The 72,089-nt window shown below is 37.1% G+C and overlaps 1 protein-coding gene across 1 annotated transcript; it reads left to right on the top strand.

Annotated features, from left to right (window-relative positions):
• Positions 1 to 40,346: 40,346 nt before the first annotated feature.
• On the top strand, positions 40,347 to 71,832 carry Il7 (interleukin 7). Its single transcript, XM_004660587.2, has 6 exons — positions 40,347 to 40,454; positions 47,697 to 47,830; positions 60,495 to 60,497; positions 65,509 to 65,589; positions 66,660 to 66,791; positions 71,151 to 71,832. Exons 1-6 carry the CDS (start codon positions 40,445 to 40,447, stop codon positions 71,256 to 71,258), a joined length of 468 nt encoding a protein of 155 aa, XP_004660644.2. The 5' UTR covers positions 40,347 to 40,444; the 3' UTR covers positions 71,259 to 71,832.
• The last annotated feature ends 257 nt before the right edge of the window (positions 71,833 to 72,089 follow it).

The following is a 72,089-nucleotide window of genomic DNA, read 5'->3' as shown; positions in this document are numbered from 1 at the left end:
AATGGGGGAAATAATATGGAAGAGGAATATAGAAGGACAACTTGGGTTCTCCTCTGGCCTCTTCATGCCTGGGTATAGGGCATAGGTACATTTGCATATGCAAGTGCATACATTATATATATATATAATTTGTATGATTTATATATATACATATATATATTAAATACTACACATATATACATATATATACATATATATACATATATACATATATCAAATACTACACATACTACATACACACAAAAAAATTAATAAGTAAAATTAAGATGGTACCTACTCCATACCACATAATGCTAGCTCCTTTTTACATGTGAATAACTGATTTGTTTGTTGGTTTTGATACCAGGACTCACTATATTGCCCAGGCTGAGCTCAAACTCATGGGTTCTCTTGCCTCAGCCTCTGTATTTCTGGGATGAGATATGTACACCACCACCACAGTTGTTTCTGAGTAAGTGATTTGCAATTAGATACACACTTTGGGCTTTCTACTTGTCATATTCATGAGGAGGGAAAACATGAGTAGTATTTCCTCTACCACTGAGTTGCACAAAGAAGAAAAGAACATCCAAGTATTTCCATCTATCTTATGTACATCTAATTAAACCTTAGCGATATTTGTATTTCTAGTAAATATAAACTTATTATTAAAATAGCAGGACATGTGTGTTCGAAGTCATACAATGTCTATAACATCCAATTGAAATATTTTTCAGAAATTCAAACACTTCCTTTACTTCCAAAATTATAAATTGAAAATTTCTAATTTGAATCTGACTAAAACTATTTGACCCTTTTATACACAATTTATTTTTGTGATAGTTACTTTTTCCCTTGAATCTTCTTTTGGTTTGTGTGATTTTACACATTTTTTAAAAAAATTTATCTGTGAACATTTATATCTTATGAACAGAGCTTTTACTAAATATTCCACGTATTCTGCTTTACTCCATGTCACAAAAGACCTTTAATGCAAGGTCATGGTCACTGTCTTATACCTGAGAAAACTTAGGCCCTAATAACTCGCTTCTACTACAAGAAATCTGGATTGATAAGGGGAAAACTCAATTATTTGTATATGAATGTTGAAGTATAATGATGCTGTGAAAAAAGTATTTACTTAAAACAAAAAAAAATGTCATGCATTCTGCTATTTTTTAAATAATATGTATCATTGCAAATAGTAACTAATTTAACCTCCTAGTACAACCTCATTTTGTAAGCAGGGAAAGAGAGCAACACAAGATGTAGGTGGCTTCCCAAGATAACTTGGTCAGTAGGAAAGCTGAAATTCAAACACCAGAAGGATTTTAAATTTTAAATGCCAGCAGGCTCAGGTTCACGCTTGCTTCCGTCACACCAAAAACAAAAGTAGGATTACACAGGGATAGCTGTGCTCAGCAATTACCAGGAGTGATATTTCTTCATGTCTTCAGAGCCTTGAGAGTCTTGAATTTTGCATGGAGTTCAGCTCATTAAGGATAAGAGTGTTTTATGTACCATTGTTCAGGCTTTTAAAAATGTATAGGAAAAGATGAAAACCACAGAGTCCAAGGGAAGTTAACATGAATGCTCATAGTGCTTCCTCCTTTAGGAAGGATATTTTGTAAGGAATGTATTATTCATTTGTGGGATTGTGAAAAAGCTGGAACATTTGAGTGAAACAAATCGGGAGAATTATTAAATCTGGAATAAAATATAAAAACATAAACATTATCCAGAAATCATTTTTCTGAAGAAAAACTTAAATCACCCTAGCTTTATTGATGCTTACTATGCCTTCAGCATTAATGAATAGTTGTTCATTTGTAAGTGAAATAAGCCCTGTCTCGTAAAGACGGCATTGGAAGCATGTTTTAACGTTTATTATATTGCAGTTCCCTGCCTTTCCCTATAAGGTTTAAAAAAAAAAACAAAACTTTTTAACATCAGTCAGTGTCTGCCCCCTGTGGTAAGTTGAGGAGGCAGCAGTTGTGGGTCTACAAAGATGTGGGCTGAGGAACAGTGCACACACCAGTCCTGCAGCTGTCTCCTGGAGCATGACAGAGGCCATATAGGATGATTGAGGTAAAGGAAACATCCAGATGTTCCATGCTTCTCAGAGAACTACGAACTGCAGGGTCCAACTGGAACATGGCTGTGGTCACAGCACTAGCTCAGGGGTCAGTCTCAGCTACACTTTCTTTGCATCTGAAGGACCATGCTATTGCTTAGGCTTCTTAGTTGGAAGTTAAGGAAGCAAATTTGGTTTCTTAAGGGCTAACTTCAATTCTTCTATGAATTACATATTTGTTACACAGTACCTGTGTGTTTTGAAAAAAAATCAAAATGTAATTACACATATATTTAATATTTAATTGTATTTACAGGTAGCTTTTTAATTATTTATAGAAAGATGTATATGTAGTTAAAATATATAGTTACATGAGCATCAAATAGAATACATTTTATTTGTCCAAAACATTAGTATTTTGGCAGTGTCTTCATTCAAACAGTTTGTTGGCACATCACACGTATTTGCAAGCAGCTTGGGGAGAAAGAGGTTAAAGAAAGTGGGAGGATAATTATATTAGTGCTGACTCAGAATGAATGTTTCAACCCTATTCATAATTCATTTTTATACTAGTAGTAGAAAAATAAATAAAATAAAAATGAAAAATAGTAGTAGTCTAGTAGTGGTAGTAAAATACTATTAGCTTCAACTCAGAAATATGATTACAATAGTTTCCTTTAGCAAAGTACGAGGAGAAGGAGTAGGCCAGCCCAGAGCCCTGTGAAGCAAGGGGAGACAATATGCCCTGGATCTGCTCCCGGGCCTCTCACTCATCTGCTCCATGGCCTTGGGCAATTTGCGTAACCTCTGTGCACAATAATTTCCACAGCCACAAAACAGGACTGATTACATTGCTGTGTGAGAAAACCTAGGGATACTTCAATGTGGGGTCCAGAAGCAATAGATAAACAACAACAGAGTTCTTTCCATTCTTTCCTTACAATTGTGCTAGTAAGATGATTATTTTTAGTACTAAAAATGCGGGGTGCTGTAGGGAAATTCTTGGAGGTCATGGGCATGTTCACTACCTTGATTCTGATCACTGTCCCATGTTGCATGCAGAAGCCAAAACCAGGAATAAACATTTTTAAAATAAATCTATGCTCATTAATAATATTTCAATAAAACTAGACAGAGAGACACATGGTATAACTGAGTTTGCTATTTTACAATGTGTCCTTCAGAAGGACGATTGTTCTGGGAGGTTCAGAACTCACTCTAATTGGAGATAGCTGGCTCTGTAAACACTTAATTTGCCTAGAGGATATAGTTGGATAATTTCCTTCCCTACATACCTATGGGAGAAAAATTGAAATACTTGATTTTACCTGGGAGAAAATAAAAGTACAATTGAAGGGAAGGAAATATGACCTCACATTACCATTGTAACCCTATTGGTCATGTGAGGCAGTAAGCAGCCCTTCCCAGCTATGAAAGATATAAAGGATATATAGAACCCCTTCTTAAATAAACTAGTTAACAATGAAATCCAGTCAGTTAGAAAATGCTTCAAAAATTTCAAAACATAAGAAGTAAAAGTAGTGAGCATTGACTTTACTCATTTGCACATGTTGGGGGAGTGGTGTGGGTGGATGTTTCTGTAAATGAACACCAGACACTTGCATTGCTTTGTGAATCAAGCTTACATGGATAGCTTGGGAACTGAACTTAGGCTTGCAGGCTTTTCAAGCAAGGGCCTGTAATCACTGAGCCATCTTCCCAGCACTGAAATACTGAATTTTTGGTTACAGAAGAAAAAATATGTATCTTAAATTTGCTAATACAAAAATATAAAAAAGAGAGCTCTAAAAGAAAACAGGCAAGAGAAAAACAATACTGTCTAAACAAAAGATCATTCAAAAGCATCCAAAATTAAACTATAAAGTCATAATAAGAGAAAGAGTGTAACAACAAAAAAATTTGAAGCTTAAAAATGGACTATTAGATAGGAACTATTAAAGGATGTGGTGCATACAGTAGGAAAAGACTTGAGATACTTTATGTATAAAATACCAGATGTGAGTTTGATATCATTGAACAGAACTGGCTGAATTGCTGATTGTCAGGCATAAAATATATCAAATTGCTATGAATTTATTTCCATCCTATTTTTTTCAGAATTCATAGATTTGGAGGCTCCCTCTGCTGGTTAAATGAAATATAATTTTTATGAGTTACATACAATTTTAGATATAATAAAAGGCTATCATCTACATTAAAATAAATTCCCCTGAATCATGGAAGTCTGGCTTATTCAAGGAATGATATCCACTATAGTACTATGCTTGTAGATATTGTGATGATGGTGATGATGATGATAAAATGGATTTTCTTCAACTTGTACTGATGACCACCGACATAGATGATGTGCTTGGAAACAACCTAGCAAAAGTAACAGAAAAGGTAAAATTGTTAAAGATACATTGTTAAAGTACACAATTAAAAATTGAGAAAATAAAGGCTGGAGCAATGGTTTAGCAGTTAAGAGCTTGCCTATGAAGCCTATAGACCGCGGTTCAAGGCTCACCCACATAAGCCAGATGCACAAGGGGAGGCACACATCTGGAGTTCATTTGCAGTGGCTGGAGGCCCTGGCACGCCCATTCTCTCCCTCTCTCTCTCCTCCCTCTTTCCATCCCTCTTTCTCTGTCACTATCAAATAAATAAACAAAAATGAATTTTTTAAAAATTGAGAAAATCTTAGGAAAAAAAACAAATTGTGAAAAGTTCACAACCAGAATAAAAATTTCAAAGAACATAGCATCACGAATGGCAGATGTCAGTCACATTCTTATTATTGTAGTCAGTTGTTACGCCAGCAACTTTAATATTTAGAACACTTTTCTCTATTAACATAAAAGAGAATTGTTTTAACCAGCACCATCATCACTTGAAGTTTTTTTTGACAGCATAACTTATTTTTCCATCATTCTTTACTAGGTCTTATAAAACAAATCTTTGGACACTTTCTCTGCTCTTCTTTTTCACTTAGCAGTGATGGACTTTGACTGTAACCAGTTTCCTTTAGCAAACAAAGTAAGTTTCTTATTTGCAGAAAGATGGTATAGAACTGAAAGTTCTCTTATGGTGAAGCTAGGGAGCATTAAGAATTCCTGTTTTCATCAGGGCTCATTATCAAGTAGGCATTTCTGGGTGATGCTATGGAAGCATTAAGTCCATGTTGAGGTGATGTTTTAGAAGCAGAGTGGGAGGGACAATGGTGGAATATTCTACCCATTGTTCCAACATTCATCAGATGCTTGCTTTTGTAAATATTAAATTAATAGGGTGAGGGGTTGTGATTGAGAAACACCAGAGATATTGAAAGTTGTCCAACTTGAAGGTGGCAGGAGTCAGCTATCAGATAAAATGAACCTACCTTCCAAACAGCTATCTTCAGAACTTCTGCCCTCCTACGCCTACAATGCTGCTTTCCAAGTATGTTTCCATAGTGCACTTTTAGGGCAAAGTTCACAATGAGAAGAAAACACACTATCAAACCAACTAACTTTAAAACAAACATTATCTTCCACTGGGGTTGAAAAGGAAGATGGGAAAGAGGGAGGGAGAGTAGGAAAAAGGAAAAGAGTGAAAAGGAATCAACAAGAATCACTTTGTCTTTATCTAGAAGTTCTCAAACACTGCTCTATTCACCCGAACTATGAAATATTCAAGAATTGGTGTTTGACAGTGCACACTTGGAGCAAGCCTTCATAATAGAATTTGTATAAATGTAGCAGCTAAGCAAATAATTAACAAGAATACCTCTGTACCCTTCTATGGATATTTATCATATGTATATCTATGCATTTATATATTTATATATCACACACACAAATCAAGAGGCTGTTCGAAAATTCTGTCATGTCTATATTATGGACTATTGATACAAGTCAATGAACCTCAACTCACCTACACATTATCACCACCTAAAGAGCATAAACATATCTTGACCTCACAGAGATTCCAATAATAATGTTTAGCCCTGAACCATGACATCTACATATAAAGACCTATGGATCCAGAGGTTGCAAACTCCAGATAAGTAGTCAAAATAGACAAGCTTTCTGGACACAGCCTCCTATTTTCTTCCTGCTTGCTCAAAGTCACTATGCAGGAGATTTCACTGTTCCTCTCAGTCACTAAAAGCTAGTTAGTAGGGGAAGAGTAATGTGTCAAAACAGAAGTGATACCAGTGTGTCCCAAGCCCTCTAGTGATTCTTATTTTCACCTGAAATCTTGGATTGGTCTGTGCTAACAGTGCTAGGTAGAATGAGATGTATTTTTCAGCTCTAACATCTGTTGCACATCTACTATGTACTGGATTAGGCCTTGTCTTCTACAGAACCTTTCCATAAGTACTGATTTCTCAGGCTGTGTGCTCATGTAATTATATCAGAAAGGATTTAGTTGCAGCACATGCTCTAAACTCCTCACCCTCAGCACAAGACATAATCATCTCCTGAAAGTCTAAGTCTTATTCCCTGTTCTCACTCCCAATTTCATAAACTGTCCTTGATCTTGAAAGCTTTCTAGATGCTACATCAAGTGTGTGGCTCTGGGGAACATAGGTTGCTCCAGTCAGTTCTTTCCTTTGTGGATATAGATCTTATAAGCAAGGTCCATCCTCCAACGTTCGATTGTCTAGGAACACAGATTATCCAGGCTTCAAACTTCTAACCATGATAAGAAGAAAACCTTCAAGATCTCTTCTGAAGGAGTTTAGGGCTTCATTACTTGCCCTCCTTCCTTCTAGAAATAGGAATGAGATGGACATAATACTCCAGTCACTCCATATCCCTCCTGTGACCTTCAACTGAGTCTGTCTTGACAGCAAGCACATTGTCTCCAGACTCAGCTCTGGATCACTTCCTAGCTTCTAATGAGGCCTTGTGCCAGTGCCCCAGTTGAAATATCTGCATTTAAAGTTATAATTCTAATTTTTTTTTTTTAAGGTAAGGTCTCACTCTGGCCCAGGTTGATCTAGAATTCACTATGTAGTCTCAGGGTGGCCTTGAACTCACAGTGATCCTCTTACCTCTGCCTCCCAAGTGCTGGGATTAAAGGTGTATGCCACCATACCTGGCATAATTCTAAATATTGTTTTCTTACAAAAAATAATTCACTGACATCAAGTGTGAGGAAAATATCCTACAGACCATGAAGCCCCATGCTTTCTCCTACAAATGCCTGTCTGGGTCTCTGAGTTATCAGTGTAATTCTTTGAAATCTGTGTCAAAGAAGTCTGCTCCATACAGTTCTTGCGTTCTGCATGCTAGCCAAATGCACACCGTGGGGCGCTGCCAAGGTTTATGGTTTGTTCCTTCTCAAGTGTGGAGCTTTGAATGAGGTGTCCTCATAAACTCTAGTGTTTTGAATGCTTGATTCCCAGCTGATGGCAATTTGGGAGTGGATCCTGGCTGGAAGAGGTATGTTGTTGGGGTGGGTTTAGAGGTATTACAGCCAGCTACTCTTTGCTATAATTCAGCTCACTGCTTTGCTAATGATATCACTTTGATGTTGTCAAGGTGGTGATGTCCAGCCTCAGACTCACAGTGATCCTTCTACCTCAGCCTCTGGAGTGCTGAGACAATAGACATGTGTCACTTCACCAGACTGGAGTTGTGAAGAAATCTTAGCAGGTGATGGATTAGGTCAGGAGGGCTCTATGCTCATAAATAGGTAAATGTCATTGTAATAAGAATGGGTTTTCCATCACAGGAATTGCTGCCTAGAAAAGATGAGTTCAGCCTATCTCTCATGTACAGGTATACTCCATGTACTCCTTGTCCTTACCTGTCCCACCATGGGATGAAACAGCTAGCAGCCCAACACCACAACCCAGAGCCTTGACGCTATGCATGCAAAATGATAGCAAATGTATATCTTTACACGTTTTCCAAAAACAGACTAAGAGACAAATTTGATATCAGAGAAGTCAGGTATTATGCAATAAATATCTGATCATGAGGAAGTATTGGAACTGGGTAGTAAGCAAAAGCTGGAAGAGTTTGGAAAAAAAGATTGGAAAAGATCTATATCATTATAAAGAACCATTAGAGGAAATTGTGATAAAGATCCAGCAAAATAGACTAGCTGTAGGGCAAGCCCAATTCTCCTTAGATAAATTCAAAGTAGCTGGAATTCTGGAAAAAAAATATGAACATTAACCAAGACAAAATAAGAAATAGATATTGGGCTTACAGAAAAATGAGAAATAGATATCGAAAATTGGAGTAAAGGTCATCTGTGTTATAAAGTAACAAAGGACTTAGCTGAATTCTCTCTCTCTCTCTCTCTCTCTCTCTCTCTCTCTCTCTCTCTCTCTCCCCCTGTGTGTGTGTGTGTGTGTGTGTGTGTGTGTGTGTGTGTGTGTGTTGTGTGTAATTTATTTGGAATTAAACCAAGGCTGATAGGCTTTGCAAACAAGTACCTTTAACTGCTAAACCACTTTCCCAGCCCCGCATGCCTGAAGGTTTTTTTTTTTTTTAATTTAGTTATTTATTTATTTGAGAGCAACAGACAGAGAAAGAGGCAGAGAGAGAGAGAGAGACAGAGAGAATGGGCACGCCAGGGCCTCCAGCCACTGCAAACAAACTCCAGACACGTGCATCCCCTTGTGCATCTGGCTAACGTGGGTCCTGGGGAATCGAGCCTCGAACCGGGGTCCTTAGGCTTCATAGGCTAGCACTTAACTGCTAAGCCATCTCTTCAGCCCGGTTTTGGTTTTGATTTGGTTGGTGTTTTTGTTGTTGTTATTGTTATTGTTTTTGCCTCTCAAGTAGTGTCTCACTCTAGTCCAGGGCTGATCTGTAATTCACTATGTTGTCTCAAGGTAGCTTTCAACTCATGGCACTCCTACTATCTCTCCTAAGTGCTGGGATTAAAGTTGTGCATCACCACACCCAGCTATATCTGAAGTTTTTATGTGAGCAAAACTTAAGATCAATGAACATTTTGTAAAAGAAAATTTTAAGCAGTCTATTAAAAGAGCCACTGTCCTCTTTTAATTACATACATTAAAATGAGAAGGAAGAGAAATAGTTTTAAATATGAAATGTAAAATATAAAGAGAGATAAATGAAATGCAGAGATGCATCTACATAACACTTTAATGAAGGGATGAGTATGGGTAGAAGAAAGTAAGAAACTCTTCATTAAGGCCATGGAGGACTGAGCCTACATGCACCTCAGAGGTTTTCAAAGCTGCCTTTACTGTCAGTGACCCAGAGATCTAGGATGTCAGAATGGTTCTGGAGGATAGACCTCAGTTCTTTCCATGGGCTTGCTACCTACCACTTGGCTTCAAGGTTCTGCCACCTTCATTATTGTACAGTTCTTCTTGGCTACCTTAGTTATGGCTGAAGAGGCCTCCAGTGCTGCTTGGATAAACACTCCACGTTGCACTTACTAAGCACTCAAAACACATGAGTTTATGACGGACATATAACTCAAGCAACCAGATTCTGTCCCTGGCTCCCCAAAACTGCAAACTACATATGATGCATTCAGTCCAACTTTGAAAGTCCCCATAATTCTATCTATCACAACATTATTCAAACATCCTCATAGTCCAAAGTTTCAGTGAACCTGTAACACCAAAAGCCTATAGTGGCACAGAGTAAACATTCACACTGCCAAAGATAGCATTGCAAGAAAAAATTGAACCAGTGTAAGATCTAAACAAGTAAGAGAAACATCAAATCCTATAGCACCAAGTCTGACAGCTATAAGCAGTAAAAAAGTCTCTTGAGTTCCAATTCTGTGTTTCCAGATAGGCTGCCTGAAAAACTCCATCCTAAACCAGGAGCTTTCCTTGGTAGATATCCCATAATCCTGGCATTTTCCAAAAGTCCTACAGTCTCCATTGCAACCCATGGTTTATCCTATGACTCCATTGCATTTCCTCACAGAGACTCCAATAACCCTGACTGACCTTGTCCAGCAGGCACTTCCAAAAAACAGACTAGTATGTTGCAAACCCAATAGCCTTTCTTTCTTGTGTTTGCCATACTCCCATAGTACCAGGTAGGCTACCAAATTTATTAATCAAGGGGAAATAAAACAGACTTTGAAAAGCAGCAGTCAGGCCCTCTATTTTCAAGAGTTAGGATTCTTTCTGCTATCCCAGTGCAAAATAGCTGGCCCAATCTCAATGGTGGTGATCTTGAAAACAATTGCTGCTGCTGAATGGGAGCTGTCTCTAGCTATGAACTTTCATTTCTTTCATTGCTATATCCCTTTGCTACCAATGCATTTCTTCCAAACTCAACCCAATGCAAGTTTTTAGGACACAGCAGAGCACTACAAGCCTCTTACACAAACTACCTTTATCTTAATCTTGACAAATTTATTTCTTTTCGTCATAATCCAATTTATGAACCTAGAGCCCTCTTAACCTAATCAATCCCCTGTTAACATTTCTTCATCTCTCAAGTCTGGAATAGTGGCACAGGCTTATAATCCCAGCACTCCAGAGGCTGAAGTAGGAGGATCACTGTGAGTTTGAGGCCAGCCTGGGTCTACAGAGTGAGCTACAGGTTAACCTGGGCTTGAATGAAACCCTGCATTAAAAAATAATGTTGAGGGCTGGAGAGATGGCTTAGCGGTTAAGCGCTTGCCTGTGAAGCCTAAGGACCCCGGTTCGAGGCTCGGTTCCCCAGGTCCCATGTTAGCCAGATGCACAAGGGGGCGCATGCGTCTGGAGTTCATTTGCAGAGGCTGGAAGCCCTGGCGCGCCCATTCTCTCTCTCTCCCTCTATCTGTCTTTCTCTCTGTGTCTGTCACTCTCAAATAAATAAATAAAATTATAAAATAATAATAATAATAATGTTGAATTGAAAGTTCAGTTTCCAACACTTGAATGTTGAAAGTACATTTTAACTCACGACATATGCCCAGCAGCAACAACAAAGTTTGTTTCAACAGGAGCAATTTCCAACAAAGTAGCTGAATTTTATTCTCTTCCTCTTCCATATAAGAGACCGTGTCATAACTCAAATGACTGACAGTAATATTATTACAATTATAATCTGCAATCTGTTTCATCTTAGAAAATATTATCTTTGTCATAAACTTGAATACATTAGAAACTTCATAGCTCACCATGAATTTCAACATACCCATATGTTACAAAAGAATGCTTTAAAATCAAGGGTCTCTCAGTTCATTGTAGGGCAGTAGAATTTCTATAGTACCTTTAATGCGTTCCTTACTCAGTTACACCATCCTTATAAAGTAGATGTATACCTATTATTTTCTTCTTTTATCTCAATTTTTATTAACATTTTCCATGATTATAAAAAATATCCCATGATAATATCCTCCCTCCCTCCCCTACTTTCCCCTTTGAAATTCCATTGTCCATCATATCTCTCCTCCCCATCCCAATCAGTCTCTCTTTTATTTTGATGTCATGATCTTTTCCTCCTCTTATGATGGTCTTGTGTAGGTAGTGTCAGGCACTGGGAGGTCATGGATATCCAGGCCATTTTATGTCTGGAGGGAGCACGTTGTAAGGAGTCCTACCCTTCCTTTGGCTCTTACATTCTTTCCACCACCTCTTTCGCATTAGACCCTGAGCCTTGGAAGGTGTGATCGAGATGTTAGTACTCTGATCACTTCTTTCCAGCACTATGATATCTTCTGAGTCATCCCAACATCACTGCCATCTGAAAAGAGAAGATTCTCTCTGCTCCTACTCGGGTCCCACTGTCAATTCAAGTTGGCATGGTCGGGTCCCTGGAACACTGCTCTGTTCACTGGAGCTGGGCACTGGTGGTGGGGGAGGGGAGGCTGCCAATGCTGCTATAGTTCTCTCACTGGTCCACATGTTCTTTTACCTTGTGATCTGCTCCTCCGTTGTTCACTGTCGCTCTCCCTTCATGTTTCTTGAGTTTGCAGAGTCCACTGGTGTGAGTGGAAGCTCCCTCACCTGGCTTTTCCTGTGGCTCAAGCTGAGCCTGGTGGCTCTCTAGTGCCTATTATTTTCTTAATTTTAGTTGTTTCTTTCAAACATATATGAGACCATGATCGAGCAAGCTGCCATGTTTTTCACATAAGATACAAACATTTACTGCATGGACAATAAAGAAGTGAAAAGTAGATAAAGGAGGAGGAGAATGTAGGATAATGGGTGCAGCAGACAGGTAGGGGAGGGCACCTGAGCTGGCGCAAGCAAGAGACACAGTCTGGGCTTGTGTGGCAGTTGCTGTGGGACTGGGCTTGCTGAACAGTAATGTGGGCAAGTGTGCAGAGAAGTTTAAGCTTCTGCATGCAGGGATCGGCAGCATGGAAGTGGGCGTGGTGGCAGGGCTGGCCGGGACCACGTAGGTGGGGCTCAGGGCCACAGCGGTGGGGCGCAATGGCTATTTGGTATTACGGGTGGTCTACCTGCCCACAAGGGGATCCATGATTTCCTGTTCCTCCCCTCCCCCCCCCATGCCCTCCAACTGATAACAAGACCCAGAAAACCCTTAATGTTTTGCCTTTCTTTCCCTGGGATTTGTAGCGCAGCTAGGCAGTTGCCATCTTGGCTCACATATCCAAACATATCCTCAGCAAAAGAAATACCTCTGGTGGCATCACCATACCTGATCAAAAGCTATATTACAAAGCCATAGTAATAAAAACAGCATGGTACTGGCATAAAAACAGGGGTATACACCACGGAATAGACTTGAGGACCCGGGCTTTGGGTCAAGCAACTATAGCTACTTGATATTTGACAAAGGCCTGAACAATATAGGCTGGAAAAAAGACAGCATCTTCAACAAATGGTGCTGGAAAAACTGGATAACCACATGCAGGAAACTGAAACTTGGTCCACACATTTCACCATGCACTACACTCAAATCCAAATGGATCAAAGACCTCAATATAAGACCAGAAACTCAAATACTACTGGAAGAAAATTTAGGAAGCACTTTCCATGATATAGGATTGAAAAAAGACTTCCTGAACCAAACCCCAGTAGCTCATGATCTTAAACAGTCACTCAACCAATGGGATCACATGAAGCTGAAGAGTTTCTTTACAGACAAGCATACAATAAGCAAAGCCAATAGATTACCCACAGAATGGGAGAAAATATTTGCGGGTTATTCAACTGATAGAGGCCTAAATTCTAGAATCTACAAAGAACTAAAACAATCTAAATAGTAAGAAGTCAAACACCCCACTCCAAAGTGGGCAAAGAGCTGAACAGGCAATTCACAGAGGAAAAACCACAAATGGCAAACACACACTTAAGAAAATGTTCATCATCCCTTATCATCAGAGAAATGCAAATTAAAACAACTATGAGATTCCACCATACCCCAATAAGTATAGCAAACAGCAAAAACTCAAATGAAAATAAATGCTGGTGAGGATGTGGAGAAGTAGGAACACTCATCCACTATTAGTGGAAATGTAGGATGGTACAACCACTTTGGAAAGCAATATGGAGACTCCTCAAAAAGCTGACTATAGAGATACCAACAGACCCAGTGATTCCCTTACTGGGCCTCTACTCTAAAACCTTCAAACCACAGGCCAGAGAGATTTGCTCAACCATGTTTGTAGTGGCTCAATTCGTAATAGCTAAGAGCTGGAATCAATCCAGATGGCCATCACTAGAAGAATAAATAACTAAGATGTGGTATATCTACACAGTGGAATTCTACACAGCAGTAAGAAAAAATGATACAAAGAAATTTGAGGAAAAATGGGTGAACCTGGAACAGATCATTCTCAGTGAACTTACCCAATCACAGAAAAAAAGTTGTCACATAGTCTCACTCATCTATAGCCCCTAACCTGAATCTACCTAAGATATCTTACATACCCAGCAAGCAACTCATGGACTAGACACTAGGATGGATGGGGAGGAAGGGGAGGGCATCAATGGGGTGGGAAACACTAATCTAGACCCAAATGGCAATGGTACCATAAAAATCTACTTCCTAAAAGGCAGACCAAATGGTTGAACCTTCACCAGGCCCTTACAGGAAACACCTGAGCCACAAGACACTGGAGAGGGTAGGATCAAGTCAAACCTAAACATTCTACATCTTCCCTCTTTCCCTCAACCCTCTCCCTCCACCCCACCTCTAACTCTTGTATATTAATTATATTTTTCTGCATTTTCTTAGTGGGCACTGACCTGTAACTCACAGTACCAGTATGGGGCTATCATCCACAATGAGCTTTTGATCAGAGAAACCTTAAAATGTTTCCTGAAAGAATGACAGATTTCTGTCAGAGTACTCGATGACCCACCAAAGGTTAGTGGTAAGACCCTATTGCTGAAGACACCATATGCAGCTGACATGTAAAATGGAATGGCATGGCTGTAAGCCAGGAGAGAATCAGTCCCCAGACAGTCAGTGTATCTAGTGCCAGAAATAGCTACATGGGTGACTGGGGGAAATGACCAATATCTGTCCAAGCAACTCATGGTCTAACCTACTTAGCAACAAATAACCGGTGTGATGCCCACACAAGTTCTATAGTGGCACACAGCCATGGTGGGGAACCAACTGCTCTTGACTTGGCTAACTGATCCCTTTTGTGGTACGGGACCCATAGCTGGAGCTGGGAAATAAGTCAGAATCATATCCAAACATAAGCCCTCTCTCCAATATCAACCTACCATCAATCATGGGGTACAAGAGGGCCTACACCTATTAAACTCTCTCTATAAAAAAATCAGTAAGGGTTATTTCTTTTGTCCTGGAGCTAACTTACTCTGCATTGGAGAAACTGCTTCTCTTTTTCAGATAGATGCAGATCCTAAGGAGTGAGCCACTCCATCATGTCTCAAAAGGGGCATGACTGAAACTAAGGAAAATTGGTGAAACAAGCAAGGGTGCTCTTTTCCTGATGAACTGGATACCAGCACAAGGGGGCAGGAGACCAACACAGAGAAAAATCAACTCCTACCAAATCAGAGAGCCAGAGTCTCGGAGGCCCCCAAAACCTCATCACTGAAGCAGAGCAAAAATGAACCCAACATGGCTCAGGGAAATTTTGCGGAAGAGGGTGCGGAAAGAATGTCAGAGCCGCATGCTGGGTCAAGATATGCAGAGACATTTATCATACCAATAACTATGAGCTACCTCCACAATGCATGACCCATATACCTCAACAAGAAAGCTTGACCACAGCTGTATGCAACAATACAATGTTATAGGAGGGTTGTCTCAGATTTCAAAGAAGTTTGTTTCTTTTTATTTATTTGCTTATCTTTGAGGGGAGAGAAAGAGAGAGAATAAAGCAAAGAACCTAAGTACTGGGGAGGGAAATCAGGCCAGCAGGTTTTGTAAGCATTTTAACTGCTGAGCCATCTCTCCAGCCTACCAAAGAAGTTCATTTCTATGAGCAAGCAGACAAAAGGAAGAATTAAACTATACTTTATAAGGTCAACGTAAGTTTGTACTAAACTCAAACAAAATAGTTAAAAAGTAATAAAACTTCTGGCACATCTGAACATAAATTAAGCAGCACAACAGGTAATTAAATACAAGTATTTGCAATTTACTTCTATATTGAAATTCTACTATTATGTGACTAACTGATGTTCACTCTCAGAACTTAAAAAAAAGGCTTAATGTTAGAAAGTTTATTAATGTAATATCTCTGACAAAAAGATCAAAGGTATACTCAACAATCATAATGCAAAAGTCCAACAAAAGTTTGTTCTACAATTTTATCCACATTTTTATAAATATTAAAGCAACTTTTGTTGTTTTTTAAAAATATTTTATTTTTATTTACTTATTTGGCAGTGAAAGAGGGAGGCAGAGAGAGAGAGAATGGGCATGACAGGGCCTCCAGCCACTGCAAACAAACTCAAGGTACATGTGACCCCTTTTGCATTTGGCTAATGTGGGTCCTGGGGTATCAATCCTGAGTCCTTCGGCTTTGCAGGCAAACACCCTATCCTGTAAGCCATCCCTCCAGCCCTTTATCCAATTCTTATTAAATAACTTTACATGATTTATTTTTAAAGCATGAACAGGCAGAAAAATTTCACTCAACATAAACATTAATTTTGTCTAGAAATATCAGTTAAAGGTATTGTAAAATGGTTTTGAAAAATATGGTATATAGTTAACTGAAAGGAGGCATCACATAAATATAGAGTTTAGAATTTATTAGCCTTTATTTGCAGACAAAGTTTTCATAGAAAGAAAACAAAACAGTGACAAAATAATTCAAATAAAAAGTACACCTAAAACATCCAGTTAAAAATTAATATTTTACAGTCTAGCTTTCCTCCACAACTAACTAAAATAAATATATTCGACTCGCCACAAAAGTGTTATGCAACTGTAATAAAGACAGTAAATAACATTAATGAGAGATAAGATTAAATGTGATATTTTGTACTATTGTTATTTATGTATACTTTTATATAGATATATACTCATTTTAAACACATACTAATTTTATTATATAAAACTAAAATCCTTCTTTTAAACAACCAAGAAATAAAATATATTAGGAAACAAAGTATCAGTTTTAGCACAGATGTGATATAATTTGTACTTTATAGAATTTTTATTTATAGTTGAGAAATGTTTTAAAGATTTATTATGTAAGCCAGCAATTTTCAATAACAAACCTTAGGATTCTCAGGTTAAATGATATGTTTAAGGTTTTCATTCAGTGACATAGTCAGGGTTAAAATTCAGGGCTTGTTTTGGAAGACATTTGTTTATATGTTTGTTTATTTGGTTGGCTGTTTATTTTAGATTTCTAATATTTTGTCCATATTACCTTTACATTTTCATGCCTTCTCTTACCTATGTTCTCCTTATTTTGCTAAGAAAAAAAATAGTGTTTTTGCTTAATTTGACATGGTTGATACTTAATACTTTGAACTTGGAGTGAAAATCTGTCCATGAAAATATCAGAATTTCTTGAAGCTTGGCATAGAAAATATTTGAATTTGTCTCTTCTCACCCAGTACAGACAATTCTTACATGGACATACTATGTTTTATGCTAAATTGATAGAACTAAAAATGGGGGGAAAAATTCCTCTAGTTTTCTGTTTTCTTCTGATAAAGGAAACACAAAAATACATACCATTCTTGTTCATTCATAAAACTCTCCTGAATTAAAGGTTTTGTGGTCAGAATTTAGGTATTACTTCATTGACACCAAAGTTAAACTATAATCATTGTTCAATAATCCCAATCCTCAAGATTGATTCAGAAAAAAAATAAATAAAGTGGGTCCTTCTTTTAAAACAAAACTTCAGAGCTTCTGGTCAATATGGCAAAGCAAACAACCCCCTCACAAAGTGGGGCAGAGAACTGAACAGGGAGTTCCCATAGAAATAAATACAAATGGCAAACACACACTTAGGAAAATATTCAACATCCTTAACCACCAGGAAAATACAAATTAAAACAACTATGAGATTCCAACTTACCCCAGTAAGGATATCAAACATTAAAAAGGTTTTCTAAAAGAATGACAGACTTCTGTCAGAGTACTTGATGACCCACCAAAGGTCAGTGGTAAGACCCTATTGCTGAAGACTCCATAGCAACTGACACGTAAAATGGAACGGCATGGCTGGAAGCCAGGAGAGAGTCAGTCCCCAGACAGTCAGCATATCTAGTACCGGAAGGTGCTACATGGGTGACTGGGGGAAATGACCAATATCTGTCCAAGCAACTCTTGGTCTAACCTACTTAGCAACAAATAACCTAGTGTGATGCCCACACAAGTGCAATAGTGGCACACAGCCATGGTGTGGAACCAACTGCTCTTGATTTGGCTAACTGATCCCCTCAGTGGTCCTGGGCCCATAGCTGGAGCTGGGAAACAAGTCAGAACCATATCCAAACATAAGCCCACTCTCTAATATCAACCTACCATCAATCATGTGGTACAAGAAGGCCTACACTTATTAAACTCTCTATTAAAAAAGTAAGTATTATCTCAATTTTCTGGGTGCTAACTTACTCTCCGTTGGAGAATCTGCTTCTCTTTTTCAGATAGATGCAGATCCTAAGGAGAGAGCTGCCCCATCATACCTCAAAAGGGGCCCGACTGAAACTAAGGAAAATTGGTGAAACAAACAAGGGTGCTGTGTTCCTGATGAACCAGATACCAGCACAAAGGGGAAGGAGACCAACACAGAAAAATCAACTCCTACCAAACCAGAGAGCCAGGGCCTCAGAGGTCCCCAACACCTCATCACTGAAGCAGACCAAAAATGAACCCAACATGGCTCAGGGAAATTTTGCCGAAGAGGGGGCGGAAAGACTGTCAGTCACATGTTGGGTCATGATATGCAGAGACATTTATCGTACCAAGAACTGTGGGCTAACTCCACAATGCATGACCCACTTACTTCAACAAGGAGGGGCCATTGGGAGCAGGTAGGTCATGAATGAGCCTAAACAAAGGTACCAAACTGCCTGTATTTGCTGAAAAGCAAACTAATAAATTAAATTTAAAAAATTCAAATGAAAACAAATGCTGGTGAGGATGTGGAGAAATAGGAACCCTTATTCAGTGTTGGTGGGAATATAAGATGGTACAACAACCATGGAAAGCAATATGGAGGCTCCTAAAAAGGTTGAGTTACCAAAAGACCCAGTTGTTCCCTTATTGGGCATTTATCCTAAAAGCTCCATGCTTCACTCTGGAGCTATTTGCTCAGTTCATAATAGCTAAGAACTGAAATTATCCCAGCTGTCCATAATTAGACCAATGGATAACCAAAATATGGTATATCTACATTATGAAATTCTACACAGCAGCAAGAAAAAAAATGACACAATGAAATTTGTAGAAAGATTGGAACACATCATTCTCAGTAAACTCACCCAATCACAGAAAGACAATCGTCACATGGTCTCACTCATCTGTGGCTCCTAACCTGGATCTGCCTGAGATGCTGACATATGTAATAGGCATCTTGAGGATCAGACAATAGGAAGGGTGGGACGGAAGGGGAGGGTAAGGGTGGCTGGGGGGGGGTCACAAAACTAGACCTGAATGTGACTGGTACCATAAAATCCTAAGGTTGAATCTTCGTCAGGTCCTTAAAGGGAACATCTCAATCAAAGGGCCCTGGAGAGGGTATGATGAAGACTAACCTTAATTTTCTCTCTCTTTCTTTTCTCTATTTGTCTTCTATATTACCTATATTTTTCTTCCTCCTTTTCCCTTGGTACTGGCCTATAACTCCTAGTACCAGGATTCAATTAACATCCACAATGAGCTGTTGATCAGAGAAACCTGCTAGGTTTTTGAAAAGCAGACTTCTGTCAGATCACTTGATTACCCACTAAAGCTAATGGTAAGAACCTACTGCTTAGTGTTTAGATCACTTGATTACCCACTAAAGGTTAAGGATAAGACCATATGCTGTTAGTACGGAACATGGAGAGACCAGGCAGGAATTTGAAAGAGAATCAGTCCACAGATAGTCAGCTTGTCTAGTGTCAGAAGGTGCTACATGAGCTACTTGGGGAAAATGGCCAACATCTGTCCAAGAAACTCATGGTCTACAGAGTTGTTCAGTGAAAAGGAACCTATAGCTGGAACTGTGAAACAAGTCAGAATCATATCCAAAAGATAAGTTTGCTCTCCAATATCAAGCTCCCACCAATCTTTGGCTACAAGATGGCTTACACCTCTGTAAACCAATAATGGTTATCCTATTTATGTGGTACTGACTTTATTCTCTGTTGGAGAATCTGCTTCTCTTCTACAGATGGACATAGAACCTGAGGACAGAATCAGCTCTTTCTGCCTCACCAGGGCCCCAGCTGAAACCATATAGTAATTGAGGAAATGAGGAAGAGTGCTGCTTTCTTGGTGTGCCTGGTACCAGCACAAGGGTGAAGGAGATAGACACAGAGAACAGTCAATTCCTACCAAACCAGATATCCAGAAACACAGAGGCTCCCAAGACCTCATCACTGAAGCAGACCTAAAATGAACTGAATATGGCTCAGAGAAATTCACAGAAGAGGGGACAGAAAGATTTCTAGAGCCACAAGTTGAGACATTATGCACAGACACATTGCCTCTTACCCATAACTGATGACTACCTCCACAATGCACGATTCACAATCTTCATCCCAACAAGGAGTGTCCTTTCAAAAGAGGGGGGAGGACAGGGATGAGAATAAGGATGGTACCAACAAGTGATATTTACACACTACGTATGTACATAACTAATAAAGAAAAGAAATGAAAAAAAAACTTGGCTTGGTTATAAATCTGAGCTTAGCTGAACATGGTATCCAAGGTCAATATTAATTATTAATACAACAATAGAATAAGTTACAAAGAACAAACAATTAGAGAGGAGGATAATACATATTCCACAAAAGTGCAAGCACTGCAATTGAGGCAGTGTACAGGCAGTCATTTTACTCAGACTGCTCAGTAAGCAAAGGCAAAAGAGGAGTTAGGCTAAGGACAGAACTTCAATTTCACCATCTTTGGAGTGCTGAGCTATAATACCTAGGACACCTACCATACATGCTCCCCCATTCAGTGTTCATGATGAATAATTATTATAGTTGATCTCCTGAATGCCTCTTCTTCCTGCTCCCCTATCCTCCTGTCCTCTCTCTCAGCTAGTGGCTGTGCTTCTTAACTTACTCAAAAATTTACCACCATCAGAAGACTCTCTCTCAGGGATTCCCCATCATATGTTCATAACAACTGTTCTCACAGGTTCAACTATCTATCTGTACATTCACCTCAGGCCAACCAGAGAATTATGTACTGAACTGCCTGCAACCAAGCCTCCACAATAAAATAGCTCCTCAACTCCTCACTCCCCTGTGTCTTCAATTTGCTTATCTGAACCTTGTCATTTCTATTTTTCTATTAGCACCCAAGCGTGGTGCTATTTTGGCTATATTCTTTTGGATTTTTTTCTTTTATATCTTTTTTTTTTATTTTTGAGACAAGGTCTTATATAGCCCAGGCTAGCATCAATGTCACTATAAAGCTGAGGATGATCTTAAGCCATGGATCAGACTACTCACACTTCTGCACTTCTGCAGTACCGGTATTATACTTTATTAATGAACAAATACATTCAAGCCTGGTGACCCATGTCTCTCTCTAGAGTCTGCCCTTGTCATCTAGGATCCTTTCTCCTGCCTTTGTGCCCTCACTGCCCCGTGGTCAGATCAACATCTCCAATGACCTCTTCATTTATCCGCCCTCTCTCACACTCAGCTCTCATCTCATTTCATCATGGCAACACTGACTATGAGAAGTCACTTGCTTCGCAAGCCCAGCTCTGGCTCTCCTCCCACCCCTAGCTTATTTGTGATCAGTTTCAGTTTCCCTTGCCAGCCCTTCCTCTTCTCCTTGACATTTTTTGTTTTGTTTAGATTTAGTCTTTGGCACAGTGTCTTGTTATGTTGCTCAAGCTGGCCTCAGACTTGTTATATTCCTGATTCTGCCTCCCAGGTTCTGGAATCCATGTGTCATTACCCACAGCTCTGCCAGAGCTTTTAATACCCAAGTCTTTTATACCTCAAACTTCTAAGGTCTTCTCCATCTTTTCACAATTGTGATAGTGCCCTGAAATAAGGATATTGACTCTTGGAGTCACTTAAACTAAGACAGAGCTGCTGCCGCCACTCCTAATGCCCCTGCGACTGCCACTGATGCAAATGCAGCCACCCAGCTGGTGTATTTATTGAACAGCAAAAACAGTTATATGTGAGTGGTTGATAAGCAATATGTGAGCTGTGGTACAAGGAATTTTGCCTTCAAAGAATTCGTTCAACATTTGCTTAAAGGAAGGAACTTAGGGGAGGATCAGTGAACTCTGTTGACCCGGAAGACACATGTATATAATTTACTATTCAAAGTTGTTATCACTCCTAAGACTGCCTATTGCTTTCAACATTCTTGTGAGGAACTTGTTATTTTAAATATCCAGTGTTTTCCACGGTAGTCAGTATATCTCACACATGCACACATTTTTCTGGGCCAGGAGTATAGCCAGGCCACTGGGGAGGTAAAATAAGGACCATGGCTTAGCAAGTCAGCATGTCCAACATTCCTTGTCAATGTTGATGATCTGTGCTGTTCAGGGCATAGGTAATCTAAAGTATATAAAATCTGGTTACACTGCTTCAAGCAGGTTAATTACATGGTTGGAAATTAACTTCAGAGATTAAGTTTAGCTTAATTCCAATATTATAATTTAATAGAAAATGCTTCTCACAGAAATATTCTCAAAAAAGTTATTTGTAAAGTCCATAAGAAATATTCCCACAGTTCATTCCCACAGATCTTCACTATCTAAATGACTTCATCTTGAGTCATGACTTTTAATGTGACCTAGTAATAGGCAATCTTCCAACTTATGTCTGTAGCCCACCAGTCTCCCCAAATTCTGTGTCTATATATCTGAAGGTTTACCGTGGTACACTTCATATGAACATGTCCAGAGCAGTGCTTTCCACCACTCTAAATACTGCTCTCTTTCTCATCTCATTTAATGGAGTTACCATTAACTCAGGTGCTCCACAAAAAGTCAGGTTTATTCTTGACACTTCTTTTCAAAATCTCCATCCAATCTGAACACATTTTGATGACTCTTGCTTCCACATACATATTGGAGCTCACTTCACACTAATAGCTTCATTGTTACTACCCTTGCCTAAGTATATAAGATTCTTACATCTTTCAAATTACTTCTCCTTCTTTAACCTCAACACACCACAGTCTATTCTCAACAAAGCTGACAGAGTGGACCTTTTTTTAAAGTAAATTGCATCACAGTTTTGCTTATAACCCAGAAATAAATATCTTCTTTGTTTAAGAGTCAGAGCAACACTCTTAAAATTATGTTCAAATAATCTTCAAAGCCACGTACATATATTTATACTTCTGTAGTTACTATTCTTTTTTTATTTTTTATTTTTTTGGTTTTTCGAGGTAAGGTCTCACTCTGGTCCAGGCTGACCTGGAATTAACTCTGTAGTCTCAAGGTGGCCTTGAACTCACAGTGATCCTCCTACCTCTCTCTGCCTCTCAAGTGCTGGGATTAAAGGCATGTGCCACCACACCCGGCTAATAATTAAAGTTCTCTTCTAAGTAGTTGCTGTTCTTTAACCCTACATCAAATCTGTGAACAAATGCTTATGATATACAAGTCATTCCATACTTTTTTTTTTTTTTTTTCGAGGAAGGGTCTCACTCTGGCTCAGGCAGGCCTAGAATTCACTATGTAGTCTCAGGGTGGCCTCAAACTCATGGCAATCCTCCTACCTCTGCCTCCTGAGTGCTGGGATTAAAGGCTAAAGGCGTGCAACACCACTCCCGGCTCATTCCATACTCTTATGTCTTCTTAATAACAACAACAAAAATCCCTCTCATACTTTTCTACCCATATTTCTCCTATGCTTACTCTGCCCTCACATGTTACTATCAAGGAAGTTTCCCTTACTGAAGCTCTTCACCCTCTCACTATCCTCCAACCCATTTAAAAAAAATGTTCATAGTATTTATAAACTTCATATACATCATACAACTCAATTATTATTTTTATTGTCTTTCTAATAATGCAAAGGTATTTGCTATTTTGCTAACTCTCATATTCCAATGTCTAGAATTACACCTAGAACATAACAGAGAGTAAATAAGAAAAGTTCCAAGACTTTAGAATAAAGAAATACAACCAGATTGTTTAAAGAGTTTATATGTGTCTTCTGATATTTAGAAATGTGACCATGTTAATATTTGGGAATACTTTTTTTGGGAACACAACATTATTTATGCAAGTGTGGTTCTTTTTCACCTTCTTTCCTATGTTAAAGCACAAAAACATTCACAAAGCAATAAGTGCTAAAAACAATACCAAGTACTTTTAGTTTTCTCTCATATAAAAGCAATGGGCAAATTCCATGGAGAGTTCCAATGGCTAGTACACGGTTAGTAGGACTTTGAGCCAACATTGTAGGACCTAGTATTTTCCATAAATCCAAATTATAATGTAGCTGTGGCTGCAAATATCAGCTTGCTATACTGATGAAGCATAACACATATGCTTCTTGTCCATAATTATTGCATTCAGAAATCACTGAAAATTCTTTGCAAAGTGAGTCACCTAGAGTATAAGATATTTGACACGTCAGTCTGCCTTTGGCCACCTGTGTTTGAGTATGTTTCTTTCTTTCTTTCTTTTTAATTTTTTTGTTTAATTTTGTTTATTTATTTGAGAGTGACAGATAGAAAGAATGGGTGCGCCAGGGCATCCAGGCACTGCAAACAAACTCCAGACACCAGCCCCCTTGAGCATCTGGCTAATGCGGATCCTGGGGAATAGAGCTTTGAACCAGGTCCTTAGGCTTCATGGGCAAGTGCTTAACCACTAAGCCATCTGTCCCGCCCTCTTTCTCTCCCTCCCTCTCTCTCTCTCTTTTCCTCTTCCTTTTCCTTTCTCTCTTTTATACAAACAGCACACAGACACAACCTTCTTCATACAACCATGATACAGACACACTTTTAGTCACAAATTGTCCAGTGTCATTCTTGTACACCTAATGACCTGTGCTCCTCCTTAGACCATTGTATTACATGGAGGGATATCTTAATGTGCTCAGTCACGTACACTTTCTAATCAAAGGAAGAATTATTGTCCTCCCATTGAATTTTTCTTTTTTACCAAATAGCAAAGGAAACCAAGTTTAATTTTAAAGGGGGGGAGGAACAGAAGCTACCTTCAAGAACGATGGTGCAAACCAACTCCTAAAAAAGAGCACCTTGGCGATTACATTTGTTGAAAAGCTGAAGAAAACAAAAATGCCATTTAGCTCAAGAACTTGTAAGCTGCAATGAACTCATTTCTTGTGGGGGAGCCCGTGGGTCTTTGATTAAGATCAACTTGTTCGCAGGCTTCTCTCTCTGAATGTTGTACAGTCTCCTACTTTCTACACTGGATGAATCTTTGTTTCAGCCGACTGTCAATGGAGGGGCAACTAGTCGGACACCATTTCCCCCCACAAAGAGCATAGGGATAATCCGTTTAGTTGATTTATATATCCCTTCATGTGCCACTTTATTGATTTCTATAGTAGTCACAGTTTCTTCTAAATCTGCCAGTATCATATTCAAGTGTGGGTTGTAAGCGTGTAATCTGTCTGAAAGCTCCCGGGCATTTCTCTTCTTCACATAAATTTGTTCACCCAGGCTAATTCTGAGGAGATCCAGGGGCTCTTCTAAGGTATTGGTAGTCTGTGGCTGATGGACACCTGCCAACCATGTTTCAAACACTGCAACCGTCCTAGTTGAGATCTTAACACAAAAGACATGTAACTAAAAACTTACAAAACTTCCACTGAGTTTATGGTGAAAGACTATAAAGAAAGCAACATAGTAAATATGATGGTAAGTCACTAAACTGTTTTACTTCCAAAAGACAAACAGCAAAAAAAAAAAAAAAAAAAAGAACAATTCCATCAGCCGCAGAAGAATCTTCTCAGTACTCAGAACAAAGGGAAGATTAGAGAGGCCATCTGATAAAGATATTTAGAGAGTTGAACTTTCACTGAAAGATAGTGAAGGTTACTGAAGATTTTTAAGCAGAATACTGGTATGATGCAATATGCATTTTGGTAGCTTGCTCTGGCTGATTCACAACAGACAAAAGTGTAAACACTAGATGCTAAGGGTTCAAGGAAGACACTTATTATAGGAAGTAGTAATAGTACAGATTAAAATTTAAGATTGTGGGGCTGGAGAGATGGCTTAGGGGTTAAGCTCTTGCCTGTGAATCCTAAGGACCCTGGTTCAAGGCTCGACTCCCCAGGACTCACGTTAGCCAGATGCACAAGGGGGCGCATGTGTCTGGAGTTCGTTTGCAGTGGCTGGAGGCCCTGGTGTGCCCATTCTCTCTCCCTCTCTCTATCTGCCTCTTTCTGTCCCTCTCTGTCTCTCTCAAATAAATAAACAAAAATAACAAAAAAAATTAAATTTAAGGTTGTCAAATATATAGCTCATTTGAGGGTATCTGTTGTGTTGCTTTGGGGTCATTTTCCCATGTATACATCATGGGAAAACTAAGTAATATGCTTAAAGTCAATTCACCAAACTACAAATTTTAAAGTTAATGTTACAGTTGCTAGAAGTTTTAAAATCACTTTTTTTCAATTTCTCAACTATTCACTTGGCCAAGATCTTACCTAATAGGGTCCAATACTAGAAAATGAAATAAGGAATCAAGACTTAAATAGGGTTGGAGGGATGGCTTAGTAGTTAAGGTGTTTTCCTGCAAAGCCAAAGGACCCTGGTTTGCTTCCCCAGGACCCACATTAGCCACATGCATCTAGCTGGCACACCCATTCTCTCTCTATCCCATTCTCTCTGCCAAATAAATAAATAAATAATAAAATAAATTTTTTTAAAAGATTCAAAAAATGATAATGCATGCAAGTAAAACACTTAAATCTCTCCTATTATCTGTCTGTTCCTTACATGATAAAAGAAAATATGACAGCCATAAAACAGGAATAGATAGCAATGAAAAAGCATAAACAGAGAATAATGACACCTGGAACTTAAGAACTTATAAATCCTAACTTATTCAATAGATGAATAGGAACATAAAAATATAGAAATTCCTTGTTACTAAAGCAAAAAGAGAAGTGCAGACAATAAAACAAAACGTATATGAGAGCTAGACAATCAACAGAGAATGCCTATTATCTGATTAGAAAGACCCATGAGAGGAAAGGAAGAAATTTAAAGATAACGAATTATCAAGTTATTAACAACTGTCAGACAAAAAATCTCCAGTTCTATAGGGACTAATGCATGGTGAATGAAGTAAGGTCCATGGAACCGTACATTGTGAACTTTTATAACATTGGGAGCAAACTTGTGATCCTAGCAGGCTTTGTTGAGAAAAAATCATATCAAAAGTATGTGATCTGATTAGAATTAGACTTCTCAACAATTTTAGAATATCACAAACCATGGAGAATGTCTTCAAAACAATTCTAAGGAAAATCACTGCCAACATAGAAGTATCCAAACAAATTATGCATTGTTTATCAAAAAAAAAGGAAACAAACATTTTAAAGAAAGTTCTCAAAATTTAATTTTTGTCAGACTTAATATATAAGTATGGACACAGGCTGGGTGTGGTGGCACATGCCTTTAATCCCAGCACTTGGGAGGCAGAGGTAGGAGGATCACTGTGAGTTCAAGGCCACTCTGAGACTGCATAGTGAATTCCAGGTCAGCCTGGGCTAGAGTGAAACCCTAACTCAAAAACAAAACCAAAAAAAGAAAGAAAGAAAGAAAAGAAAGAAAGAGAGAGAGAGAGAGAGAGAGAGAGAGAGAGAAGGAAGGAAGGAAAGGAAGGAAGGAAGGAAGGAAGGAAGGAAGGAAGGAAGGAAGGAAGGAAGGAAGGAAAGAAAGAAAGAAAGAAAGAAAGAAAGAAAGAAAGAAAGAAAGAAAGAAAGAAAGAAAGAAAGAAAGAGAGGACAGAAAGAAAGGACAGAAAGAAAGAAAAGAAAAGAAAGTATGGACACAGAAAAATCTAAGTGAAAAACTAAAAATTAAGTGAAATGAAAGTAAAAGTTATAAGGTACCTATGAGCTAACAAATAAGTAGGGCATTATCAAGGAATAAGAGTAAAATCAGAGGGCTGGAGAGATGGCTTAGAGGTGAAACATTTGCCTGTGAAGCCAAAGGACCCCTGTTGGAGGCTTGATTCCCCAGGACCCACGTTAGCCAGATGCACAAGGGGCGCATGCGTCTGGAGTTATTTGCAGTGGCTGGAAGCCCTGGCGTACGCATTCTCTCTCTTTCTCCCTGCTTCTTTCTCTCTGTCTCTGTTGCTCTCAAATAAATAAATAAAAATAAACAAAAAAAAATTAAAAAGAAGAGTAAAACCAGAGAAAAAGAATCTCAGAGAAGTAAGCCCAACACTTTGGTGAGGTTTGGCTAAATACTTTGTGGCTTCACAAGCCTATAGGCCCAAAGAAAAAGCCTGGGCACAATGAAAGATAAACAAAACCTTCTCTGTTTTCAACTGAGATGGTAAAAAGTTCATCTGAAGTAATTAAGAAAACCAATCCCTCCATGGATTTTTAACCTGGTTTTCATAAGTTTAACAGTCTAGGAAATGCAATAGCATAAACTCATGCTGAGGAAATGGGTTTCCCATAAGCTTGAGGACCTGGGCTTAGATCCCCAAGATCCACTTAAAACACCAAACATGGTAGAATAGACTTACAGTCTCAGCACTGGGGAGGCCGAGGCATGGGGAACCCTGGAGCTTGTTGGCTAGCATCTCTAGCCAATTGGTGATGGATTGAGGAAGAAACACATCAGCATCTGAAATCTAATCTGAGAGAGGTTTCCAAGAGACTTTTTGAGGGATGTTAGCATGAACATAAAATAGGTGTACCAATTTATCAAGTTTTTTTTGTTGTTGTTGTTTTTTTTTTAATTTTCAAGATAGGGTCTCACTCTAGGCCAGGCTGACCTGGAATTCACACTGTAGTTCCAGGCGGGTCTTGAAGTCATAGTAATCCTCTTACCCCTGCCTCCCAAGTGCTGGGGTCAAAGGCATGTACTACCATGCCCAGCTTATCAAGTAATTTCGAAGGGAGAGAATCTTTAGGAAAAAAAATTTCCAGCACAGCAAAATATCCATTAAACTTTATATTAATAGTTCAGATGTGTATAGTATTATACAGATACTCATGTTGATGATCAATGTGTATCTACCATAACATAAGTGTTAACTTTAAACAACAGGGTCATCCTGTGGACCCTCTATGATATCAGAGGACTGAAAGATGGAATATGAGTGGCATCACATCCTTTTAAGTATCCAAAATCAAAGGGGAATATGGAAGAATATAAGCAAGTTAATCAGAATAAAAGCAATTATTATTCATCCATGAACATAGCATCAAAATTACCAAATAAACTGACACATTTTTATTTAAAATTTCAAAACTCAGCCGGGCGTGGTGGCGCACGCCTTTAATCCCAGCACTCAGGAGGCAAAGGTAGGAGGATCGCCGTGAGTTCGAGGCCACCCTGAGGCTACATAGTGAATTCCAGGTCAGCCTGAGCCAGAATGAGACCCTACCTCGACAAAACAAAAAAAAAAAAAAAAAAAAAACAAACTCAAACTTCAAGCAGCAAAAACAGTTTCTATTTCTACAGTAGTTTAAAAACATATTTTATGGGTTCAATATATGCAAAATAGCCTTCCATCTGCCAAAACACTTACAAAATTCTACTCTAAGGCCACCTAGAAACCACTATTAGTCATCATAAATATTGCTGTGACCAAAAAACTCCCATAAACCAATGTTGGAATAAAAACCAATGGTTTTTGTAATACTTTCCAGGGCACACTCCTTGATGTCAAATGCCTTTTTTGCTTGTTCTTCAGAAGAAATGGAAGAATAAATTACCTAAGGCTAATCTCATGGCAAAAAAGGGAAAATATTCAACTTAATAGCATCATTTAGAGGGCCATGTTTCAAGTTCCACATAAGATATCCCATCACTAACTAAATTATTTTCTTACAGTCTTATTTCAGGACATCTATTTTTCACTATAGGACACAACACATTTGATTTATTTTAAATCTACCTGGATAAAAGAAAGTTGTATTTTGTCCTATATAGTGTCCTCCATCCCAGATTATGTAAGATTTATGGATATTAAACATATCATGATAGCAATTGTTCCTTTTAATTTGATGTATGTTTTGAACATAATCTTACATTTCAGTTACAGTGCCAGATATTCATTATATGTAGATCTGTATTTCAAATACATGACTAAATTCAATGTGTTTTTAGATGGAGTCCATCAGTCTACATTTGGAATTACTGCGGAGTAAATTAATCTATATCCTAATCACCAGCTGATGATATCATAATAAATAAATCCGCCTACCTCTAATGTAATGTTGGTTTTATCTTACTGAGAGCATACTGTTCAGGGACTGTGCTAATCACTGACAGCTGTCTGTCCTTGAGACCTATCGAAGTCTAGTCATGTGGCTTGTACAGTAGCAGAAGCCAGTTATTCATTTGAAAAAAATGTATCCTATACCTGATACAAGACAAAAACTATTCTGGGCAGGGTGGGAGGGGGTGGAGAGATGGCTTAGCAGTAAAGGTACTTGCCTTCAAAGCCTAAGGACTCAGGTTTGACTCACCAGGATCCACGTAAGCCAGAAACACAAGGTGCAGCATGAGTCTGGAGTTCGTTTGCAGTGGCTAGAGAACTTGGTATGCCCATTTTTCTCTCTCTCTCAAATAAATAAATATATTTTTATTTAAAAGAAAACATTACTGTGGTCTCCGAATACATGAGGGCAAAGTTGTACTTAAAACTCATTAGCGTGTGCTTTCTGTGTACTAGTGTAATGCCCACTTCTGGGCCTGCTATGCTGCCCTCATCATGGCAGACTCTATGCTGTGGAGTTGTGAGCCAAAATTAAAAAAAAACAAAAAAAAACAAAAAAAAACAAAAAAACAAAAAAACCATCATCATCCCATGGATGTGGTGACAGAGGAAGGACATCCTCTGAGTGAGGAATGTGTCAAAGGAGAACTCCAGGCACAGATATTACAGTATGTAAGCAGAGGAAGAGAACACAAAGAAGGTAGAGGAATGGCCAGATCTATAAAATAAAAATGAATTAGGAAGGAGATGATAGGGAATCTAGGAGGGAAAAATCTACAGTATCAAATGCTTAGAGATGTCGGATAAATCATGTGTAAAAGTATATCCAAGTTATTTTGCAAGATGGAGAAAATGAAACAGAACTTTCCACACAAAATGTCTATATAGCTAACATTTAAAATATGTATCACTGAAAACACAGTAATGTGATTATATATTTGTTTAAGTAACCATTAAAGAAAAGACTGAAGCCAGGTCTGGTGGCTCACACTTTTAAACCCAGCACTCTGGAGGCTGAGGTAGGAAGATCACCAGGAGTTCCTGGAAAGCCTGGGCTACAGAGTGAGTTCCAGGTCAGCTTGGGCTAGAAGGAGACCTTTCCTCCAAAATGAAACAAAAATCAAACCACTGAATTAAAAAATAATCATATATATGCCCTTGAAGGATGCTTCAAGAGACAGCAAGAACCTTGGAAACAGTTTAAGCATTCTTTATAAGTTACATTGTTTGAAATAATATTTTTGTTTATAACTTATAACAGCTTCATAAGCACTGAGTGTTAAAGGACATTAGGATTCATTATTTTCAAGAGAACAAAAGAGATAAAATTATAAGTTAAGGAAATAAATTAACGTGAAAAACCACTGTATACTATAAGCATAATCCATAAAAGAAACTTAATGACCTCCAATGTAACAAACATGTTGGGACCAACTTTGGAAAATAGGATATCTTCAAACTAAATAAGGAAATAACTTAATAAAATAGAAATGCAAACATTGATGATTGAACAGCTAATATATTCATACATTTTATGGAAAGTTTTATGAGTTTTATGGGGTAGGAGCTTTGCTTGTTTGGGGTGGGGAAGAGTGTTATCGCTTTACTTATGTCTCTGACATTTGAGCCTGGACTGGAGTGAAGTGGCTGTGTCTTGTGGATACATATAAGAAGTCATTCTGGAGATGGAAAGCAAGCTTTACAGGCGGAGGGCAAAAGTCTGCCTAGAACATATCTATTGGCAGAGGAGACATGAAGTATGATAGCAGTGTTATTTTGGCCAGCAAACTAGTTAAATGAAGTTCTATGTTTTGAAAAGTTCCTGGTCTCCACATTAAAGTGTTTATATGTTACTTAGCCTGGTTTATAATTTTAATAGTAATGTTACTAACAATTATTTATCTATGCTTTGTTGAGCTTTAATGTACTGGACAGAGGCAGGGCTAAGGGATAAAACTGAACAGAGTGGAGATCATAACTGTAAGTGACCAAAAATTAGCCCAGCACACCAGCACGGAAGGAGCAGCATAACCAGAGGGAACAGTTGGATGTTCTAGGCAGACTTTTGCCCTACAGCTGTAAAGCTTGCTCTCCATCTCCAGAATGACTTCTTATATGTGTCCACAAGACACAGCCACTTCACTCCAGTCCAGGCTCAAATGTCAGAGACATAAGTAAAGCGATAACACTCTTCCCCACCCCAAACAAGCAAAGCTCCTACCCCACAAAACTTTCCATAAAACTTTCCATAAAACCTAATAAATTCCTTATATTTTTTAGTTCTTTTTCTTTATTCTATATATTTTTGCTAATATGTACATTTAATTAAGCAGAAATGACTTTTTTTTTTTTTTTACTTCTGCTTTACTTAAACACCTAGACTATTGTGTGGCATATGGTATTACATGAATAGATACATATTAAATTAAAAGAAGGGTTATTTAGCGCTAGGAAAGACAAGCACATTCACAGGTAAACTTTGGCTATTTGCAGACAGAAAGATGAACCTGATTCAGGGTGACAGAAATGAGTTGTGAAGATTCCTTTGTATCATCTCAGCCTGTTTAAAGTAGAAAGCCAGTGTTAGCAGCCAGGGAATCTCACAGGCCAGCGAAACAGTCAAGCTCATTCCCATTATGTCTTTGCCATTTGGCATTTCTATCTATGAACTTCTGAAAATGACAACTGATAAAAGTTGTGGTGGGTGCATTTCAGTGGAAGAAATGTGTTGTCTTGATAAGACAAGTTTAGAAATGTACATTATTTGACCTGGTAAGTACTATCATGGAAAAACAAAGTTCCAGATAATTCCATTTTATGATATGATATGTTGAATTAGCTAAACTATGGGAAATTACCAAACAGAGCCATCAAAGAGGTCTCCTGGCAAGAATAGTTTTATATCATATCAAATGAAGATTTCATAAAACAAAAGAAAAGAAAAAATCCTATCAAGTCAAAGGCAGGTCAGCAAAACAAGAATCTAAAAAGACTTGGAGCATATTAAAGACATACGGAACACGATAGGGCCAACCCAGATTAAAATGTGGAAAAAGAACTAGGAATTTGACCTGTATGATACTATAATTTTTTTCTAGATTTAGTATTCTTAACTTTCTTGGAATTTCTAGTCAATTAGTTTTACTTTTAAAACTGAAAAGTTTCTATTGTTTTGATTTGGTTGTATTTGAGTTTTATATTAAAGTCATTGGTTTAAATCTGGTTAGCACTGAAAAATGCCTGCAAAAACTTCCTTGTTTCAAGCATTGAATTATTCTTGAATGAACAGTGCAGTGAAACACTTAATAATATTGTCATTTGTTTTGTTTTAGCCTAATTTTAGGCCATAAGATCAAATAAACAAATAGGAATACATATACAGAAAGTCTGAAGACAAACCTGGAGTGTTGAGGGATGGGACGGGAATGAAAATGCAAATTCAGCATTTGAGAAAATAGACTCTTGTAAATATTAGCAGCGAATATTCAGTTTCACTGCACGAAATCCTTGAAATATAATTATTAAAACTTATTGAGCCCTTGAAAATAATAATAATAATAATAATAATAATAATAATATATTAACAATAGAGATGTTTGTACTTGGTAAATGGCCCTGAATTCATTAATTTTACTTTAGATTAGAAAATTTATTATCTGTTAGTTTAAAATTAGAATAACAAAGATACCATTTTTCTAATACAAATACAAGTTTAAAAGTTTCAGAGGACTAAAGTTGTGCTGAATACCATTTTAAAAGAGGCAAAAATTATGAACTAGAGCATTTTACAAGATAAATGATAGGGAATAGAACATTTTACATTTCATTGATTAAAACAATTTTAAAAAATTTTACACACACACACAACTAATTGGTTACAAACAATCAAATGAGGGAGAAATGAATAGCAAACTTTTGGGTTATAAATTAGATATTGCCAATGTGATAAAAAGAACAGGAAAATCAGAGTAAACATTTGTCTTTCAATAGGACATATTGCTAAAGACTTATGGCTATTCCAATGTCTATACTATGCCTATCAAACTGCCCAGTATGCACTTCTCTTAATGTTTATACCTTTATTTTAATGCTACTCTCACTTTTGATAGAGAATCTTCTCTTCAGATGGAAGTGACCTTGGGATGACTCAGAAGGTGCTGGAAATAAGTGACAGGAGTTCTCAGTACTACAAGATCTCTATCACACCTTCCAAGACTCAGGGTATATTGTGAAAGAGGTGGCAAAAAGAATGTAAGAGCCAATGTTTAGTACATGAAACTCAGTATCTTTGTATTTTGTTGATTTGTAAATCTGTGTCCATGCTGTTCTTCAACTACTAACCATTACACACAGTTGTTAAGGTACAATGAGCTACACACAGAGACTCGGGGAGTTATATCTCTGTAGATTGCCATTTTTAACATTACTACTGTAATATTCCTAATCAATCCATGTCATATATATGAGTTCATAGGGAGCACGGGAGTTAAAGCCATTAACAAGTATACTGGAACAGCCTGACTTACTGAAAGGAGATGCATGTTAGGCTAATAGTGTAATGTAATGCTAAAAGGACTTAAGTATAATGGTCTTCTACCTTAGGACATATCCCAAATCACAACTAAATATTGCAGTTTGGCATTCTTACCAGAACCTTAGAGATACCACACATGTACCACATATGCTATAATTTGTACCTGAGGTCATACAATTTCTATATAGTTATACAATTTCATTCAGAGACGTGCTACTGTTAGAAAAGCAAGTCACTCCACGTACTTGGGCTGCAAAGCCACTGAGAAATCCAGTTGGAACTAAGCTGATAACCTCCTCCCTCTAGACCAACTGACAGAAAGCTGTAAGAAGCCATTCTACATGCAGTTCAATGGGAGAAAGGGATATCACCGGTGAAGATACTCAACAGTGGACTGCAAGCCTTATAATTGGCCAGTCAGGCCAAATGAGCCAATGGGTGCAATAGTGACATGTCTGTCATGGTGGAAACCAACTGCCCTCTAATTGGACTGGAAGCCCGCTCCATGGGAGGAAATACATCTGTGATACTGAAAACTTAAAACAGGGTAGTCATGAGCCCTAGGGGTATAACGTCTGCTGCTGTCTGGCTAAATGTATATACTATGCTTATCAAACTGCCCAGTAAGCACCTCTCTTAATGTTCATACCTTTACATTAATGCTACTCTCACTTTTGGTAGAGAATCTTCTCTTTTCAGATGGCAGTGACCTTGGGATGACTCAGAAGGCATCATGTTGCTGGAAAGAAGTGACAGGAGTGCTAAGTACTACAATATCTCTATCATACCTTCCAAGGCTCAGGGTCTATTGTGAAAGAGGTTTCAGAAAGAATGTAAAAGCCAAAGGAAGGGCAGGAGTCCTTACAATGTACTCTCCCCAGACACAAAATGGCCTGGATATCCATGACTTCACAGTGCCTGACACTACCTACACAAGATCATCATAATAGGAGGAAAAGATCTTGACATCAAAATAAAAAAGAGACTGATTAAAAGGGGGGGTTTGATGGAGAATGGAGTTTCAAAGGGAAAAGTGCAGGGAGGGAGGGCATTACCATGGGATATTTTTGTAATCATGGAAGTTGTTAATAAAAAAGTATTTGGAAAAAAGAAAAGCAAGCCAACACTTGTGCAAGCTAAAGTTTTCCTCTTCCACAAGCCATACTCAGGTTCAGTCTTTGACTTGGAAGGCATTCTGTTGACTGCAGAGAATTCTAGTCTGCACGAGACACAGCCATTACTGTGCAAGTGCTCATAAGAAATATTTAGTATCTTCAAATACTAACTATATGTATATATGTACATGTATATGTATATGCATATGTATATGTATGTATGTATATACCACACACATACAGCATATATGCCACATACATATATGCAAAAACATAGTCCCTCTACAGTCAGGCATATAGAAAAAATCCTCTCTGATTGCCAACCAGATATTATGAGGAAACAAACAATTCAGATAACAGAAGCAATGTAAATAGTAGACAAGCCAATATTTACTTTAGCAATATACAGATGAGTATACAGGGGACATTTTAACCACTTGTGTTTATCTACTGGAGAAGGGTATTAATAGTTTTTGAACCAAAATTTCATAATAAAATATGTCTTGTTTCACCTAAGTCATTGCTTAAAATAGCAAATATTCGGGCTGGAGAGATGGCTTAGTGGTTAGGCACTTGCCTGCAAAGCCTAAGAATCCTGGTTTGAGGCTAGATTCCCCAGATCCACGTTAGCCAGATGCACAAGGGGGTGCTTTCATCTGGAGATTGTTTGCAGTTGCTGGAGGCCCTGAGGAGCCCATTCCCCCCCTCTCTCTATCTGCCCCTTTCTCTCTCTGTCTGTTGCTCTCAAATAAATAAATAAAAATAAATGAAAAAAGCAATTAATAAAATAGCAAATATTCTTTCTTCTGCAACCTATGCTTCATTTTTAAAACTAGACATTTAATATCCATTTCCCCTGCAGACTGAAGCCATTCTAAAGACATTGGAATCCATGCTGTCTAACTCAACAAGTATGATTATAAACTGCCAGCTACAGAGTTATGAAGCCCCAAGCAAAGTGAGAAGTGTTACCTTGTCAAAAAAATAACAAAATTTCATGATAGTGACAGTGAATCATTAGAACAGTAATGGGTCTTTCAAAGTACAGGACCATGCAAGACTATGGTATGTTTTTTGTGTGTCTATAGGACTGTGCAATTTGAAACATGTTTAATATTTCAACTGCAAAATTAAATCATCAGAACTTCAGAAAATATCTAAGATGCATAAAAGATAGATAGTCATATTAAGTTGAGTAAAATAGTGCAATTAATAAAGAATGTTTTTATCATTTCCAGTAGTATGTGCCCATAATCCATGTAGTTAGAAGCCTTAGACAGAGGATTGCATGTTCAAGATTAACTGGGTAGCACAGGTAGCTCCAGTTAGTCTTAGGTATAAGACAAAACTGCCTCAAAGAATTTTTTTTCAAGTTAACAGCAACTTACTATTTTGATTGACAAGTGTAGAATAGACCATTAATAAAGATATTAGTTAACTTTTAACAATTTTATTTTTGAGCTCATATCAAAACATTCTTATTTTATTTTCCCCACTATACTATATTTATCATTCTGGTAGTGCGGCATTATCCACTAATATTTACTGATTATAATTAGTAAAATTTGCATTCTATTTAGCCTCTTTTTTGGCTTTCCTGCATAACTCTATGACCACAACTATAACAGCAATTTGTGTTTGTGTTTGTGTGTGTTTCTAGAGAATGAATTTAAGGCTTCATTCAAGCTAGGCAAGTGATCTGCCACTGAACTATGTATCTATCTCTCTTTTCACTTTGTTATTTTTAAGACAAGTTCTCACTAAATTGCTCAAGCAAGCTTGAATTTGATATCCTCCTGCCCCAACAACCCCAGTAACTAGAATTACAGGCCTACATTATCAGGCCTGGTTTGTGGCTCCATTCCATATCTTTAATTATAAATCATAAGTGATTTTTAAAAATTATAAAACATTTTACCTTTGTCAATCTGTCTGATGAAAAAAAATGATAATTATTAAGATATCAGTAGTTAATTTAAGAACTGATTTTGAATATTTTCCCAAGTGCTACTAATTTTTGTAACAGAAGTTTGGCAATGTAATAAAATTAGAATGTAGCCTTTTTTATATAACTATAAATATTCCAAATACTTTCTAACTATTCTCTTCAGAAGAGATTCTTCACAATTAGTATCAGAATGACATGAAAAATTTACATCTCCTTTCCTGGATCTCTAAATAAGTTCCCCTTTCTTTCCTCCAAAGTTGTTTATGTCCCAGCCATTCTGCCAGGCTTTATGGTGATTGAATCAAAGAGGAGAACGGATTTCCTCTTTTGCTCGTCACTGATGGACATTCTTTGACTGTCCATGAAAAATCCCAACAGAAGGGAATTTTTAAAACACACTTTGAGCTGGGTGTGGTGGTGGACCCCTTTAGTCCCAGCACTCCAGAGGCAGAGGTATGGGATCACCTTAAGTTCAAGGCCACCCTGAGACTACATAGTGAATTCCAGGCCAGCCTGAGCTAGAGTGAGACCCTACCTTGGAAAACCAAAAGAAAAACCACTTTGAGCAGTTTACTTCTATGCCTCTGCCAGAGTTTTACATAAATTAATCTCCAAACCAGAAGTGTTTATAGTATTTATCTGTGACAATCACTTCATCTGTTTCTACCTCCCTGTCTAGATTGCAGTAAAATTTTGGAAGTTTAACTCACTCTGTGGATACTAGTCTCACTCCCCCCCCCCCACCGTCCTCTTCCTCCTTCATTCCTCATTACCTTGGGTTACTTTCCTTTTCACACCCATTCGCTCTAGCATTTTCACATCTGCACCATCGTGTTTCATTGTGTTCCCTCAACAAGATGACCCAGCTTACTCAGGCCTGGAGGGCCTGGGTCCAGAAGAAGTGGACAGCGAGTGAAAGAAAGCTGCGGTGGGATCTGATGATGCTATGTGGAGGACGAAGAGTTGTAGGCAAGAAAGAAAACTGAAAAATAGCAACAGGCTGCAGGCTTTGTATTGAAAGTGGTAGGTACTGATGGTGCTTGCTTATGGATTAGATCTGGGAAGTAAAACTAAAAGTGGAATCAAAATCCAAGCTTCATGTCTGAATCCCTTTTATTTTTCTAATTTTAGTTGTTCTTCTCTTTTTAAAATATTTTGTATACTTATTGATTTGGCAGAGGGGATCAGATATATATAGGGAGAATAGGCACACCATCACCTCTAGTTGCTGAAACTAGAAGGCTTATGTGGGTACTGGAAAACTGAATCTGAGTTCTTAGGCTTAGCAAACAAGCACCTTAACCATTAAGCCATTTCTCCAGCTCTAGTTGTTCTATTCTTTCTCCTTCTGCTTTTTTTTTAATGCTACACTGTGACAGATTTGAGAGCTCAGCACCAGCTTTCAAGTTCACTCCTGTTCAGTGTCAATTTAGAGGTCAGGAACTCCAGAACCTTTGCTAAGGTTCCCTGGTGGGTCAAGGGCACACCCACATAGTGCCCTCTCCTTCCTTGCACCAACTCTGATATTGCTGCACTTTTCCCAGTGTCTTCTTGCACAGGGGGCTCCAAGCGTGGGTTTCCTCTCCATAACACAGAGCGTAATTCTAGTAGCCACATGAACTCAGTCATGTCATATAGCAGTCTCTGTTCCCACATCCCTAGGGTGCAGAGAAGACAAGGGATTTTTGTCTCACAGTACTTTTTTTTTTTTTTTTGCATGCCATAATATATGTAAAATGCTGACCACAGTACAGAAACAGAGCAAAGGCTAGGTAAATGATAATCCACAGTCACCATCGGTGGTCCCTGGTTTGCACTATCCACCTTCATCTATGTAACCAGTGCTTCAAGAGAATGTCAGAAACAAAAGTAAAGGAAATGCCATGGTAATTTGTAGGGAAAGGAGGAAAAGAAAAAAAGAAAGGAGGGAGGGAGGGAGGGAAGGAGGGAAGACAGAAAGGAAGGAAACAAGCAAGCAAGCTTCCGTGGCATAGTTAACCATGATGGATTTAGCCAAGTCAGAAAAACACAACTGCGGGACTTGTGATTATTGCCTAAGTTCCACGTCCTCCACCTAATTTGAGATTTGCTTTCCCACAGGTAGCAACAACCTACCAAAATAGGTGGTTTCAAGATTTTTAAGATCCTACCTGAGCAGGTGTGTCGCAGGGCAGGTTGAGAGGAAAGACTAGGGAGGCTGGAAGGGCAGAGGGCGTGATCCGTGATCCTCTTAATCATTCTTCACTTCCTTTTTTTTTTTTTACAAGATGACTTGGCAACGTCTGCCACATCTGCGGCAAAAGAGGCGACGCCTCCTTGGCCTTGGTGGAGTTCACTTGCAATTGCCCAGCTTTAGTAGTGCACATTTGTGGCTTCCGTGGACATAATAGCAACCGGTTTAGCTTGCAGTCGCCCAGAGTTGCCCAAGCAGGGTTGAAAGTCATCCGCAAAGCCTGTTAGAATGGCTCTGATTCTCCTGCGGTTCTTGGAAATCTGCAGCGTCCTCTGATCCTGGACCAGGTGCATGGTGAAGGCGCTCCAGGGCAAACCCAAACATTGAACCTGCAGACCTCGCACTGGGCAGAAACTGAAAGTACACTGCCGGCAGATCCTACGGAAGTTCTGAGCGAGACCAAGAAGCAGAGCCGGAGGGTGATGTGTGCCGCGGTCCCTGCGGGGATGCTTGGAACCCTCGGGGCGTGCGAGAGAGGCGCCAGGGGAGCCGGAATGTCCAGCCTGGAGCTGACCCGCGGCTAGTCCTCGGCCGACCAGGCTCCCGGGCGTGACTATGGGTGGCGAGAGTTCGCTCCTGCTGCAGTCGCGGTCATCATGACGACGCCCGCCTGCTGCAGACCATGGTCCATGGTAAGCGCTCCGCTCTGGCGCGCGGGGCACTCGGGGACGGGCGCGCGACCCGCCCACGCGCCGCGGCACGTCCCGGAATAGCCGGGCCTTGCACTTTGGACCTGCTGGGAGCATGGCCTCTCCCATGGTCAGCCACTGCCCGTGCATGGTTCGGGGCACCGTGGCCCAGCAGGCTTCCAGGAGCAGCTCCCTACAGCCTGCTTTCGGTCGGGACACCCATCCTTGCGGTGGCAGTCCGCAACCGGGTCTCATTAGGCACTGGCTAGCAGGGTCGGACAGTCCCTGGCCAGCATTGCCCCGTGCCAGGACCGCGCGAACCGGCGGCCGTTTCTCTGAACTAAGTTACTCACAGGCAGCCGGTGTTCCCAGGGAGTCGCTGGGCTGTCGCAGCCCGATCTTCCTACAGCGCTAAGTCGCTTCTGGGACCGCGCTTTTAAACCCTCAAGCACCAGGCTCTGGAAAACCCCCTCTTTCCCCCTCAGTAAGGCTGGGAGTTTCCGACTGGGACTGTACCTTGCGCTCTTTGCTGGGAACCCAAGTCCTGCGGCAGACGGAAAAAAAAAAAGAAAAAGGAAGTTTCTTTCCCTCCCCTAAATGTTCTCTACTTGATGCAGGCAGATTTGATAGTTTGAGTCTTAAGTTCTGGAGCCCTGATCAGATCTACTATGTTTGATTTGCACAAAATAAATAAGGGCTTAAAATCGACATACATAGAATTGACGTGGGCTGGATTCCACTGGAAGCCCTGCGACCAATGCAGAGTGAAAAATAAATATATACTGTAAGAAAATAGGGGGAAGAGGGTTGTGAAGAGAACCTGCCTAGAGACACTGGAATCTTTTACAGTAGGTACTTCCTTAAGCCAGAGGACAACTGGGGGAGAGGACTGGAATAGGGTGACTTCTCTTCTTCCCTTTGCTGGTCACTCCCCTGGGCTTCCCTGGAGACAACTCCACTGATGCCACTCATTGGTCTAGTCATTTCCCATCTCTTAGGTTTTAGTGAACCAAGAATTGCAGTGATGAAGAAAATCTTGCTCAATAATAGATCACAGATGAGCCTAAATAATGGTACCAAACTGCCTGTATTCACTGAAATGAAAACTAATAAATTAAATTAAAAAAAATAGAATAAAGATGTGAGGAGGGAGTGTTAGAGAGTATCCAACACCATAATGATAACTAGGGGTCACCTTCCAGGAAGGTAATGCACAGTTGGAAATTGAGGTTACCCTTGGTTTCTTTCCAGAAAACCGAAAGTATTCACTCCTAGTTTTAACTCTCACAGTATCTCTGCTCTAAAGTTGTAGTTTGTAAAGGATTGTTTCCTGAGGCGTATGCATATTAATGGTGCACCATAAATTACGCGAAAACAAAATAGTAAAATTATAAACCTGTAGTATTACTATGAATGACTTGATTTTTGTTACAAAACTTCACTAGAAGCCTAAGCTCCATCAAGATTGTGCACAGGGCTTCTATTCAGTTTCCCACTGTATTACTTGGGGGGGGGGCGTTAAATACTGAGGGCCCCCTGAATTATGTAAGATGTTTAAACATCTTAGTCAAAAATGGAAAAGTTATTTCATAAAACCAGTTTACATGTCACATTCAAACCCATGTTTTTTTTTAATTCTCATGCTTGACATATAACATATCATAAGACTATAACATATTATAATAAGACCAAATGTTTACTCTTGTTCCCCAGAAATAAGATCTTATAATATAATTTCAAAGTTTGGTCACACACATGCAATTATTATCATAGGAAACAAAACATCTCACTAGAGATTCTTGACTATTTTACCTGAGCAAGTCAAATGTGAATCCTGGCTCTTCCTAGATATTCTATATTGGAAAAGTGTTCTTTGGAGCCCAGATTCTCCACCTGTAAAATGTGAATGACTTATAGGTAAGTACCTCATGATATCTAGCAAAAATAGTTATATGGAATGAAATTTAACAAATATTTCTGGGTCTTAAAGCCCAATGAAAGACTGAGTGTGATGGACTGAAAAAAAATGAATTTATGTTAACTTTGACCCCATAACTTAAGGAGCTGAAGATTGGGTGTATTATTTGGCTTAAATTAAAAATAACAAGAATTTTTAGACAGCCATCATTCTGGTTTAACCAAATTCCCTACTGAAAACAAACTCTCCAGTTTCAATCCCTTCAGGAGATTTAAGGACAATCCCACAAACCCACACTTGCCATGCATTGTTCTGATGGCTGATCTTCTCTGTGTCCTGATGAAGAGTTCAGCGGGTGGCTGAGAGGTGTATGTCCATATGTTGTGAAACAAAAGCTAATAAGAAAAAGTTGAATTTCTTCCCACTGGGACAACAATATAAAAAGTACCATTGAACCAGAAAAATGGTCATATGTTAGTGTGCATGTGTGTGTAGAAGAAATGACGTAATCACAGAGCAAACTACATAGCACTGAACACCTATGGGATGCAAGTTTGAGCCTTTGTTTGTTTACAGGATTGGTTGTCCCTGTGGCAACTTAAAATCTGAAGAATTTCTCTCTTTGGATGGTAAACTAGAATATTACAAAATTAAAGTGTATGAAAGCAGAAAGATATTTTAAGAGGTCATTGATTTCCTTGATAATCTGTATAATGTTCAATAGTATATGGTTCTATGTCTAGAAGATTGAGTATTTCCTGTTGTTTTTCTTGTTATTATAGCTTTATCACATTGTGACAAGATAAAATACATGGGGTTATTTTGCTGAGACTTGTTTTGTGTCATAATATGTGATATGTTTCATAGGTTCCTGAGAACAAAGCATATTCTGTAGTGTTTTGATGGAATGTTATGTAATTGTCAGTTATGTCCATTTGATCTATAATGTCATTTAACTCCACTGTTTCTGTATTTTATTTCTAGATTACCTGTCTATTGGATATAGTAAGATACTGAAGTTCCCCATCATTACTGTGTTTGGAGTTTCTCTGAGATTATTTCTAGTATATTGTGTTTTATAAAATCAGATGAAAAAAAATTAAGTGCACTTATGATTGGCATATATATGTTTAGAATTGTAGTATCCTCTTGCTGAATTGTTGCATTGATCAGTATGAAATGACTTTGTTTATCTCTTCTGATTAATTTTTGTTTGAAATCTATTTTATTGGGTATTAGAATAGCCCCATCTACCTGTTTTCTAGTTCCATTTTCTTAGACAGTGGAGTGAGTTTGTGAAGCCAGCTAAAGGATGGATCCTGTTTTCTGATCTGGCTTAGACTGTGCCTTTTGATTGAGTAATTGAATCAAGTAGTATTCAGAGTCATTTTATTTTACTTATGATTGATTGATTGACTGATTGATTGATTTTGAAGGAAAGAGGAAAAGAGAGGCACACCCAAACAAACTCCAGATACATGTACCATTTTTTCCATCTGGCTATATGTGGGTACTGGGGAATCAAAACTGGAGCATCAGGCTGCACAAGCAAGCACCTTTAACCCCTGAGCTATCATTCTAGCCCCAGACTTATTACTGAAATGTGTGAGTTAATCCTTATCATGATGACAATTTTTTTGGAGGTTGGTGTTTTCTTGGTCTTTATTTGCTTATTAACAATGCTTAGCATTGGCTATTGTTTGTTTTCTCCTTAGTCTCTTGAATATAGTTATTTATTCTTCTCTTAGATATGAAGTATTCCATTCAATATCTTCTGAACTACTATCTTAGTGATCTTAAATTTCTTTAGCTATTTTATTATTATTATTATTCTATTATGAGAGATAATGTAGCTGGATACAGTAGTTTATGTTGGCAGCCATGGTCATTCTGTTTTGAAATACATCATTCCAATGTCCAATCCCTTCCTGATTTTAGTATTTACATTGGAAAATTGGCTGCAATGCTTATAGGTCTACCTTTATATATGATGAGATGTTTTTCTATTGGAACTTTCAGTACCTTTTATTTGTTCTATATATTTAGTATTCTTACCATAGTATCATGAAAGGAATTTCCTTTCTAGTCCTGTCTATTTGGTGTTCTCTTTACCTCTTGTACCTGGATGGGCATTTCTTTTCATAGGTTTGGGAAATTTGCTTTAATTTTGTGAAAAATATTTTCTATGTCACTGACCTGAAGTACTCAGACATTTTGTCTTTTCAAGGTACCACACTCATTTCTTTCATTTTCCATTCATATGTTCGGGAGAACTTCTCACTGATGTTTACTAATTGATCAAATTTCTCTTCTTTGTCATTAAGGCCTGTCTTCCACTTGCTCCATCTTAGTCTTTATGCTTTCTGTGTTGCTTTTAGTTTCACTTGTTTTGTTTTTCCTTTCCTCCTTTATTTTAATTTGGGTTTTCTTCAGATATCTACCTCTTAACTGAGTCCAATTTTCATATCTTGGTTAGACTCTTCCATTTCACTTAGCTGTTTGATTTTTTTTGTCTTTGAGATAATTCAGAAATTCATTAATGCATTTATCCATGTCTTCCTGAGTGGTTTTTTTGTATGTATTTGTGATCATTCTTTTTCACTTTTTGTTTGGAGTTTACTGAAGTTAGCTTTCATGGGACCCTCTGCTACAGGATTTGTATTTCTTGGCAGAGACATACTGACTTAGATTTTTGTGTTAAGTTTACACTTACCCATCGCGAGCCTGTACAGTCCAGGTCACAGCGGCAGGTGGTGTGGGCTTATGCCTGGTGAAGGATAGAGGATTCCTAAAGGGAATCCAGGTGCTAGGACTTAGACATGCTGGTTCCAATCAGTGCCAGATCACAATGGCTTAAAATATGCATTTCTAAAAACATCTATACATATGTGATATACTTGAGTAGCATTGATCATTGGGAATTTTCAGATGAAGGGATAATGATAGAAGAAAGAAGACGAGTTAAATGAAGAGATATAGCAATTTATGATATAATCCCAACAAAACAGACTACTCAGATTAAAATCCACACTTGTTAACTACCATCTCTATGTTATAAATATCCTGAAGGACTCTCTACATGTAAAATAGAATAAATATATTCCTACAAATCTACAGATAGAAAGATAAACCGTAAAATGTATAGGTAGATAGTAGCGGTAGATAGATAGATAGATAGATAGATAGATAGATAGATAGATAGATAGATACTAGATAGACAAGTAGACATGTATTTTCTCAGTGCCCCCTGATCCATAGTATTAGCCAATTAAAAATAACTAGGGCAGGGTCTGGTGGCATACGCCTTTAATCTCGTCATTTAGGAGTCACAGTAGGAGGATCACTATAAGTTCAAAGCCAGTCTGAGACTTCATAGTGAATTCCAGTTCAGGCTGGACTAGAGTCAGACCCTACCTTGAGACCCCACTGCCCAAAAATGCTACATAAGATAATGATCATTATTGATCAGACTCGTCACACATATAGATATTTAGTAGATGCTTTTATTTTTCTGAGTATGTCAAATGTCAGTCCCATATGAAAAAATATGATTTTTGAAGTTCCCACAAGTGATACCTAGCATAATTTAGGCATTTGTAAAAATATGAGCCACTAAGTTCATAATTTATTGGGAAATAAATATGACAAACACTAGGATAATAGATGCTATCTTTACTATGTCATTCACAGATTTGGGGTTTTGTCACAATATCAGTTTCTTAGAATTAAAAGAATACTGTTTGTACTCTTAGAGAAAACACACATGAAAAGTTGTGTATTGAACAGTTGCAGTTGAAGCTCACTTGTGAAATTCACAGGGGGTGTTATCAATGTAAGTCAGAGGTCACAGAAAGACACATGGGAGGCCTGGGAGAAGTGGGTCAAATTTAATGTTTCTTGGCATCACTGGATTGTTATCTAATGAATTTAACTGCTCCAAATAATCAATTTGTGATTTCATTCCTTCAGATTGGACATATACCTCTAACTGGCATGTCTAATCGAAAGATGTCATAAACCATCTGTTAACATGTTATGAATTTATTTATTGAGTTTCTATTAACTTGGAAAAAGGCTAAACAGAGCTATGTCTGAACAGAGTTTGGGTCCCTGGGCATGTAGATGTAGAAAACAATGAATCGATAGTAAGAAGAGTCTCTACATACAAATGTAATCTGGTATGAGTTTTAGGAAGGGTAAACCTTATTAAGTTCATCATTAAAAAGGAAGAAAGGGCTAGAGAAATGGCTCAGTAGTTAAATATGCTTGTTTCCAGAGCCTGACAGCACTGGTTTAATTCTCCACTTCTCACATAATGCCAGATTCACAGAAATGGCACATGTATCTAGAGTTTGTTTACATTGGCAGAAGGCCCTGGCATGCCCATATTCATACATTCTCTCAGTTTACTTCCCTCCCCTGCCTCTTTCTCTCTCAAAAACAAACAAATAAATTATACATACATTTCTCTGTGTGTGGTATAACAGTTGCCTTCCAGACATAAAATGGCCATTGTACATTGCATTCATGATGATGATGATTGATAGAGAAGCTGTCATTGCTTGTGAACAAAGGCCTGAACAATATTGGGCCCATCAATGTTCTGCTATGTCTGGTAGAGGAAGCCCAAAGATAAAAAAGACATAAAAATTGAAGAAGAACGAAGTTGAAAAAAAGAAAGGAGGGGTTATGTTGAGGGAGCTTGGGGGACAAAAGATGGTAGTGGGAGAGGATTATCATCAAAATATATTATGTGCATGCATGAAAATTGTCAGTAAAAAGTTTATAAATCACAGTCCAGTACCTTTGAAGTAACACCTGCCCCCCCACACACACACGCAGAGAGAGAGAGAAAGTGAGAGAGCACAACCTAGAGGAAAGGTTTGAATATTACTTCATGTGGATTATTGGTCCTGGGTAAATAGGTAATCATATGCCATGCACCACAAGACTTTAGCACTGTGTAATTTTTAATACTGTAGTGCACCTCTTTACCTATAGTTATTATTTTCTTACAGGGAAAGTCCATATAAAGCCAAACTGGTGAAGCTCTGTCTCCTCTAGAATTTCTTTCAGAAGCAACCTTTGATTTTATCACACCTGTACTATGCTTTCCCTAAAAGTAATTTTTTATATAAAAATAGATAAAACCTAACCTTCACAATACAGCCCCACTTTATTATATAACTGTAACTTTAGGGTTCTATCTAAAGAACATGGATACATTTTAAAATTACTAGAAATAGGTGGTCAAGGCTTCTAACAAAACAAAATCTCATGTGATATGACTCAACATTTAGCTCATTCTTATTAATTGTTGAATTTAGTTTCTTTTAGGTATATCTTTGGAATTCCTCCCTTGATCCTTGTTCTGTTGCCTGTAACTTCATCTGATTGTCACATTAAAAATAAAGAAGGTAAAGAATATGAGAATATTCTAATGATCAGCATCAATGAATTGGTATGTGCTTGTTTCATTTTCATTATTTTCACTTATTTGGGGAGAACTTGAAATATACTTTTGGTATGCAGTTTTATAATTGAGTATCCATCTGTTTTTCTTGACAAGAATGTGAAATAACTAGAGAAAAATATACAATGGACTACTACCTATACATCTGCATGGTTGGCATCATTGTATGCTGTAAGAATAAATCTTTCCTAGCCCCTACCTCAACCACTATCCACTTTGTTACTGTTTCCCATTTCTTAGTAAACAAGCAGGATTCATTATCCTTGCATTTCCCCACCTCCTATTTATGCTACTAGTCTTGGTAGGGACATTACATTAGGCAATGGAAAATGATGGAGTGTCATATCTAAAAAATATAGTGAAAATAGATGCATAGTTATTTTATATGAATCTGTGCAATTGTGTATATAATTGTGTGTGTATTTCTTATTATATAGTATATGAGTTCTTGTAATTTTATTTGCTATGCACTGTTAATTTCTTAGTAGATATTATATTTTGAAGTAGAGCTCAATTTACTAAAAATTTGAAGAAAAAATAGAAAATTTTCATGTGTCTTCTTTCCTCCTGCAGTTTTCCCTATTGTCATTTAAATGTAATTTAATGGATGATGGACAAGTTTTGGCTATCTATTTTAATCCAAACCCATACTAGACATTAGGCTTCATTCTTGTGTTACACTGTTTCATGAGTTTTGAAAAATGTGCATTGTCATGTGACCCCAGTCCAAAAGGGCTATTTCACTGCTTGAACACTCTGTGCTCGACTGAGTCAGCACTGTGACCATCTCATGCTTCTTGACAGGAATTGCTAAGTAATTATCTGGAAAGGAAAGATCCACTTACAATTTTCATAGCAATATATGACATAATTACTTGCTTAAGTTTTGAGCATTCTTATTTTAAAGCTACCTGCCAAAGCACGACAAAATTCACTTTATTTTGTTTTATAGCTTCTTCATTTGCTGGTTACATAATATTTGTATATTTTTAAAATAATTTTTCTGTTGGGCATGGTGGTGCACACCTTTAATCCCAGCACTTGGGAGGCAGAGGCGGGAGGATTGCTGTAAGTTCAAGGCCACCCTGAAAATACTGAGTGGATTCCAGGTCAGCCTGGGCTGCAGCAAGACCCAGACTTGAAAAAAAAAAAAAAAGAAAGGGGAAAATAAACAATAATTTTCCTTCATATCTTTCTTTATTTAGTTCCTTTCTCCTTCTATTATTTTTTGAGCCTTATGTTTGTTTCAGTTTGTCAGTCAGGAAGCTGTCAGTGCTTGTTTTTATTTCATTGACAGAAATTTATAGCTGTATTATTTTATATTTTTATGATTTCTACTGTTAACTTTCTTATTCATATCATTAGTGTTTTTCTCATTTTATTGTATTTTTTATTCATAGCCTCTGGCATTCCATTGTTTCCTTAAAGTCATTACTTTGAATTCTTTTTCTTGCATGTCATAAATTTCCTTTTATTATGAATCTATTTGTGAAAGTTGTATTTTCTTTGGAGGTGCATAACATGCTGTTTTTTCATTTACATTTTTAGTGGCTGCAGTAATGTTTGCACATCTAATGGAACCATTGCTTCTTCCTGTTTGTTTGGAGTAGCTTTTTATGAATAGAAATTTTCATTTAGATGGTATGAAAATATCAGGAAGATACTTGACTAATTTCAGGTGATTTCAATAGTATAGTTTCATTGTGATTTTTTTTCAGGAGTGATCAATATCATTGAATTTATAAGTGCCTTAGTGGTCTACAATGAAGCCATTCATGAAAGTAGTGGTGTGACTTTGTGGTGGATATAATCCTCAAAATATATGTCCTGAGTTACTACATAGTCAAAAATCAATCTCATGGGGACTTGGGATGGCAGCAATCATCATCTTGGTGTTGCCAAATATTGAGAGAACTTCCAAAGGTCCTGTATGGGGCAATAATGGATGGTGCCAGGTGTTGTGTTACCTGGAGCCATGGTTCTGGAGCCACAGGACATAGACGAGACACTCTTTGGGTTCTATAGGATGAGGATGGTGGTGCTTTTCTCTATTCAACAGAGCCTATGATAAATCCTGTGGGATAAGCACAAATGATACTAGGGATATTGCACAATTAGTCTTAAGCAAAGCAAATGGACTGTTGAAAAAACTTTGTGTAGGTCTTCCAGAGGCAGATGTAAGTGACATGGAGAGTTGTGTCATTGTGAGCTACAGTCCTAGAGTTTCAGGACATATATGGCAAATATAAGTGATACTGGGTCTTGTGGAACTGGTGGGCATGTCCTTCGAATGCAGAGCATGCATGCACACTAGCCCAGTGAATTTCAGACTTTGATTCCCAGAAGTATCAGATTAAAATCCATGGGTTAGAGGGGAGCTTTCCTAGAGTCTACAGGACAGGTGACAGTGGTTTGAGGGATTGTGTCACTGATGAAATGTCACAATCTTTGAGCTATCCTCAAGTCCTTCCAAGCAAGATCAAGTGACATGGGTTACTGGCATTAAAGCTATAAGGGCCTGAAGTTGTGGGATGCTTAGAGGCCTGTCATCTGTTCTGTAAGGTTTAATAGATCCAAAGCTTCTGGGAGAGTTAGCCAGCCTACTGCTGGCCACTAAGATAGGATTATACCTAGAAATCTCTAGTAGAAGCTTAGACTCCAGGGGTATGGCAAATATGAGTTCTATTTTGAAACAAAGTAGCACTCTGATCCAAGCCAGCTTCCCAAACTCAATTTAAAGTCCTGTAGTTATGATTGCTTGTCTGCTGCTCTTGCAGACTGTTGCTGGTATTTTTCCTTTCATCTCTTTCCAGCATTGGGAATTTCCCTGTAGCCAGGGAGCTAGGGTCTATAGTGTATGTTCTTCGATGTACTGACTGTCCGTGTTGTCTAGGTTTCCTGTTACTTCCTCCTCTGTATCAGATACTCTCTCTAAGGAAGTCTCCTCTAAATACATGTCAAATATATAACAGTGATTTTGACTTTCTTTTCATTTATTTATTCATTTGAGAGAGAGAGAATGTGCACTCCTGGGCCTCCAGCCACTACAAAGGAACTCCAGACACATGTGCATCTGGCTTACATGGGTCCTGGGGACTCGAACCTGGGTCCTTTGGCTTTGCAGGCAAGTGCTTTAACTGCTAAGCCATCCCTCAAGCCCTAATTTTGATTTTCTTAATGAGTGATGGTAATAGATTTTAATTATTGGATATAATTATGAGCCATTTGTATATTTTGCTTTAGAAGAATATTTATTTAAATTGTGTGCAAACTTTTGAACTGGTTTATCTTTTTACTGTTCAGCTGTAAGAATTATATATTTCTTGCCTTTATCAGAACTTTCAGGTTTAAAAAAAATTGATCATCCTGTGGGTGACTTTCCAGTACTTCATTATTTCCTTTTTAAAATATGTATGTGGTCCAAGAAGGTCACAGACATTCGTATCTGCTTTCTCCCTTAGTTTTATAATTTAGCCTAACACTTAGTCTAAGTGTTAGTTTCACCTTTATTAATTCATGTTTATATATGTTGTGTAGTGAAAGTACAACTTTGTTTTTCACATGGGTACCCAATATTCAATGTGCTATTTATTGAAAATAATATTTTTCTATTGAATTTCCTTGGTAACTGAAGTACATAGGTTTATTTCTGGATTTTGAGTATCATTTCTTTGATCAACCTACATGTCTATCATCATGCCAGTAGTACACAGTCTTGGTTTCTTGCTACTAGATTACTTAAGTTTAAATTCATTTTGGTCTCCCAATGTGGTTTGATTTTTAAGGTGACTATAATGTACCACCATTTATATTGATGCAAATATTTATATTGATGCAAATATTGATTTTCTCCTTTGGATCACTTATATTTTAGCTACTATTAAATAGCTTTAGGGTATAAACATAATGTAAAGCTCTCTGTTGATGGTATTTCTTTATGTAATCCTTTAACCATGTGACAATACACATTAGTAATCAATGTCCAACTGGCATCATGCATAGACTATAGAGAAGTGCCAGAGAGTATAGATATTCTTCGTTTAGGTCCCTCATTATTCCATTGATATTGCTGTTATTTTGTAACTGTAGTGTGTGTGTGTGTTTGTGTGTGTGTGTGTGTGTATAAATCTCATGTTGAAAATGCTTATGTATTTAATTGTTATGTAGTCATTTTTATATAATGGAATTTTATGAAGTAGGCCAAAGGCAAATTTGGATTTCTCTTTTAGGATAAAGGACAGAGAAGGCTACATAGTGGAAACAGTTCTTCAAATATGCATAGATGCTACTAAAAGGGGTAGGAAGTTGAGAGATGGCTCATGAAAAGTAGGAAGAACTGGCATGTTATAGTTGGATTTTAACAAATACATGCAAACAAAATCCTCAGAGAATGTCTGGATCACCGAATACTGACAAAGGAAAGAGTTTATACTATTTCTTAGGCATCAGGAAGTTGCACTGGAGCTTGGGTAGAGGAGACTGAATACAGGTACTTTGAGCATACGATTCGTCATCCCATAGCCTGACAGGCTAGCACTTTAAATAGGTTATTGATGAATGATGAGAAAATGCTACCATCAAATGTTTAATCATGCCCAGCAAGAACTTTCATCTACATTACTCCAGTAATTTTCTGCTCTTTCTTTGTATATAGTTCAATCTACAACTTTTCTACATAGCTGTCAGAAAAGTGATATGAAGCCGGGCGTGGTGGCGCACGCCTTTAATCCCAGCACTCGGGAGGCAGAGGTAGGAGGATCGCCATGAGTTCGAGGCCACCCTGAGACTACATAGTTAATTCCAGGTCAGCCTGGGCTAGAGTGAGACCCTACCTCGAAAAAAAAAAAAAGTGATATGATTAAACATTTGATGCATCTGACTTTACATGGGTATTGGGGAATCAAACCCAGGTTGTTAGGCTTTACAGGCATGTCTGCTAACCACTGAGACACCTCTTCAGCCTTAAATGAATGAAAAGAAAGTTCATTTAAAATACTTTATTTAGAGTGTTAAGGACATTGACATGTTAGGAAATATAGATTGCATATTAGAAAAAGTAGAAAAGTAACAAAATTCAAAACTAAAGTTAATTGGGAGAAAAAATATAAATATTTGGAGATTATATTAAAAACAAGGTGATATTGAATTTATGAGTATGGTAACACATCTCTCCATTCAAACGTGATCTGTAGATTCAATGCAATTCCATTCTATACCCCAGGTTATTTTGTGATATCTGTAACTGAATTTTAAAGTTTATATAGAATGTCACAAGAGCCAAAATAACCAACACAACATTGAAAAGCAAGAACAAACTCAGAGAATTAAAACTACTTATTTAAATTTAAATTTATTATAAAATAATCAAAAGAGTATGATTTTGATAGAATAGATAAACAGAATTGAATTGAAAGCCCCAACGAAACCCAAGCCAATACACTTAAATGATATTTGACAAAGGATCCAAAACAATATCATGGAGAAAGTACAGCAGTCAATAAATGATGTTGGAGCCCTGAAGGTCCACATCCAAACAAACACACAAGCAGAGGGCTTGTAGCCCTAATCTCTGACACATGAATCAGAAAACAATGTAGGGGGAAAAAATCCAAGTCTATTTTTAGATAGAATACCAAATAATGAAGATGTTTTAAAAAATGACAAGTAAGAGGTCTTGGTTGACTTAAAATCCTGCTTTGAGGTATTGCTAATAGAATGAAAATGTAAGCTAAATAAAAGGGGAGGAAATATACATGAAATATATGCTTGATAAGGTAGTTACATTAAAAATAACTAAAGCTCTGTAAAACTCAACAATCACAAAAGAAACAATCTAGTGAAAATGGGCACAAGATATGAACAGATGCTTACCCCAGCACATACACATGCACACACACACAAGCACACACACACACACACACACACACACACACACACACACACACACACACACGGAGATATGTACCTGGCAGATAAACATCTGAAGAAATCAATCACATAATCAATTAGGGAACTGCCTATTAAGATAGTGAGCTAACACCCACCTGCTAGGATGGCTGAGATCTGAAGCCCTGACTATACTCACTGTTGGCAGAACACAGAGCAGTGGGAGTTCTCAATCACTCTGGAAGGAAAGCAAGTAGCCAGAGTTGTGAGAATAAATTGCTGTTGCTTTAACCACCAAATATATGGGAATTTGCCACACCAAGTACAGGGCACACATTTAGATGGTGACAAAAACGGACATCTGATACTCATTTTGGAGACAGTAGGAATGTTTGTTGAGGAGAAAGAGAAGCAAATGTAGAAATGGTTTCCTGAATGATCTCTGTCAGAAGCAGAACTCTTCACTCTCACTCTCTTTGAGAGGAGATAAAGAGAGGGAGGAAGGGGGAGAGAGAGAGAGAGAGAGAGAGAGAGATAAACAGAAAACACCAGATCAAACTATGTACAAAATTCCAAGCAGGAAGAGAGAAATGTAGTGAAAAATTAATGGACGAGTGTACTGCTCACTCATTTCTAAACTAGAGCAGCCACTCCCCTTCCTGCTGCCTGTGCTATTCTTTTGTTTTCCTCTTGGCTCCTACTCCCTCTGAAATATTTTTATTTGTTATGGCAATGACTATGTCTCATTAATCATTGTATTCCCAGCTGCTAGAATGTTACATGGGGCAGCCTACTCTTCTTAAATAATATTTATTGACTGAGTTAATGATGAAACATACTTTATTATTAGATTAAAATATGTAAACTGTTTAAATTACAGTGCAAAGATGTTAATATGCACATGTGACTGCCTTTATCCTTTCCTGTGGTCATATCTAAGTAACCCAGATGGGTGATTTATGAATAATAGAAAGTGACTGTGATGCCAGCAAGGTTAGGCTCCTTCCTAGTGGCCATCTGTGAACTTTTCACGTGCTCATATGGTATACAAAAGCCTATAGAGTTTTCTGCGGCCTCTTTTATAAGAGCAGTAATTCCATTCACAAGCGTTCTATCTCAATAATCCAATTGCCTCCTAGGGACCCTCCATCCTAATACCATCACATTTCCACAGTGAGAGTTAAGGTTTCAACAAATGAATCTAGCATCACAAAACATTGAGAACCTAACAGTAACACTATAAAAGCATTATATGACTTGTGATCTTTACTGTATTGGTACTAATAATGACTTCTCTCAACTGGTTGTCCTTGCAGCCTGACTAGTGCCTTGCTTATGGTTGCTAGACAAGGCAATATTTAGTGACACATTCAAAACAAAGCACTCACTTCTCATTGTGCATGAAAGTTTGTTCTAGCCAAATTTATTACTCTGTTTGGTCTGACATTTCTTATTAGACATATTTATCTTTGATTTACCTGTGATCACTCTACTTTGCTTCACGAAAATCTTTAAATATATTCAGTTTAGCACTTAACTCTTGGCTTATTAATAAACATTCTGGGAAAAAGGGGAAGGGTCTAGCTCACTGGTAGGGCATATGGCTAGCTTTACAAGGCCTCAAGTTTGAACTCCCTAACACCTAACACACACACACACACACACACACACACACACACACACAGAGGCAAATTATGAGGGAGTTATAAAGTATGTAAGCACCAGTGATTACAAATTCACATTTGTTAATTGCTGACTAGACTGCCTGTTTTGAGATTGTATGCAGCCATAAGAGTATATTAACCTTAAGACTGATGAGTGATTAATATCTCCTGAAATATTCACTTTGGAGAAATTGGATTACAATCAGTTTTCTATATCCATATAAAACCTCTTCTTCTGTTCCGTCATGGTTCACTTAATATTTATTAAGCATCTGCTAATTGTGATCTGTCAATTGAAAGATGGATAATGTGTTCCATTTTCCAAGAACTGTAGTGACTAGGGGGAAAATTCTAACTTCAATAGTATACTGAAGAATGAGTAGGTATTAAGGAGGCAAAAATAAAATAATTATATCTCAATGATTATTTAAGTCAATTTTAGAATTCTGGATATTAATTTTTGCATGTTACTATAAAATGCCTGCTAAGGGTTGTGTGCATACTTATAAACAACATATGCAAGTATGAAAAGCACAAGTCTGTCATATCACATATAAATCCTGTGAAGTTTAGTTTTTGAAGGTAAGAAGTCTTAAATCTGAAACACATGGGATGGAGAGATGGCTTAGCCATTAAGGCACTTGCCTGCAAAGCTTAAAGACCCAGGTTCACTTCTCCAGGTCCCACATAAGCCAGATGCACATGGTGGTACATGCATCTGGAGTTCATTTGTAGTAGCTAGAGGCCCTGGTGTACCTATTCTCTCTCTCTCTCTCTCTAATAAATAAATACATAAAAATACATCAGAAAAGAATTTTAAAAATTGCAACACAATGGAATATTTATAAAAACCATATATTAAAATGTTGATGGGACTCAACTAATTTGCATTTAAAGGCCAATGGGTCCCTGAGGCTAGAACTCAGGTGGAAATTTAAGTACGTGTAGAAAATGTAAATGCTAGGATATTCCAGGCTGAGAAAGGTAAAGTGGGGTTCTGTGGTGGTTGTTGTTGTTTAGATTAAGTAACAGGGAGCAATTCAAGGCTTTGCAACTGTAGAGTGGGAGACTTAAATCTGGACTTCAGAAAGTTAAGTCTTAGGGAGAGCATCCTGAGAAAAAGCACACTTCTGTATTCACATCTTGACATAAGTACCATTCACTGATTATGCCACATTACATTTTGGGAAAACTGTCATAAAATTTACAAATAGCAGATAATGCCCTTGAAGACTTTGGGAATGTATGACTGGTAACATTGTGATTTAATCAGTAATTTTAGGGGTAAAAATATGATGAAAACATTGAATAATTATTAAGTGTAATTCATAAAGTAGGAATAGCTAAATAAATATAGAATGTATTTTTGAATGGATAGAGGTCCTAAAGGCTTTAAGGTTATGGAGTGAAAGTCCCTGGCACCTGGGTGGGATACAGGAAAAGTGTTTCTTAGTTGTTTCTGTGAACACAGTTACACAGTCTATTCTAGTGAAAATGGGAGGCCTCTTCAGAACATTCTTTTATTACATACACATTTATTGTTAAGATTTGTTTATTTATATATACCTGGCTTGAGAGTGACTTATTGTCCATGTATGCATTCACCTTTGAGAACATTGGAATGGCTAATATGCTTATACTATAAAGGCTATTTTGTTAAAGTTATCATATTAGTGATTGCTATTTGTCTTGAAGCCAAATTTAACCAGCATTAGATATCATATGCTGCTTTCAATCTGGTTTCATCATGTGCACACAAAGGTGAGTCTTGGGAAGATGACTAATTAGTTATTACTACATGGAAATATTGATCACATAGTGATATGTGTGCTTCGGTTACAATCTATGATTTCTGATTACTTATAAAAGTAATGAATCCATTGTTTATTACTGGTATCAAGAAATATGAGGGTAGAAATGTGATTTACAGAGAAGAAAGGTTTTTGCACATCATGATGGTTACACATATGATTTGATGGTCCAGGGAATAATACAGCTTGCACGTGTTTGTCATGGCACAGCCATCCATGTCGATATTCAGCATGAGCAGGCCACATGCTAAGTTATATGACAGTGGAAGAATTACTGAATCTTTATGTGCCTTAGTTTCCTTATTTTTAAAATGAGTATAACATTAGTACCCATACTTCACTGGGTTTTTATAAGTATTAAGTGGTTTAACAGGCAAGATTCATGAAACAGTGCCTTTAAATTAGTAATCATCCAACAAATAATATCGGTCATTATGTTTCATTTTAGAAATATGCCGGGAACATTGCTTTCCATGTGTATTTCTCACATCTTGAAGAACTGATGAAACTCAAAACTAGTAATATTCAAAATGGCTCTGAGTTGCGTGTTGAGAGGATTTCTGATAAAAAGCAATCACACAAGTTGATTTTGCATTTATAAAATCAAAAATGGAACTGGGAAGATTGCTTAGTGGTTAAGGTGCTTCCTTGGAAAGTTTGCCAGCCAGCTTTGATTTCCTAGTACCTACATATAGCCAGACTTAAAAAGTAGTACATGTACAGTGGCAGGGAGATCAGGTGTGCCAATAAACACACACACAGATACATTCAAAAAATAAATAAAAATATTTAATAAACAAAATCTAGAAATGGACCTTTTATTAGCTGCTGTCTTCAAAGTTTTATGTATCTCTGAGTGATCTTCACAGTATGCCCACTTCACAATGGGTCCCAACTCACCCTGCAGGATCCTAGGACTGCATGGACTAGTTTATGTGAAAGCCACTTTTTCAGACAAGCCTACCAATTTTTACATATGAGGACATTCACGTGGTGACTGCATGGGTTAGTCCAATGCTATAGGGAAACACTGGACTGGAATGGAATGGGAAGTGCTTGGATCATACACTCTGTTTTTCATCTCAAACCTTGGACAAAACAACGAATCCCTTTGGAGCCCCACCTTACAAATTTTTACTTGGACTTTGGATTTGCATAATCTCTGGAGTCCATTCTTAATATATCTGTTGCATTGAAGTGGGTTTATAGTCTGTTGAGAATGCTTTGAAATTGATGCCTCGGACAAACTGTTTAATAGCATTCTACACATTCAGAACAGGACTTTCAAACATTTATGATCTGTGGTAGGATGCCAAGAACAGGTGGCTATGCTGCCAGGTTTCCAGTAACTATATGGTGTGTTTATATTGGGCACAATATTGTAATCCAGGAAAATCTGCCAATTATTGAACCATATAATTCCTAGAACACCTTTTCTTATCCCCAGACTTACATAACTACACCTTAACTAACACAAACTAGTAAAATAGAACATTATGCACCCAACATGCAGTGGTAACACTGAGGTGGTATCTCACAAGTAAATATCATATACTCACCTCCAGATGAAGGGAACAAGAAACCAATGCATGCAAAACTTTCTTCACAAGTGGGCTTTATTTTTGCAGGTAGTTTTACTAATTTGAGAGAGTATGGGCATGCCATAAATTTGTGCCACTGAAAACAAATTCCAGATGCACAGTCCACATTGTGCTATTTGGCTTTATAAAGGTACTGAGGATTTGAACCAACAGGCTTTGCAAAGGTTTTAACAGCTAAGTCATCTTCCTAGCCTGAATGGATCTTATTTATTTTATCTTATTTTATTTACAGAGAGCAAGAAAGAGAGGATATTTATTCATTGCCCTTTTGTGTTTTGCATTCAGCATTTACTGATTGATTATTCTTTCACAATCTCTGATCAAAGCAATTATATAGAGGTATTTCAGAAGTTTAACTACCTACCTCAAATATCTAACTATTTTGCATCAAAAGCATTTAGGCAGTACCATCATGGTGATATTCTTAAGTGCCATATTTGAGAAGACAGTATATTGTGGGTTTTTTTTTTTTTTTTTTGGTAGGTGTTCTTTTGATTTTATTTCTGGTACTCTCCACAGTGAGTTTCCACCAATACTGTTAAAATGTTTGCCTTTATTTCTGCTATTATTTTACATATTAGAGAGGCATGTAAACTAAAGCATGCTGCTTTAGGAGTATAAGTTAAATGGGAAAGACAACAAAAAGTTGTTTTGAGACTATTTCACTTAGCCTACTTTCAGTAGGGACTAAAAGAGTAACAATCACATTTTCATTTGCTTAAAGATTTTATGAAAGTGGTTAACAATATACAGTGCCATGATAATTTCTATATAAAGGTAGTAGGAAGTGTTATGGAATAAATTTAATGTGTTAAGTATATTCTGTTTCTTGTGTGTTAGAAAATAGCAAATATTTACTCATGGTTATCACAGAAAATAATGCCAAAGCTAAAATATTCTAGTTTTTGTTCCTCATGCAACTTGTTAACATAGTAACCCTGTGTATTAGGTAAAAAGGAGAATAGGAATGAAGAGCTCATTAAGGATCTCCTGGGTCATTATCAATATTTGATCTCTGTTGACTTTTCAAAAGATGTCCATTGAAGATGACTTATAAAGAACTATCCAAAATGTTAGATAAATTAAACAAAGTTCAACTCACGCATGTCTGTAGTTTTTTCCTTTTTCCCTTTACTCTTTTGGTAGAAAATGCAGAGCACAGTTTAGAAGTTAGAATTGATTAACATATTTGGTTTCACAGTGGCTCTTCTAAACTGAAGATTTTCTGTTTACTTGATAAGATACTGTCAAATCAGAGCCAGTGCCCTCAGAGGTTGGACCATCTCAGCTATGCATTTCCTGCATGACAGAATCCTTATAAAGCAGATGATTCCTTTGCCTTTGCTATTGCTCATACTGTATTCATTCCACAACTCACATCCACTCATCAGGAACACCTTTAATTCCAGCTCTTGGGAGGCAGGGGTAGGAGGATCGCCATGAGTTCGAGGCCACCCTGAAACTACATAGTAAATTCAGGTCAACCGGGCTAAGAGTGAAACCCTACTTCAAAAAACAAAAACAAAGCAAATCATGTTCAGAAGACTTCCCAAACATGTGTTAATCGTCATAAAGCAGGGATGAGACACTCATGGTCTCAACAATTCCATAGGTTATCACTTTTAGTTACAGAATGCAGGACTCTTTTATATGGATATTTAAGAAACAACCTTTTTGACTGTATATCTAGCTAGTTATTATTCTGCATTGCTCTCTCCAGTCCTAAAACTACAATTACATGGGATTACTTAATTGCCCAAACAAGCTTCACATTTTCTAACACAGCACTTTTGCTTTGTATTTTCTCATTCTAGAAGTTCACTGTTTCACTGTTCTTTGGAATTATTCGCTGACTGAGAGTTAAGTACCATTGAGGATTTAGCTCATGTTGTTTTTTGTTCAAAAGAAATGATAAATGTAATCTTTGTAGTATATTCCTATTTACCTTTTGCACAAAATATGAATTCACATTTACATAAAATATTTTAAAGTAGATATATTCATGGATAACTAAATAAAACATATCACAAGGTAAAGCAGGTTTCAGTTTCAAGTAGACAGGTTTCAGCATAATATGTTGTCTTTTTGCCTTCTCAACTCTTCTAATAACTTTGCAGAATATAATTTTGAATAAAATTCATATTACCTATAAAGCAAACTCGGCATAGTAAAAGAAACATGAGTTTTGGAAGCCTGCATTTTCCCTCTAGCTTTGTATATTAATTTTCCACTGCGTGTTTATGCATCTGCAATGTTTGGCACAAGGGCATGTGGAGGTGGTGATGGCTGTTACATACTGTTTGCATTGGACTCTCACATATTGTTTGCATTGTCAGTCTTTCTAAGAAGAATGATTCCTTGGATACGAGATGTGACATGTTGGGGCTTTGTTATTATTGTTAACTTCCTCCTTTTTGGAGCCACAAATGAGTTGATCCAAAATTATCTTAAGAATAAAGTGAACTGCTTTAAGCCGGGGGGTGAATTCACCAACTAGGTGAATACTCAGTGGTAGCAAACCATACATTGCAATTACATAACAAAACTACAAAAGAAAACATAAAGCAGGGGATGGGGAGATGCTAAATCAGTGAAGCACTTTCTGTACAACTTGAGGACTTGCGTTCAGATACCTAGAACTCACATAAAAGCCAGAAGTTAATGCATGCCTATAACATCAGCTGTTGGGAGAGAGAGGCAGGGTATCATCCTAGGGCAAGCCAGCTAGTTAGGCCAGACTAGCTGAATGAACTGGTGGACTCTCAGCTCTGTGAGAGACCCTATCTCAATAAAAAAGATGGAGAGGGATAGAGAAAGACATTGAATGTCAGCTTGTGGCCTCCACATGAACAGGCACAAGGTACATACAAAACACATGCAAATACACATATGTACATGAACACACACACACATGCCACACATATGCAAAAGAACAAAATAATTCTTATGAATATCTGAATTACAAAATGTTTAAGCTGGAAAATTAAGATTATGCCATTTTATTCTGCAGACTTCAGTGTGGGGAATTAATTCTACAGAAAAGGATGTATTCAAGTAAAATAAACTAGTAGGAAAGCATAAACACACAATGGTGTTTAAGGTAGCATTGTTTTTAGAAGTCAATAGTTGTTTGTTCCATCAATAGGAAAAGTGTTGAAGAAATTAATGTGTAATGTAGTCATGAAAAATTATACTAGATGTGTTTTACCTAGTATGAAAAAAGTATCATGTAAAGGGAAAATAACACATTACAAATTAAAATATTATATATGACTCTTTTTAAAAAGTAAAATAGTATCTTTACAAAACATACATGCAGGTATATTTGACTGTTTTCATAACCGCATGCCAATATTCAAATGAATACCTTTGAACAAGAAGAAAATTATACTGTGTATATATATATATACAAAAACTAGGTGAGTGAGCTGTATATTTTTCCACTGTGGGTTAAGTGACAGTAGTGAAGGAATTAAAAAAGAAAAAACAGGCCTTGAAGCCTAACAACCCTGGCTATTATCTGTATTACATATTACTGGTCTAGCTGCAACTGGTCTTTGTTGATACAACAGAAAAAGTTAAAAGGTAGGACAGCAGTTAAAAGATATATGGCATGTCATTTTAAATAATTTTAATATTAAAAACATAAAGATAAAGCCATTTACTAAGTTGTAAGCAATGGGCAAAGGATGTTTTATTTTCTTTGAATATAAATTTACTGATTCGATCTTTACAGTGCTTTAGACACAAATAAATTATTAAAGTGCCACTTTCTCTTTGTCTTTTTGACATATTTTAGTTACCTCACATATATTTATTTTTTATAGTTTTTTAGATTGATCATTATTAGTTTTAAGTTAGACTATTTTTATTAATTTTTTATTAATTAGTTTTGCAAACAGTCAAGATGGTACCATTGTTAGGATCATCCATGTTTAAATATTTCTTTGTTGGTTTTTATAGCTATATTATTTTGTAATGTATATTCTTGTTTGATTGTTGGATTCAATTTGCTAATAGTTGGTTGACACGTTTGCATCTATTTTATTTGCAGTTTCATTTGGATACTTTGTCTAGTTTTGGTATTAGGGCAATATTGTTCTTACACAATGACTTAGGAAGGACTCCTTTTTGCCTCTATCTTATAGAAGATATGGCAGACAATTAACAATTTTTTTTCTTTTATTGTGTGAAAAGATTCATTCAGCCTGACATTTATTCAGCATTTACAATGGACTACTTCTTCACTATAATCTAGTCCCTCAGTATTCTTTCCAGTTCTCAAGCTTCTCTGTGTGTCTATCTACTTGACATCTGTTCTTGGATCTTTGACTGTCAGCTCAGACATCATCTGTCTACTATCAGGCACATAACTTATTCTCTGTAGCTCCTCTACCATTCCATATTCCAGTGAATGGAAAGATATGGTCGTGAGCCACCAAAACTTCAGTAATTTGTTACATTAGCCTGGGAATGGGGGCATTATTCCATGAAGTGGATGGACATGCTGAATATTTATGGAGCAATAATTTATCTACTTTAGCATTCCTACAAAAAATTAAAATCAAATGATTGGAATCTATCACCACAAATAAATGAACATCTAAAAATGAGGAATTTAGATCAAAAGATGAAAGCATTAGCAATGATCCATTTTTCACCATTTTTTTAGGAAACTGAAGTAAAAAGAGCAAAAATCAAAACAGTATTAGAGGAAGACAAATAGCAATGGGGAGGTCTTTAGATTTTGAGTTATTTAGATTTGCAAAAAAATGAAGACCATAGTATAAACTAGAAACTGGCGCCACATTAAACAGGTATGTGTAAGAGTTGGTAGAGAAAAACCACACAAACATGCTTTTGGAAAGAGATGTGTCCTGGTCAACCACCCAAAGTCATTCCATAAACATCTCAATGCAGAAGATACATTTTTCTAGAACTATCTTCTTGTTTCTATTATAATTAAGCTTGAGAAGGTAGTAAAAATTAATATTTGTCTATTAAGTCATCTTTCTCTATTTCCATTTAGTTCCATTAAGGAATATAATCATATATTAAAGAATGATTCTTGGCTTTCCAAGTGTTCAATGCATGAGAGAACAAGAAAGTTTTCTACCTTGAATGTTCGAGTTTTAGAAGTCACACAATGCCATGTTCACTTTATTCCAGTTGCATTAATGCAATGGCTAATTCCAATCCACATTTAAGGGGACAGAATTAAACTCCATCTCAAAATGAAAAGTTTTAAAGAATTTTTGGTCATATTATACAACTGCCACATTCTTCATTTCATGACGCAAAATGAAACATGACAGCAATAACCCCAGTGTATATTCATGAATCTGAGTTGCAGTGTTCTGCCTCTGTAGTTACTTGTTATATAATAAAAGCTAACTAGTAAGGATTAGTTAATCGAACAAGTCATGGTTTTCTCTTTGGAAGAGAAATTCACGAGAGTTCCCAGTGAATCTTCATGGTCATATGTGCTCTAAGTGAACAAGTATATACTTATTACTCAAATTGCTTCTTATTTCAGAGAATGTGTACTCTTCATGATATTTGTAAAGGTGAATATTGCTTTTGGAATCCTGTTTGAATTGGTGCAAATTTTACATTTCAAATCACTTGGCAGATTTGAACAACTATTTAATTCCTGATTTAAATGAAAAGTTATTTTACACAGCTTGCATATACATCTGCACACAACCTATGCATACACACATCAGAGTGACCCATGTCCTCTATCACGTTTCCACATTTCCTTGAGACAGGGTCTCTTCCTGAACCTGAAGCTCACAACATTTTCTTTTTCTATTACACTGGCTGACCAGCAAGCTGACATGATCCTCCTTTCTCAGCCTCATTTCAGCACTGAGGCTACAGGTATGCTCTGCTTTTAACACCAGTGGCAGAGACCAAGCTCAGATCCTCATGCTGTGCAGCAAGCACACTTACCCACTGAGCCATCTCAAATCTCCTTACCTTGTTTTCTTGTCTGCTTGAAATCCTCTGAAAATCTCTAATGCCATGAAATTGCTTATTTGCCACGAAGAGATCTTCTGGCATTGTACATAAAAGAACCTGAATCTTTATAAAGTTCTCGCTGATAAATCAACCAAGTTCTTTATTCAGGTAAACATATGGCCTTGTACTATATTCCTTAGAAAGGAAAAATGAGCATGTGCCTGTCTGTCTCCCCTCTACATATATTCTAGTCCATTATTTCTAAGCAAAATCATACTTCTACTAAATTGCTAATCATACCTCTCACTGTCAAGAGGGTTTCATTCTAATGTAAATTTCCTTTCCTGTTTGGTCCTGACTGGACACTGGATGAAATATTCTCATATTTATACATAATAATATAAAATAAATACATTGTAGCCACCTGGATCCAAATTACAGTAATTTTCTATGTAATGTAACCTCTAAACTAGGTACTTGTGTTTCACTATATTACCCAGACTCTTGGTGAATTTTGAAGTTCAATTATGGAGTCTAAGGGGACCTCTGTGAAGGGACTATGTAGACATTATTTTTCATCTACAGAAAACTATTCTTCACCCTTAATAAGTGGAATCAGGCAAACGTTACTTTCTTTACAATTTACATATAAGTATCAGATATTATAGTAATGTTATTTATAATAATTGCATATTAGTGAGTTCATCTTTAATTATATTATTTTATATTATTTATTGCAGGACAAAATGATAGGAACTGGTAGAAACTGTCTGAATAATGAACCAAATTTTTTTAAGAGACATTTATGTGATGATACAAAGGTAATAAAAATTTAGAGTTTATCATTTGAGTTTGGTGTTATGGAAGCTTTTGTATTTGTGTCTCTGTTACGTAAGTGTATTAATAATACAGCATTTTGATACTAACCACATATTTCTTATTGATCCATTAAATTATAATATACAGATTATAGATAATAATTTTATCTCTGTTTTAGGAGCCCCAGTGGCACATCAGTTAGCCTGCAGTACTTACATGATCCGTTTTAATTTCCTGTTTTTCACTTTGGAAACATTAGAATGTTGAACTCAAAGTCCAAATGTCTCTTTTTTCTAAGTTTCTTATATAGAAAAAGACTTGTAAAAATGACTGTTTGCATTTATGCAAACAAAATTCATGGGTATAATTTATTTGTTAGCATTTGAAATTTTCTTTAAAGTCAGTATTTGGTTAAATATAATCTTGAGTTGATATAATATTATACTATCATATTAAATATGATGTTATAATAAAATCTCAAAATGTTCATTTTATTACTTTCTACAGAAACTGATCCTTTTCACAGTCTTTTCTTAAATACTCAAAATAACTGAGTTAAACTCATTGAATTAATTGTTATTTCTTACTTTAAATACCTAAAGAATTTAAGTTTTAGGTTCCTAGAGCTTTTTTTTTTATAATAAGCTATTCCTCCAAAGCCCCAACAACTCAAAATTAGTATCAACAAATAAACCAAACATACCTCACATCATGATTGCTTCCAGAAGCCTTCTCCTTTGGTTATATTCTGTTTGAAATTTAATAATCTTGTAAGATGCTGAACCACAAATAGTAAAATAACACATCATAGAGAAAAGAGACTTTAAGAGTCAGATAATCATTAAACCTAGTTCTAGCCACTTCATGCTCTGTTGCCTAGGAGCTAAACAGTTTCAGTCCTGTTACTTGTCAGTCACGTGATTAACTGGAATAGAAAGCTGGGGAGGAGGTGGGGAAGTGATATGGCCATGCCTTTATGCTTACTGAAAAACCATACTTTCTTAACATCGTATTGAAATCATAACACTGACTTTTTTCTTATCTTTTTTATTTATTTATTTTGCTGTATCAGAAAGCTACTTTTCTGAATCGTGCTGCTCGCAAGGTGAGGCAATTTCGTAAAATGAATATTAGTGAAGAGTTCAATATCCACTTGTTAAGGGTTTCCGAAGGCACACAGAGTCTGGTGAACTGCAGTGGCAAGGTAAGCTGAAGTGTTTGCTTAACAAGTGTCAACCTTTTCTGTGTTGGATGCTGTTATTCACTAACAATCATTTGCACTCTCACAGAATTATAAGTGGTAGCAATTATTACGGGGTGCAGAGGAAAGTCTTTGTTTATAACTTGACTAAGGAGAATTAAGTTTGTGAAAATTAAATTGCAAAGTGATAAATTGGATGGACCATGATAATTTTTTTTATCACTCAAAGTAACCATAGACTCAATTCATATATGTTCACAAATATTTAACCCCTAGTCACTCAAACAGAAAAACAATTATATATGTATGTATGTATGTGTGTGTATAAATAAATAAATAAATATATATATATGTGTGTGTGTGTGTGTATGTGTGTGTCTATATATATAGAGAGAGACATATATATAAATATATATACATATATATATATGTATATATATGTATATATAAAAACTGTTCTTTTTTCTTTTTGAGATAGGCTCTCGTCTATCCCAGGCTGGCCTGAGTTCCAGTACTTCCAGTTTATATCGTGCTGAGATCAAACACAGGGCCTTTTGCATGCTAGATGGCAATTTACAATTTATACAGTAATATAGAAACTAGTTATGACTTCAAAAGCCAAAAATTATATTTGAATCTGACTAAAAATATCCATCCACAAGTCAAAATTAGAGGTGTAGGTCGTTCAATATTCCTGATATTTTTCTTTCATAATTTTGATTCTTAAAAGACTAATTTTACCTACTTTTCTACTAAAAGTTATGAACTAAAGACAATAAAACTCACTACAATTATCTCAACTGCAAAATGGAGAAATGCATAATGTCTTCACTGGAGGATGCTGATAGATTTCAATGGAATAACTCAGGTTTAGTGTTTGGTTTCCATGTTTAATATAATGACTATTACTATTATGATTTCCCTGTGGGGATTTTGCCAGCTGACATACAAAGACAAATGTTCCTCAAGAGTTTCAACTCTTTATTTTTGTTTTGTTTTGAGATATTCTTACATAGACCAGGTTGGCCTTAAACTTGCCATGCTGTTAAATGTGTCAGTGATGTTCTCATTGCTGAGAAGAATGCCAGACCAGATGCAGCTTAAGGAAGGAAAGGGTTTATTTTTCATGTTACAATTTCAAAGGGAAGTTCATCATGGTAGGGAAAGCATGACAGAAAAGTGGCATGGCATTTTTCATCAGTTGGGAAAAAGTAGAGAATGTGAAATGCTCAGCTAGATTTCTTCTTTTTATATAAGGAACTCAGCCCATGGGATGTTCTACCCACAGTTAGGGTGGGAACTCCCACTTAATCTAGAAAATTCCTCATAGACAGGAACAAGGATGTGTTTCCATGGTGACTCCAAATCCAGTCAAGTTGGTAACCAGAAATAAAATTGTCATAGCAAGGGGAGCCTTGTACTCCTCCTGAACTTCTTACTCCACATCTATGGTACTAGGATAACAAGCAGTTCAAAAATCACTTTTATGGTAGAAATATAATTTTGTTTGGGGACCAGTGTTTCCCACACAAAGAACAATATCATGATTATCTTGATGCACTACTGACAGTTATGAAAACTGAGATCATCTAATGGATAGCTTGATAATTGTGTCATCTCCTTGATGGAAGACAGTCTCCTCTTGATATTCTATACTACCAAGTTTATTTCCAACTTTGTGTTCTTCATTTTGGTTCATGAAAAAAGGCTACCTTCATAAGCTATAAATACTTAAATCAACACCTACTTGTACTTATTTTTTTAGCATAGATTATACAACATATGTGAGTATATGGATAATAACAATATTACTATAGACATGTATACAGTAATGTACAAATTACTTATGACTTAAAAAGGCAGAAAATCTATTTGCCTCTGACTAAAAAGATGTATTAACTTGGCCAGAACAGTGGAAGAAATGAAAGCTAATCTTAAAAATCCCATGGCAACATAAATTTATGTAAATAGCTGCTATGTTGTATTATTTATTGTAATGACAAGAAAAAGTCCATACATGCTCAGTTTAGGTGCATTTTTTATACTTAAAGTATAATTCACTTAAAGTTGTTTGAATACATGGATATGGAACCTATGGACATGCATTATACCAATTCCAATACCTTGGTAACACCAAATGCATTTTTCCTAGTCAAGAATATTCATCCAAGTGAACTATCATTGGTATTATTTTTTGAAAAAAATGTACATTACATTTCTCCTACCCATAACCTTGGGCTAACACCACAATGCATGACCCATATACTTCAACAAGGAGTGGTCAGGATGAATGGGTAGAACGTGGATGAGCCTAACAATGGTACCAACTTGACTGTATTCACCAAGTACAAACTAATTAATAAAAAATAAATTAATTTTTTAAAATAAGTAAAAATGTATAAAACATGTTGTATTCATTGAAAACAATATAAAGTTTTCCTGCACATTCTCAAAATATGTCACTGAGACATCTATATCACCCCCACAAAAAAACAAGGGAAAAAAAATCACTGAGAGACAGAATGAATGTAAGAGCGAGAGGATGATGAGGAATGCTGTGGAATTTTGTCTACTAGATATGACAAGATCATTCTACTCATAAACTTGTGGCAGCTGTAATTTCCTGATCAAGAACAATATAGGGTTAGTCAACATTCTATCATCAAAGAGGAACCCCACACTTTTCCTTGGGGTGCTATTGGCATTTGGTGATTTCTGGGGGATGGTCAGATATTTTCTACAGTGTTGTAGTGACTGGTAAGTATCCCATGCTCTGGCAAATAAGCCCATATTCATGCCCATACAAGTAGTCTTAATTAAACTCAGCAAGTCACCAAAAAAAAAAAAAAAGAAGAAGAAGGCTCTAAAATACAAGAGAGACTAAATGGGAAGAAGGGGTTCAGTGAAGTATGGATGGATAAAAAGGAAGCAATGGGCAGAGTGGTGAATGAGTGTGATCAAAATAATTATGTATATTTATAGAAATGTCAAACTTGCAGATTAAATATAAGACAATGTTAAAGTAAATAAAAATAAAGGGTTCATGCTAGTGTTAGTAAATCTATAACTAAGAGAAAGCTAATTTTTTTTTTTTGAGGTAAGTCCAACAGACTGTCTTTTTTTAAAGATATATATGGAGAGAATCGACATGCTAGGGCCTCTCGCCACTGCAGTAAAACTCCCAGTGTGTGCACTCTTGTGCCCATGCATGACCTTGCACATTTGTGTCATTGTGTGTCTGGCTTACATGGGACCTGGCAAGCCGAACGTGTCTTTAGCCTTTGCAAGTGTCTTAACTGCTAAGCCATCTCTACAGCCAAAGGGCTGAATTTTTGAGCACATAAAAACAGAATAGAAGTGCTGGAGAGATGGCTTAGCAGTTAAGGTGCTCACCTATGAAGCCTAATAACCCAGGTTCAACTCCCCAGGACCCATGTAAGTCAGATACACAAAGTGGTGCATGCATCTGGAGTTTGCAGTGGCTAGAGGCCCTGATACACCCATTCTCTCTCTCTCTCTCTCTCTCTCTCTCTCTCTCTCTCTCTCTCTCTCTCATAAATAAATAATTAAGCAAGCAAACAAACAGAATAAAGCCATGACTTAACCATTACAGTTACTTATAACCTTAGCTCTTTTTTATTCTCCTTGAGGCTAGTTTCCTTATATGTGAAATGAGATAAAGTCATCAAAATCATAGTGGTATTAGGCAGTGAAAATGAGATAATGTAGGTAAAGTCCTTAGCATATTTGACTTAGAAACTACTCAGTATATGACTGTCACCTATATGAAGAATTATTGATCCTGACACAGGGCACAGAGATTAGAACAGCCTAGAGGTGCTGTCATACAAGCCTGCTGCATGAGAGGCACTTCTCTCTTCATGTTCTACACACTGCACAGGCATCCCTTTTAAAACATTCTCATTAGGTGATTAAAAACCACCTTATTGAGGTAGATAGCATTCATATTCTGATGAATTCTAAGCTTTTGGTGTGCAATCTAGGGTACAAGTTGATTCTTATATATCTTCATTAATCTAAATATTTTTCAGAGTGATTATTCTTTTCACTAAAATACACTTTCCATATAAAATATCTCAAATGAATAATGGACAAGTATTTCTTGTATAAAAGGTTAAACAGTACTATATTCACTGTCGTAGTGTGAAAATGAGAGCTAATCTTAAAGCATAGCAACCTTGAATTTCAGTTATCACAATTATCATCAGAAGTCAGTTTTGAGAATTTGTGTGAGTCTCTTTTTCATCCTACCAAGTACTCAGTATAACCTAATTTGCTCTAAATGAATGATTGTACATCTTAAGACATTCCTGTATATAACTTTATTTTTTTTTTCTCTAGGAAGAAAAACCCTTAAAGGAACAGAAAAAGAATGATCCATGTTTCCTAAAGAGACTATTACAAGAGATAAAAACTTGCTGGAATAAAATCTTGAGGGGTGATATATAAACATGTGACATTTAGTTGTATCCTCCAAGAATCCACCAGCAACTGAAGTTTTAGGGTCAGAAAGCACCCCAGAAGTTGCTGAATGAGCACTTGATGAGTCCATACTGTAGTACTCGAAGCTGGATATAAGTAATGGAAATGGACGGCTACACTCAACAAACTACTTCCTGTCCAGGGCAGTGTACCTACTGGGATTACACCTGTACTGATTTTCTAAAACAGTCATATCAGGATCACCAACTATACTTTTGAAGCCTATAAAAATATTCCAGGAGAAGACATCAAAGCTCTGGAGAATATAATAGTCACACAGATTTCAGATTAGCATTGTTTTATTAACACATTCGTAGTGTAGCCCAGTGTTCATCAATGTACTGTATGAAGAACAGAAACTGTCATCCTTCACACTGGACATGTTTTCAGATTCACAGTCATATGTGTGTAATCTTCATTGAACAAGAGTCAGCAATTTTAAAGACAAAACATCAAAATGAGGTTCAAGATACATCTGTGTCTCTTAATCATAATGAGATATAATCATACATGAATGTATAAAAGTGCCTTCAGTAACCAGTATAGCAGATATTTTTGTATAAAAATAAATAATTTCAAAAAGTGGAAATGCACTTAGTCTAAGGATGCTAAACCTTAGTTTTCAATCACTTTTATCATTTTGTATAATAAAACTTATCTCACTGAATTTTCCATTTGGGAAGTATACTTTAAGAGAATAATATATGTTAGACTTTTAATTAATAGAATGTGTATATTTAATTTTGAAACTTCACATGTATATAAAATATTTTCATATACAATATTACAAGTTGCCTA

Source organism: Jaculus jaculus, chromosome 2 (genome assembly GCF_020740685.1).
Source record: "Jaculus jaculus isolate mJacJac1 chromosome 2, mJacJac1.mat.Y.cur, whole genome shotgun sequence".
Taxonomy (NCBI): domain Eukaryota; kingdom Metazoa; phylum Chordata; class Mammalia; order Rodentia; family Dipodidae; genus Jaculus; species Jaculus jaculus.
This window is presented reverse-complemented; position numbering and strand designations above follow the sequence as displayed.

Excerpts from the sequence above, each read along its gene's own strand:
- Il7 (XM_004660587.2), top strand. Across the intron at positions 65,590-66,659 it reads ATTTATGTGATGATACAAAG|AAAGCTACTTTTCTGAATCG; the intron begins GTAATAAAAATT and ends TTGCTGTATCAG. Across the intron at positions 66,792-71,150 it reads TGGTGAACTGCAGTGGCAAG|GAAGAAAAACCCTTAAAGGA; the intron begins GTAAGCTGAAGT and ends TTTTTTCTCTAG.